The following is a 72,089-nucleotide window of genomic DNA, read 5'->3' as shown; positions in this document are numbered from 1 at the left end:
GTAAAGATGCTGCCACGGTCTGAAGAGATCACTTGTGGAATACCGTGCAGAGAGACAATCCGAGAGGTATAGAGTTCCGCCAATTGAGCTGCAGTGATTGACTCTTTGATAGGCAGAAAGTGAGCCACTTTAGCAAGTTTGTCGATGACAACGAATATAGCATCATTGCCACGTTTGGACTTTGGAAACCCAGTCACAAAGTCCATCTCAATGTGGTGAAACTTCCATTCTGGAATGGCAAGAGGTTGGAGGAGACCAGCTGGCCTTTGGTGTTCTGCCTTCACTCTTCTGCAGACATCACATTCCTTCACGAACTGAGCAATCTCGGGCTTCATTCGAGTCCACCAATAAGCCTGGTTGAGGTCCTGATACATCTTCGTGCTCCCAGGGTGGATGGAGAGGAGAGAATTGTGAGCCTCGTTCATGATAACCTTACGAAGATCACCTTTGGGCACAACAATACGATCCTCGAAGAAGAGAGTATCCTTGTGATCAAGGCGGTAGCACTTGTACTTGGGTTGACTCTTGGCAATCCCAATCTTCACCTTCTTCACCATAGCATCAAGAAGCTGAGCTTGGCGAATCTGGTCTTCCAAGGTAGGAGAGACTTGAAGGTTGGCGAGGAAACCTTGAGGAACAACTTGCAGATTAAGTTTGCGGAAAGCTTCACAAAGCTCGGGTTGATAAGCCTTGAGAATAAGACTGTTGCAATAAGCCTTCCTGCTCAAAGCGTCAGCAATCATATTGGCCTTGCCTGGAGTATACTCAATACTCGGATTATACTCTTGAATCATTTCGACCCATCGAGTTTGCCTGAGGTTGAGATAAGGCTGAGTGAAGATGTACTTGAGACTCTTGTGGTCAGTGAAGATGTCCACTTTTCTTCCCAATAAGAGATGTCTCCAAGTCAAAAGAGCATGCACAACTGCTGCCAACTCGAGGTCATGAGTGGGGTAGTTCTTCTCATTGGTTTCAACTGGCGAGAGGTATAAGCCAAAACTTTCTTCTCTTGCATCAACACTGCGCCAAGACCTTGGAGAGAGGCATCGCAAAAGACCTCGTTCGGCTTGGATTCATCAGGCGGAGTCAGAACTGGAGCGGTGACCAATTTCTCTTTCAAAGTGTTGAAAGCAATGTCACACTCCGGAGACCAAACGTACTTGACGTGCTTCTGGAGAAGATTTGAGAGAGGCTTCGCGATCTTAGAAAAGTTTTCAACGAATCTTCGACAGTAGCTTGCGAGACCGAGGAAGCTACGGAGTTGCTTCACGTTCTGAGGTGGTTCCCAATTCACAATTGCAGACATGTTCTCAGGATTCACCGCAATGCCCTTGGCAGAGATGATATGACCAAGATAAAGAACCTCATCGAGCCAAAATTCGCACTTGGAGAACTTGGCGTAGAACTGGTGTTCCCTGAGCTTATCGAGTACCAAACGCAAGTGCTTGGCATGATCTTCCTTGTTCTTCGAAAAGACCAGAATGTCGTCGAGATAGACCGAAACGAAGTCATTGGTGTAGGCGTTGAAGATGAAGTTCATCATGCTAGAGAAAGTCGGAGGAGCATTGACGAGGCCAAAATACATGACAGTGTATTCATATGAACCATAGCTTGTCCTGAAAGCCGTCTTGGGAATATCTTGCTCACGGGCTCGAATATGATGATAACCCATATGGAGATCAAGCTTGGAGAATACTTGGGCACCTTTGAGTTGTTCGAACAGCTCATTGATGTTGGGAAGTGGGTATTTTTTCTTGATGGTCTTCTTGTTCAATGGACGGTACTCAACACAAAGTCGGTCCGTTTCATCCTTCTTCTTCACAAAAAGAACACCACAACCCCACGGAGAAGAACTAGGCCGGATGAGACCCATTCTCTCTTGAATATCGAGTTGCTTCTTCAGCTCCTTCAACTCTTCAGGTCCGAGCTTGTAAGGACGCTTGCACACAGGTTCCGTGCCAGGCTCAAGATCAATGACGAATTCAACTGGCCGGTGCGGAGGCATTCCTGGAAGCTCTTCTGGAAAGACGTCTTGATATTCGCAAACGACTGGAATCTGCGAGATAGCATCCAGTTCACCCTTCTCATTGAGAGAAAACAGACGGATGGTATCATCACGAGCGGCAAAGACAATTACATCCTCAGACGAATGAGTCAATTGAATTTGCCTGGCTGCACAATCAAGATGCGCCTTGTGCTTGGAAAGCCAATCCATTTCGAGAATAAGATCAATATCCGAGTTACCAAGAACCATTGGGGAAGAAAGGAACTTGTAGTCGCCCAAGGTGATAGTAACATCTGGCACCTCCAGACTTGCACTCAAACGTTTGCCAGGAGAAACGATATCCATTTGTTTACCCAAATGAGAAGAAACGAACTCATGCTTGGTAAAAAAATGGCTTTGACATGAAACAATGCGATGCACCAGTGTAAAAAAGAACTCTTGCGGGAATATCGTTAACAGGAAGGTTACCCATGATGACATCTGACGAGTCCTCTGCCTGAGCTGCGTTCATCAAGTTGACCTTGGCGTGCTTGGGGTTATGCTTGACCACAGCTGTACTTGCCGATCTCACAGGAGGAGGAGGAGGGAGACGCCTCTGGTTGAAGCACTTGTTGGCATAGTGACCCTTCTGTTGGCACTTGTTGCACGTGACCTCTGAAAGAAGATGGGGAGCACTCGATCTTGGAGCTTGAGACGAAGTCTTGTTCTGAAAGCCAGGGTTGGGTTGGTGGGAAGATCCACTGCCACCTTTGCTCTTCTGATATGGCTGACGAAACGGAGGAGGAGGAAGCCAATACTTCTGCTGCTTGGCCACTTGAGTAGAGGAAGAAGGAGTAGTGTCTCTGACTCGCTTCTTGGAAGCATCACACCTCAGTTGAGCAGCCTCTTGCTTCAATGCCATGTTGTAGAACTCATCGTACCTCAAGGGCTCAAAGAGAACAAGAGCTAGCTGGATTTCTTCTCTGAGACCACCCCTGAACTGGTATATCATGCTCTTCTCATCAGGGACGTCCTGCTTAGCAAAGCGGGCGAGCTTTTGAAACAACTTGTAGTCATAGACAGACAAAGAGCCTTGCTTCAGGTAGCGGAATTCCTCACGCTTGCTTTCAACCACGCTCTGAGGAATATGATGAGCTTTGAAATCTTGACGGAATTCATCCCAGGTAATCACACGGCCTCCTCTGGAATCCTTGTACTGCTGGAACCATTCTGCAGCTTGGTCTTTGAGTTGGAAGGAAGCGAACTTGACAAAGTCCTTAGGCCTGACGTTACTGCACTCGAAATGCTTGCATAAGTCCACGAGCCAATCGTCAGCATCAGTTGCCTCAACACAATTGCTGAAAGTCTTTGGCCCGTTATCAAGGAACTGGTTGAGTGTAGCAAAGTGATTCTGATTGTTGCCTTGGTTCCCTTGGTTGCCTTGGTTCGCTTGATTGCGCTCTTGAAGAATTTGCATGATCAACTGCGTGTTTGCATTGGTTGCAGCCATCACAGCTTGCCATGCCTCCGGAGGAGGTGGAGGTGGTGGCGGATCCTGATTCTGATTCTGATTGGTGCTCTTAGCGGGAGCCATCCTGAAGAGGGTGACAACCGTTAGCACATTGATAGACAAATATTGAAGCTGAATCCGACGGGATGAAAATTGCAACATATAGTCTTCACATCCGAACAAAATGAACGAATGCATTCCAATAGAAATGGTCACATATCCATAAATTGAGAAGCCACTTAGAATTTAGGTAGAGGAATAAATCAACAAGGTACGGATCAAGAACGAATACTCGGTAAGAAATCCCAATCTCAAACCAAATATCCGTGGAAGAAGAACTAGAGCTACAAGAATTCCCACCTATGAAACTCCCGAACCTTTCCGGTTATGCAATCAGGTGTTGAGGATACAGGGGAAGCATAATATCTCACCCAAATCTAGCAAATCCTACATCCAGCTGTATCCATCCTTCAACACATAACCGAGAAAAAACTTTGGAAACCATATACCTCAACCTTCGAAAAGCATCTGCTATACAAGTTATGGCGATACTCCCGAACTCCCGCCCCAGTACTGGGTGGCGTCGTGGTTATCTCACCAATGAACTGCATAAAAGAGATTTTTGATGTCGGCGTACTAAACTCAGGCATTCTAGAACTGCAACGATAAAATTGTGACGACAACACCTCGGAGCTCAACTCCACGGGACACTGCCACAACCCCTAAAGACAGGAGGCACCAAGAACAATGTTCTCGTCACAAAACCATCAGAATGATTCCAAGATACCCGCGTGATCCTAAAAATTTTTTTAGTGAAATTTGAGAAGAGAATAGTCAAAACTCTACGTCAGGATGCCTTACCAGAGCGATGAGGAGACTGCAGAGTAAAAAGATTTCCTAAACTCTCCGATATATAATTCCTAAATGACTCAAAACATTTTTCTAGACTCAACAACGGCTGCTAAAAAAATCATCAAGCAATGGGGCTCCTAAGGTCGGGCAAGGCTCTGATTACCAACTTGTAACGCCCTCGATGCGGCTATAGCTCCTACGTGTCGAGGCACGACTTAGAGGCATAATCGCATTGAAAGCAATGTCGCAAGTTAGGCAATCTTCACAACATCCCATGTAATATAGATAATAAAAGGGGAGATACATAGTTGGCTTACACTCGCCACGTTAATCAAAGTACATAAATAGCATTACAACATTCAAACACTCATGGCCCGACTACGGCGCCAAAATAAAAGATAACCCAACATGCGACACGGTCCCGATCACCCCAACTGGGCACCACTACTGATCATCAGGGAAAGACACGTAGTATCGGCGTGATTCCTTGTCGAACTCCCACTTGAGCTCAAGTGCGTCATCTGGAACGGAATCATCAGGCCCTGCATCTGGTTTAATAGTAATCTGTGAGCCACAGGGACTCAGCAATCTCGCACCCTCGCGATCAAGACTATTTAAGCTTAATAGATAAGGCAAGGAAAATATGTGGAGCTGCAGCAAGCGACTAGCATATATGGTGGCTATCCTGTTCGCAAAAGAGAGCAAGAAGAGGAGGCAAAGCGCGAGCGAGTAACTAGAGGGCATCCTGCGGCAAGCATTAATCCAACACCGTGTTCACTTCCCGGACTCCGCCGAGAAGAGATCATCACGGTAACACACTCAGTTGATTCATTTTAATTAAGTTAAGGTTCAAGTTATCTACAACTGGACATTAACAAATTCCCATCTGCCCATAACCGCGGGCACAGCTTTCGAAAGTTCAAAACCCTGCAGGGGAGTCCCAACTTAGCCCATGACAAGCTCTCATGGTCAACAAAGGAATAGACCTCCTCCCGAGACGATCCGACCAGACTCGGTATCCCGGTTCTTCAAGACACTTCGACAAGTTAAAACAAATCCAGCAACACCACCCGAATGTGCCGACAAATCCCGATAGGAGCTGCACATATCTCGTTCTCAGGGCACACTCAGATAGGTCAAGCTACAAGTAAAACCAACCCTCGAGTTTCCCCGAGGTGGCCCCGCAGGCTGCCTAGTTCGGACCAACACTTAGAGGAGCACTGGCCCGGGGGGGTTTAAAATAAGATGACCCTCGGGCTCCGGAAACCCAAGGGAAAAGAGGCTCAGTGGCAAATGGTAAAACCAAGGTTGGGCATTGCTGGAAAAGCTTTAATCAAGACGAACTATCAAGCGGTTCCCATTATAACCCAACCGCGTAAGGAACGCAAAATCTGGAACATAACACCGATATGACGGAAACTAGGGCGGCAAGAGTGGAACAAAACACTAGGCGAGAGGTTGAGCCTTCCACCCTTTACCAAGTATATAGATGCATTAAGATAACATGGCAATATAATGATATCCCAACAAGTAAATAATGTTCCAACAAGGAACGGTCTCCAATCTTCACCTGCAACTAGCAACGCTACAAGAGGGGCTGAGCAAAGCGGTAACACAGCCAATCAACGGTTTGCTAGGACATGGTGGGTTAGAGGTTTGACATGGCAATTTGGGAGGCATGATAAGCAAGTGGTAGGCATCATAGCATAGGCATAGCAAAAGAGCGAGCATCTAGCATAGCAAAGATAGTAGTGATTTCGAGGGTATGATCATCTTGCCTGCAAAGTTGTCAGAGTTGACTGGATCCTCGAAAGCAAACTCAACGGGCTCCTCATTAGCGAACTTGTCTCCCGGATCTACCCAAACAAGACAAACAAGAAACAAGGACACAATCAACCACGTGCAAAGCTCAAACAATATGATGCAAAGATGGTATGCTATGCGGGATGCGATATGTGATGCATATGCAAGATTGACAAGGAATGAATGAACCTGGCCTCAACTTGGAAATCCAAGTGTTCCACTGGAAAGATGAGATGAAATCGCTTGAAAACGATATAAAGATCACCGGATTTGGAGTTACGGTTTGGAAATGGCAAGCAATTCAAATATGGCCACGTTCTGCGATTAACAGCAAGTAGCCAACTAAATACAACAAGATGAACATGCTACAGCACCCAAACATGACAACAAAATACATGGCAGGGATCCACTCATGATGCTTAACAAAAGATGAACACTGAGATACGGCCAATTCATTCATTAACAGGTTCAAACAAGCATGGCAAAAATGCATTTGGTAAACAGAACTCGGACTTAGTGAAATTAACACTTGTCTGGAATTTCAGATCAGATAGCACTCTTTGGAGCATGAAAACAATATGCTACAGGACCTGAACATGGCAAAGTAAAGCATGGCATGGCGCTACTCAAAGAGCTTAACAAAAGTCCCTTAGTGACCTTGAGACAAAAAGGATCAGAAAATAAATTTGCAAGCATATGAACATGGCAAAAACATAATCAGTTCTCAGACTTAGTGAAAACTGGAGCATGCAAAATCAGATATCAAGTAGGCATGTTTACGAGCTCGATGCACTCACTACAGAGCAAGTCATGACAATCTAAGCATACACCCATCAAGAATACACAAAATGCAAGCTAGACATGGCAAGAACAATAACATAGCACGCACGGATCAACTACAACATCCTCGGCAAAATCGCTAACAAGTAGACAATCTGCCCAGATTCACGAATTGACAAAAGTAGAGCTCGATTGACTCAAGCTAGGGTGCTCCATAATTGCAAACAAAGACATGGATGGATAGAGCACTACAAGATTAACAAAACATCCTTACTGATCATCCTCAAAAGAGGCACGGATCACTAGGAAACAACATGAACATATGGCATATTGAGATAAACAGATCAAGGACTTAGTGGAAATGCTAAGTCCCTGAAATCAGCATTAACAAATGCTCCACTTTACAAGCTTGTGCTAGTCACCATACACATCACAAAAATACATAGATTGCACCTCTGGATAGATGGCAAAACATATAACAAAACTCATGAAGAGCTCAGGGGCATATCATGCACACAATAATCATGGCAAAAATGACAAATATCTAATTGGAGCAGCAGATCTGACAATTATCTCAAATAGCATTCTTCTAACAGCATTTCGGGCCTCAAGATGAACTCAAATGAAAATGATGCAATGAGATGAAATGATGTGCTCTCTGGGGCGAACATTTTGATATGCTATATGCCCAAAACGGAGCTACGGATGCAAAGTTATGGCACGATGAACAGGGCAAAATATTTAGGGTTTCGGGCAAAAAAGTCAACCGAGCAATTTTTCCAGATCTGGATCCGGTTCGGCGCGCTTCCCGGGGTTCACCGGCAACTGTTCACCGGCGACGGGGCAGGGGAGGCCGGAGATGGAGGAGTGGTAGCCGGAGAGGTGGCCGGCCGGAGTGGCGCGGGAGGAGGATGGCGGCGGTGAGGGACGCCGGCGACGGGGCGTCGGGCGGCAGAGCGGTGGCTGCTTCGGGCGGCGGAGCCTCGCCGGCGCGGTGGGGCCAGCAATAGCGCGCGGCGGCGCCGAGCAAAGGAGCCTGCCGGCTCGGGCGGGGACGAGGCAGGCTCGGCGGCGTGGAGGGAGTGGGCTCGGGGGCCCGCGGTGGGCTTCGCGGGCCGGGCGCGATTCGCGGCGAAGTGGGGCTCGCGGGAGCTGACGTGGCGGCGGCGGCGCGGGCCGGACAATGTCCGGCTCGGCGGATTTTGTCCGGCGGCGGGTGGAGATGGATCTAGGGATTTCGGGGGGAAGGAGAAGGAGATTTTCGGGGGTGCCTTTATATAGGCATAGAGGGAGCTAGGAGAGTCCAAATGAGGTGCGGTTTTCGGCTACGCGACCGTGATCGAACGCTCTAGATGATGGAGAGGGCTTTGGTGGGTTTTGGACCAAAATGGAGGGGTGTTGGGCTGCAACACACACGAGGCCTTTTTGTTCCCTCGGTTAACCGTTGGAGCATCAAACGAAGTCCAAAGGGTACGAACCTTGACAGGCGGTCTACCGGTAGTAAACCAAGGATGCTTGGCAAGTCTCGGTCCAATCCGGAAATGTTTAATCCCCACACACGAAAGAAAGGTAGAAATGACCACCAGTGGAGAATGAAGCGCTGGAATGCAAAACGGACAACGGGGAAAATGCTCGAATGCAAGAGATGAACACGTATGCAAATGCAATGCGCATGATGACATGATATGAGATGCATGACAATGATAACAACACACGGAGACAAAAACCCGAACCCGAGAAAATAAAATAACTTAAGGCCGGAAACACCAAGAGTTGGATTACATATTGGGTAAATCATATCCGGGGTGTTACATTTTTGCTCAAACTCCTCGGAGGATGGGTTGCTCTCAAATGACAAGTGTCAGTTTCTCTCGGAGCAGCCAACCAACTAGTGGTTGTAGGGGGTGGCTATTTATAGCCTAGGGAGCAGCCCGACATGATAAGACATAAATGCCCTTCAATGATATGACCGTTAGGTGGATAGATATTTTGGGACAGCTGGCGCATAGCACAGCAACGGTCGGAATTTTGAGTAGTAAAATCCTCAGGGCTATCATGTTCCTCACTGTGTAGGCAATCCGCACTCGCGAATTCCTAACTCCTCAGTCAGGACAAATTCCTCAGAGACCAGAAGAACTTCGTCTCTGTCACTGAAGAAATTGACTGAACTGTATGAGATTTCCAATGGCTTCACTCGAAGGGATTGGTAGATGTAGGATTTTGAGTTGAGCATCACATGGAAATTTTTCCTTAGTATTTTCTCGACCCCCTTTAACAGTACGGTGTTTCCTATGACTCAAGAAAGAGAAAAACAAAACTATGAAAACGAAAGTCTTCAAGCTTCATATTCCTCGCATGAATATCAAGTCTTCACGGACACACCAATTTCTTCACTTTCAAAGTCTTCATGAAAGTCTTCAGAAATACCAAAATCTTCAGTCAAAGATATTCATTTTTAGGGGCCGACTTTTCCTGTAAATATCAAACTCCTCATAGACTTATAGACTTGTGTACACTCACAAACGCATTAGTCCCTTAACCTATAAGTCTTCAATACACCAAAATCACTAAGGGGCACTAGATGCACTTACACGATGGATGGGAGAATTGGCCATGCTACTACTAGCTATTCGGCCAGTTACTCTCAACCATCATATGCTACACCTCATGTTAGTAATTTTTCAGCACCGTATGCAACTGTAGATGTTCATAATTCGGCCCCACATCTTCATGGTCATAGCCGAATAAGTGAAATTGTTACAGGAACACATGTGCCTTCATCAAATACTGTAGCATATAATGCATACTCTATGCAATTTGAGAATTTTGGCAAGACTCGCAAATCATTGCCGAAAGAATCTGGAAGTATTACGGAGCAATCTCTTCCAGAAGCAGTTGTGGCTGCATTAAAAAAGAGCTTGGCACAAAACAAGAGGATTAGTGCTCTTTGCCTTGAACAATATGAAAAGGGGTTGTTTCCTGATTATGCTGCAATAAAGGCTAGAGTTTTGCAAGAAGATGAAACTTCATCAGTCGATAGAATTGGCGAGAGAGCATATCGTTATATAGAAGTGCATACACCTCCACCTAGTACCGCAACATATTATACAACCCCTACACAGTTGCAAAATTTCAGCAACACTAACAGTTCATTGCCAAAAGATCCTAAAAGCATTAGGGGGCAAACTACACTAGAGCGGGCTGAAATTGAGAGGGGAGTTAAAGCTTTGCGTGACAGGGTGCAAGTACTTCACCAAGATAGAATTGATAGGGAATTAGCTCAAAGAAAAGAAGCATTGCCAATTGATATAATCGGTGAAAAGAATGATGATTCGGAAACTAAAAGTGCTTCGGTTGAAAAAGCCGAACCAAGTTATATATATTCCGAATCCATCAATTCCAAAGAGGCAAATATTGTTGAGAAAGGGCATGGAAAGTATAGCAAGACAGCCATACTTGATTTTTCTGAAGTTAATGGAACCTACTTCCTGCCCTATGAGTTTCGTGCCATAGAAATTGATGAGCTTCAAGAACAAGAACAAGTAGCCGAAGAAAGTTTGGTGGACGAAGATCTTGAAACTAATGATGCACGAAATCAAGAAAAAGATGATGACAAGGTGTTGGGGAGCTATCCGAAGGCGGAGCAAGATATTCTTCAAGTCATGCCACCATCAAGCTCTTGTTGGAAATATGCCCTAGAGGCAATAATAAAAGCATTATTATTATATTTCCTTGTTCATGATAATTGTCTTTATTCATGCTATAATTGTGTTATCCGGAAATCATAATACATGTGTGAATAATAGACACCAACATGTCCCTAGTAAGCCTCTAGTTGACTAGCTTGTTGATCAACAGATAGTCATGGTTTCCTGACTATGGACATTGGATGTCATTGATAACGAGATCACATCATTAGGAGAATGATGTGATGGACAAGACCCAATCCTAAACATAGCACAAGATCGTATAGTTCGTTTGCTAGAGTTTTCCAATGTCAAGTATCTTTTCCTTAGACCATGAGATCGTGTAACTCCCGGATACCATAGGAGTGCTTTGGGTGTACCAAACGTCACAACGTAACTGGGTGACTATAAAGGTATACTACGGGTATCTCCGAAAGTGTCTGTTGGGTTGACACGGATCAAGACTAGGATTTGTCACTCCGTATGACGGAGAGGTATCACTGGGCCCACTCGGTAATGCATTATCATAATGAGCTCAAAGTGACCAAGTGTCTGGTCACGGGATCATGCATTACGGTACGAGTAAAGTGACTTGCCGGTAACGAGATTGAACGAGGTATTGGGATACCGACGATCGAATCTCGGGCAAGTAACATACCGATTGACGAAGGGAATTGTGTACGGGGTTGCTTGAATCCTCGACATCGTGGTTCATCCGATGAGATCATCGAGGAGCATGTGGGAGCCAACATGGGTATCCAGATCCCGCTGTTGGTTATTGACCGGAGAGCAATCTCGGTCATGTCTACGTGTCTCCCGAACCCGTAGGGTCTACACACTTAAGGTTCGGTGACGCTAGGGTTGTAGGGATATGTATATGCGGTAACCCGAATGTTGTCGGAGTCCCGGATGAGATCCCGGACGTCATGAGGAGTTTCGGAATGGTCCGGAGGTAAAGAATTATATATGGGAAGTCTTGTTTTGGTTGCCGGAAAAGTTTCGCGCATTATCGGTATTGTATCGGGAGTGCCGAAAGGGGTCCAGGGGTCCACCAAGGGGGTCCACCTGCCCCGGGGGCCACATGGGCTGTAGGGGTGTGCGCCTTGGCCTATATGGGCCAAGGGCACCAGCCCCAAGAGGCCCATGCGCCAAGAGATAAGGGAAAGGAAGAGTCCTAAAGGGGGAAGGCACCTCCTAGGTGCCTTGGGGAGGATGGACTCCTCCCTGGCCGCACCCTTCCTTGGAGGAAGGGCCAAGGCTGTGCCCCCCCTCTCCCTTGACCCTATATATAGTGGGGGGAAGGGAGGGCCTCTTACCTTTGCCTTTGGTGCCTCCCTCTCCCTCTCCAACACATCCTCCTCCTCCATAGAGCTTGGCGAAGCCCTGTCGGAGTACTGCAGCTCCATCACCACCACGCCGTCGTGCTGCTGCTGGAGCCATCTTCCTCAACCTATCTTTCCCCTTGTTGGATCAAGAAGGAGGAGACGTTACGCTGACCGTACGTGTGTTGAACGCGGAGGTGCCGTCCGTTCGGCGCTAGGATCTCCGGTGACTTGGATCACGTCGAGTACGACTTCCTCATCCCCGTTCTTTGAACGCTTTCACGCGTGATCTACAAAGGTATGTAGATGCAATCCAATAACTCGTTGCTAGATGAACTCCTAGATGGATCTTGGTGAAACCTGTAGGATCGAAAGTATGTCTAGAGGGGGGGTGATTAGACTACTTGACCAAATAAAAACTTAACCTTTTTCCCAATTTTAGTTCTTGGCAGATTTTAGCTATTGTAGGACAAGTCAAGCAATCATCACACAATTCAAGCAAGCATGCAAAGAGTATATTGGCAGCGGAAAGTAAAGCATGCAACTTGCAAGAATGTAAAGGGAAGGGTTTGGAGAATTCAAACGCAATTGGAGACACGGATGTTTTTCCCGTGGTTCGGATAGGTGGTGCTATCCTACATCCACGTTGATGGAGACTTCAACCCATGAAGGGTAACGGTCGCGCGAGTCCACAGAGGGCTCCACCCACGAAGGGTCCACGAAGTAGCAACCTTGTCTATCCCACCATGGCCATCGCCCACGAGGGACTTGCCTCACTAGCGGTAGATCTTCATGAAGTAGGCGATCTCCTTGCCCTTACAAACTCTTTGGTTCAACTCCACAATCTTGTCGGAGGCTCCCAAGTGACACCTAGCCAATCTAGGAGACACCACTCTCCAAGAAGTAACAAATGGTGTGTTGATGATGAACTCCTTGCTCTTGTGCTTCAAATGATAGTCTCCCCAACACTCAACTCTCTCTCATAGGATTTGGATTTTGTGGAAAGAAGATTTGAGTGGAAAGCAACTTGGGGAAGGCTAGAGATCAAGATTCATATGGTAGGAATGGAATATCTTGGTCTCAACACATGAGTAGGTGGTTCTCTCTCAGAACATATGAGTTGGAATTGTGTATGTGTTCTGATGGCTCTCTCCACGAATGAAGAGGAGGTGGAGGGGTATATATAGCCTCCACACAAAATCCAACCGTTATACACAGTTTTCCAATCTCGGTGGGACCGAATCAACAAACTCGGTCGGACCGAAAAGGTAAACCTAGTGACCGTTAGAGATTTTCGGTGGGACTGACATGCAACTCGGTAGGACCGATATGGTTAGGGTTTGGGCATAACGTAATCTCGGTGAGACCGATTACACAAACTCGGTGAGACCGAGTTTGGTAATAAGCTAACCAGAGAGTTGGTCAGGTAAACTCGGTGGGACCGATTTGCTCTTTCGGTGAGACCGAAAAGTTACAAAAAGGAAACAAAGAGTTTACACTGCAATCTCGGTGGGACCGATTCGCTCTTTCGGTGAGACCGAAAAGTTACGAAAGGGAAACAAAGAGTTTGCAATCCCATCTCGGTGAGACCGAGATCCCTATCGGTAGAACCGAATTGCTAGGGTTTGGCAGTGGCTTATGACAAGTGAAACTCGGTGGCGCCAGATAGAAAGAATCGGTAGGACCGAGTTTGGCTTAGGGTTTAGGTCATATGTGGATATGGGAAAGTAGTTGTGGGTTTTGGAGCATATCACTAAGCACATGAAGCAAGAGGCTCATTAAGCAACACCTCATCCCTCCTTGATAGTATTTGCTTTTTCTAAAGACTCAATGTGATCTTGGATCACTAAAAGATAAAATGAAGAGTCTTGAGCTTTTGAGCTTGAGCCAATCCTTTGTTCTTAGCATTTTGAGGGTTCCACTTTCACATCCATGCCATGCCAATCATTGAGCTTTCCTGAAATAGTCATCTTGGAATAGCATTAGCTCAATGAGCTATATGTTGTTATGAATTACCAAAACCACCTAGGGATAGTTGCACTTTCAAAACCGTAGGAAATTTTTTGTTTTCTGCAACGTTCCCCAAGAGTGGCATCATGAGCTAGGTCTATGTGTAGTTCTCTTGCACGAGTAGAACACAATTTGTTGTGGGTGTTGATGTTGTCAACTTTCTTGCCGCTACTAGTCTTATCTTGCTTCAACGGTATTGTGGGATGAAGCGGCCCGGACCAACCTTACACGTACGCTTACGTGAGACCGGTTCCACCGACTAACATGCACAAGTTGCATAAGGTGGCTGGCGGGTGTCTGTCTCTCCCACTTTAGTTGGAGCGGATTCGATGAAAAGGGTCCTTATGAAGGGTAAATAGAAGTTGACAAATCATGTTGTGGCTTTCACGTAGGTAAGAAAACGTTCTTGCTAGAACCCTATTTCAGCCACGTAAAACTTGCAACAACAATTAGAGGACGTCTAACTTGTTTTTGCAGCAAGTGCTTTGTGATATGATATGGCCAAAGTTGTGATGAATGATGAATGATATATATGTGATGTATGAGATGTTCATGCTATTGTAATAGGAATCACGACTTGCATGTCGATGAGTATGACAACCGGTAGGAGCCATAGGAGTTGTCTTTATTTTTTGTATGACCTGCGTGTCGTTGAGAAACGCCATGTAAATTACTTTACTTTATTGCTAAACGTGTTAGCCATAGTAGTAGAAGTAATAGTTGGCGAGCAACTTCATGGAGACACGATGATGGAGATCATGATGATGGAGATCATGGTGTCATGCCGGTGACAAGATGATCATGGAGCCCCAAGATGGAGATCAAAGGAGCTATGTGATATTGGCCATATCATGTCACTATTATTATTTGATTGCATGTGATGTTTATCATGTTTCTGCATCTTTTTTACTTAGAACGACGGTAGTAAATAAGATGATCCCTCATAATAATTTCAAGAAAGTGTTCCCCCTAACTGTGCACTGTTGCGACAGTTCGTTGTTTCGAAGCACCACGTGATGATCGGGTGTTAGATTCCAACGTTCACATACAACGGGTGTAAGACAGATTTACACATGCAAACACTTAGGTTGACTTGACAAGCCTAGCATGTACATACATGGCCTCGGAACACAGAAGACCGAAAGGTCGAGCATGAGTCATATAGAAGATACGATCAACATGAAGATGTTCACCGATGTTGACTAGTCCGTCTCACGTGATGATCGGACACGGCCTAGTTAACTCGGATCATGTTATACTTAGATTACTGGAGGGATGCCTATCTAAGTTGGAGTTCATTGAATAATTTGATTAGATGAACTTAATTATCATGAACTCAGTCTAAAATTTTTACAATATGTCCTGTAGATCAAATGGCCAACGTAGTCCTCAACTTCAACGCGTTCCTAGAGAAAACCAAGCTGAAAGACGATGGCAGCAACTATACGGACTGGGTCCGGAACCTCAGGATCATCCTCATAGCTGCCAAGAAAGATTATGTCCTACAAGCACCGCTAGGTGACGCACCTGTTCTCCCTGCAGAACAAGACGTTATGAATGCTTGGCAGGCACGTACCGATGACTACTCCCTCGTTCAGTGCGGCATGCTTTACAGCTTAGAGCCGGGGCTCCAAAAGCGTTTTGAGAGACACGGAGCATATGAGATGTTCGAAGAGCTGAAAATGGTTTTCCAAGCTCATGCCCGGGTCGAGAGATATCAAGTCTCCGACAAGTTCTTCAGCTGTAAGATGGAGGAAAACAGTTCTGTCAGTGAGCACATACTCACTATGTCTAGGTTGCATAACCGCTTGACTCAGCTGGGAGTAAATCTCCCGGATGACGCGGTCATTGACAGAATCCTTCAGTCGCTTCCACCGAGCTACAAGAGCTTTGTGATGAACTTCAATATGCAGGGGATGGAAAAGACCATTCCTGAAGTATTTGCAATGCTTAAATCAGCAGAGGTAGAAGTCAAAAAGGAACATCAAGTGTTGATGGTGAATAAAACCACTAAGTTCAAGAAGGGCAAGGGTAAGAAAGCTTTCAAGAAGGACGGCAAGGGAGTTGCCGCGCCCGGCAAGCAAGCTGCCGGGAAGAAGCCAAAGAATGGACCCAAGCCCGAGACTAAGTGCTTTTATTGCAAGGGAAGTGGTCACTGGAAGCGAAACTGCCCCAAATACTTAGCGGACAAGAAGGCCGGCATCATGAAAGGTATATGTGATATACATGTAATTGATGTGTACCTTACCAGTACTCGTAGTAGCTCCTGGGTATTTGATACCGGTGCGGTTGCTCACATTTGTAACTCAAAACAGGAGCTGCGGAATAAGCGGAGGCTGGCGAAGGACGAGGTGACGATGCACGTCGGGAATGGTTCCAAGGTCAATGTGATCGCTGTCGGCACGCTACCTCTATATTTACCTTCGGGATTAGTTTTAAACCTTAATAATTTTTATTTAGTGCCATCTTTGAGCATGAACATTGTATCAGGATCTCGTTTAATTCGAGATGGCTACTCATTTAAATCCAAGAATAATGGTTGTTCTATTTATATGAGAGATATGTTTTATGGTCATGCTCCGATGGTGAATGGTTTATTCTTAATGAATCTCGAGCGTAATGCTACACATGTTCATAGTGTGAGTACCAAAAAATGTAAGATTGATAATGATAGTCCCACATACTTGTGGCACTGCCGCCTTGGTCACATAGGTGTCAAATGCATGAAGAAGCTCCATGCTGATGGACTTTTAGAGTCTCTTGATTACGAATCATTTGACACGTGCGAACCATGCCTCATGGGTAAAATTACCAAGACTCCGTTCTCAGGAACAATGGAGCGAGCAACCAACTTATTGGAAATCATACATACTGATGTGTGCGGTCCAATGAGTGTTGAGGCTCGCGGTGGCTATCGTTACGTTCTCAACCTCACTGATGACTTGAGTAGATATGGGTATCTCTACTTAATGAAACACAAGTCTGAGACCTTTGAAAAGTTCAAGGAATTTCAGAGTGAGGTTGAGAATCAACGTGACAGGAAAATCAAGTTCCTGCGATCAGATCGTGGAGGAGAATACTTGAGTCACGAGTTTGGCACACACTTAAGAAAATGTGGAATAGTTTCACAACTCACGCCGCCTGCAACACCTCGGCGTAATGGTGTGTCCGAACGTCGTAATCGCACTCTATTAGATATGGTGCGATCTATGATGTCTCTTACCGATTTACTGCTATCTTTTTGGGGCTATGCTTTAGAGACAGCCGCATTCACTTTAAATAGGGCTCCGTCGAAATCCGTTGAGACGACACCGTATGAATTATGGTTTCGGAAGAAACCTAAGCTGTCGTTTCTAAAAGTTTGGGGATGCGATGCTTATGTCAAGAAACTTCAACCTGAAAAGCTCGAACCCAAGTCGGAAAAATGCGTCTTCATAGGATACCCTAAAGAAACTATTGGGTATACCTTCTACCTCAGATCCGAAGGCAAGATCTTTGTTGCCAAGAATGGATCCTTTCTAGAGAACGAGTTTCTCTCGAAACAAGTAAGTGGGAGGAAAGTAGAACTTGATGAAGTATTACCTCTTGAACCGGAAAATGGCGCAACTCAAGAAAATGTTCCTGAGGTGCCTGCACCGACTAGAGAGGAAGTTAATGATGATGATCAAGATACTTCTGATCAAGCTCCTACTGAAATTCGAAGGTCCACAAGGACACGTTCCGCACCAGATTGGTACGGCAACCCTGTCTTGGAAATCATGTTGTTAGACAACGGCGAACCTTCGAACTATGAAGAAGCGATGGCGGGCCCGGATTCCGACAAATGGCTGGAAGCCATGAAATCCGAGATAGGATCCATGTATGAAAACGAAGTGTGGACTTTGACTGACTTGCCCGTAGAGCGGCGAGCCATAGAAAATAAATGGATCTTTAAGAAGAAGACAGACGCGGATGGTAATGTGACCATCTATAAAGCTCGTCTTGTTGCTAAGGGTTATCGACAAGTTCAAGGGGTTGACTACGATGAGACTTTCTCACCGGTAGCGAAGCTGAAGTCCGTCCGAATCATGTTAGCAATTGCCGCATTCTATGATTATGAAATATGGCAAATGGACGTCAAAACGGCATTCCTTAATGGTTTCCTTAACGAATAATTGTATATGATGCAGCCGGAAGGTTTTGTCGATCCCAAGTATGCTGACAAGGTATGCAAGCTCCAACGCTCAATTTATGGGCTAGTGCAAGCATCTCGGAGTTGGAACATTCGCTTTGATGAGATGATCAAAGCGTTTGGGTTTACGCAGACTTATGGAGAAGCCTGTGTTTACAAGAAAGTGAGTGGGAGCTCTGTAGCATTTCTCATATTATATGTAGATGACATACTTTTGATGGGAAATGATATAGAACTCTTGGACAGCATTAAGGCCTACTTGAATAAGAGTTTTTCAATGAAGGACCTTGGAGAAGCTGCATATATATTAGGCATCAAGATCTATAGAGATAGATCAAGACGCCTCATAGGTCTTTGACAAAGCACATACCTTGATAAGATATTGAAGAAGTTCAATATGGACCAGTCTAAGAAGGGGTTCTTGCCTGTGTTGCAAGGTGTGAAATTGAGCTCCGCTCAATGTCCGACCACGGCAGAAGATATAGAAGAGATGAGTGTCATCCCCTATGCCTCAGCCATAGGTTCTATTATGTATGCCATGCTGTGTACCAGACCTGATGTAAACCTTGCCGTAAGTTTGGTAGGAAGGTACCAAAGTAATCCCGGTAAGGAACACTGGACAGCGATCAAGAATATCCTGAAGTGCCTGAAAAGGACTAAGGAAATGTTTCTCGTCTATGGAGGTGACGAAGAGCTCGTCGTAAAGGGTTACGTCGATGCTAGCTTCGACACAGATCTGGATGACTCCAAGTCACAAACCGGATACGTGTATATTTTGAATGGTGGGGCAGTAAGCTGGTGCAGTTGCAAGCAGAGGTCATGGCGGGATCTACATGTGAAGCGGAGTACATGGCAGCCTCGGAGGCAGCGCATGAAGCAATTTGGGTGAAGGAGTTCATCACCGACCTAGGAGTCATACCCAATGCGTCGGGGCCGATCAAGCTCTTCTGTGACAACACTGGAGCTATTGCACTTGCCAAGGAGCCCAGGTTTCACAAGAAGACCAGGCACATCAAGCGTCGCTTCAACTCCATTCGTGAAAATGTTCAAGATGGAGACATAGATATTTGTAAAGTACATACGGACCTGAATGTAGCAGATCCGTTGACTAAACCTCTCCCTAGAGCAAAACATGATCAACACTAGAATTCCATGGGTGTTCGATTCATCACAATGTAACTAGATTATTGACTCTAGTGCAAGTGGGAGACTGTTGGAAATATGCCCTAGAGGCAATAATAAAAGCATTATTATTATATTTCCTTGTTCATGATAATTGTCTTTATTCATGCTATATTGTGTTATCCGGAAATCGTAATACATGTGTGAATAATAGACACCAACATGTCCCTGGTAAGCCTCTAGTTGACTAGCTTGTTGATCAACAGATAGTCATGGTTTCCTGACTATGGACATTGGATGTCATTGATAACGAGATCACATCATTAGGAGAATGATGTGATGGACAAGACCCAATCCTAAACATAGCACAAGATCGTATAGTTCGTTTGCTAGAGTTTTCCAATGTCAAGTATCTTTTCCTTAGACCATGAGATCGTGTAACTCCCGGATACCGTAGGAGTGCTTTGGGTGTACCAAACGTCACAACGTAACTGGGTGACTATAAAGGTATACTACGGGTATCTCCGAAAGTGTCTGTTGGGTTGACACGGATCAAGACTGGGATTTGTCACTCTGTATGACGGAGAGGTATCACTGGGCCCACTCAGTAATGCATCAGCATAATGAGCTCAAAGTGACCAAGTGTCTGTCACGGGATCATGCATTATCATACGAGTAAAGTGACTTGCCGGTAACGAGATTGAACGAGGTATTGGGATACCGATGATCGAATCTCGGGCAAGTAACATATCGATTGACGAAGGGAATTGTGTACGGGGTTGCTTGAATCCTCGACATCGTGGTTCATCCGATGAGATCATCGAGGAGCATGTGGGAGCCAACATGGGTATCCAGATCCCGCTGTTGGTTATTGACCGGAGAGCGATCTCGGTCATATCTACGTGTCTCCCGAACCCGTAGGGTCTACACACTTAAGGTTCGGTGACGCTAGGGTTGTAGGGATATGTATATGCAGTAACCCGAATGTTGTTCGGAGTCCCGGATGAGATCTCGGACGTCACGAGGAGTTTAGGAATGGTCCAGAGGTAAAGAATTATATATGGGAAGTCTTGTTTTGGTCGCCGGAAAAGTTTCGCGCATTATCAGTATTGTACCGAGAGTGCCGAAAGGGGTCCGGGGGTCCACCTGCCCCGGGGGGCACATGGGCTGTAGGGGTGTGTGCCTTGGCCTATATGGGCCAAGGGCACCAGCCCCAAGAGGCCCATGCGCCAAGAGATAAGGGAAAGGAAGAGTCATAAAGGGGGAAGGCACCTCCTAGGTGCCTTGGGGAGGATGGACTCCTCCCTGGCCGCACCCTTCCTTGGAGGAAGGGCCAAGGCTGCGCCCCCCCCCTCTCCCTTGACCCTATATATAGTGGGGGGAAGGGAGGGCCTCTTACCTTTGCCTTTGGTGCCTCCCTCTCCCTCTCCAACACATCCTCCTCCTCCATAGAGCTTGGCGAAGCCCTGCCGGAGTACTGCAGCTCCATCACCACCACGCCGTCGTGCTGCTGCTAGAGCCATCTTCCTCAACCTCTCTTTCCCCTTGCTGGATCAAGAAGGAGGAGACGTTACGCTGACCGTACGTGTGTTGAACGCGGAGGTGTCGTCCGTTCGGCGCTAGGATCTCCGGTGATTTGGATCACGTCGAGTACGACTTCCTCATCCTCGTTCTTTGAACGCTTCCGCGCGTGATCTACAAAGGTATGTAGATGCAATCCAATCACTCGTTGCTAGATGAACTCCTAGATGTATCTTGGTGAAACCGTAGGAAAAATTTTGTTTTCTGCAACATTCCCTAACAACTCTCCCAACATATTTGAAGAGGTATGTCTAGCAATTAATTTACCTGTTTTCAGATTTGGTCATGACTTAGTTGTTGATGCATATATTAGAAAAATCTTCATAAGAAATATTGAGAGGCCAATCAAGAAGGGTAATTTATTTGTTAGCAATCAGGTTGTCACAAAGCATATCGATCGACATATTGCACCATTCAGAAAGACCGATAGTGAAAAATTATTGCAGCCAAGGCTTTCCCCATTGCTTTATCTAAAGCTCATATCTAATTGGGTAGCTTTGCTTATTTTTTACTTGGCTTACACTTGGTCTCAACTGAGACATCTATGTTCTAAATATCTTCGTTTCAAAATTTTAAAGCCAAGGTTAAATTCTATTGAGAAAGCCGATGCTAATATAATATCTTATCCAAAGACATCGGAGATAGAGTGGAAAACACAATGCATAGCCGAATGGGGAGATTCCAAATCTGAACCATTTGTTTGCTTATCTCCAAAGCCGTTAACACAGCAAGATCGGCTAAAAAACAAGAAGTATACCTTCAATTCCAGCATGTGTGATCAAATATTTGATTTGTTGTCGAGAAATAATTATATTAGAATTCTTGATCACCAGGTTGAGCCATTTGTGCAGGGACGAATGTATTGTAAGTTGCATGATTCGTCCAAGCATAATTTTGAGGATTGCGACATGTTCCGTCAAATAGTTAAATCGACCATTGATAAAGGACGATTAACATTTGTTGAGACACCAACAGATGACGAGTCTATTCCAATTGGTCCTGATGGCAAAAGGTTTTTGCATCGACTACTTCGAGCCGATCCATTTAAAGATAAGGTAAAAAGTGCAGGTGATGGGATCAAGCTTTCAAGTAAAGAAGTTGTTGAAGAGCATAATGAACATAATCTTGAGGGAGAAAATTCCATCGAAGCTACAATGAAGACGCCAAGGAATGGGGGCAACAAGCAAATTCAATGGTCGATGAAAGCAAACCAAAAGAAAACAAAGGCCAAAATAAGCACAAGTGTAAGAGATCAAAGATCACCTTCGCTGAACTATTGGATAAATATCAAAAGAAGAGTGAAGAGAAGAATGCTTATCGGCCAAATCATGCAAAGAAACCAAGATCACCCCCAAGGCGGAAATATGAGGATCGGTATTGGCAAAGTGAGAATTTTAATGCAACATATTCATATCCTTATTTTGGGCCGCCAATGCCAATGCCGTGGATGCCTCCATATGCTCATATAGATCTATATTCATCATGGGACAGGTATGATACAAGGGCACATTCTCCATCTTATTTTAGACCATCCCACCAATACTATGCAGCTCCAAGAAGATCAACATTTGAAAAATCACGCGTCAAAGACCGTTTCAATCATAAGGATTCGGTCCAGAGCTCAAGGAAGAAGAAAGAGGTGGTCAAGCAAGTTTACCGTGTTAAAAGAGATGGTCGTAAGAGTGCAACTTCAGATTTGATCTCAAATGCAAAAGAGCCAATTAATGTGTTGGCATTGGCTACTAAGACAATGAGACAAAGCAACCAACTATTGAGAGTCCAAGTGCCAAATCTGAAGAAAAGAAGTTGAGAGTGCACAAGGCCAAAAAGGAATTGCCATTGGTCAAAACAGAATCACAGCCAAGATGCCCACTCGGCTCATCCTATTGGCAAAATAGGGAATTACAAAAATTTAGTGCACAAGAACTTGAAGAAAGGAACATGGCATGGGTTCCCAAAGGAAGTGCTGAAAATAAGAATTATGTGAAAGCATCCATTACACGACGTGCGGCAAAGATGAAGAAGGAAAAGAGTGAAAACTATGAAGCACCAAGCCGAATGTTTCAACATCTTCGGTCCACACATTATCCATATTCTTCAACTATGCCGTTGATGCCTATGCCATGGAACTCGTCATCAGGTATGATTGGTTACCCTCAATGGGCTTATTATAATCCATGGATGCAATATAATTTCTTACATCATGAAAGGGTATTGCCAAATCACTATACATTTGATTAGCTACAAGTTTGTTGCTGATCCGAAGGGCCAAAATACTTGATTTGTCATTTCATTTGTTTATTTTGGCTATATGTGCTTTGAATGAAGTTTACATGGTAATGGCCGATATTTATCTATCGTCCTAAGAGTATGTCAATGCATGGCCGGTGTAGTATTCTAACATCGTTCTTAGTTCGATTGGAGAACGAGACAAGATACGTGCTCATGGAAATTTATATGTATGCCTATATTATGATTGAATGGAGTTGGGACATAGTGACCGATATCATTGAATATATGCTGCATAGGCCAATTCACAGTTGCAGAATTGGCTAGTGGGTTTATACTTTGTTTGGATATGATTTGGCTTATGCATCTCTGAGATCTATAAGAGGCCAAATCATAAGTGATTTTATTACTAAACATCGGATTAATGACATGCATAATGTTGATATTAGCCTTATCTTTCTAGTACTATGGAGATTATGTTTTGATGGTTCAATTCGTAGCAATGGCCAAAGTGTTGGTGTTGTTTATATATTTCTTTATGATACAGTTTTTTAAGCCCCATGCCTCTTAGAATATTTTTATGCATGATTAATGAAAGTCGAATATGCATTGTTATTCGGATTGAGTCTTTTACTTGCTATAGGTGCTATACATATTGAGGCTTTCGGTGATTCGTTATGAGTAGTGCAACAAATATTCAGGGTTTATCAATGTTTTGACGAATCACTCATAGTTTATCTTGGGGTATGTCTAGATGCAAAATTTACCTTGGTTTGCTTTAAAATTGTTCATATATTTAGACATGAAAATTCGAAAGAATTGGCACAGCAAACATCCGGCTACTATGTTAATCATGTTGTATTGCATTTCTCTCAATAGCCGATGCTTAGTCTTGTCAATATAGGTAAGGCCGAACTGAAGTCCATAGCTTCGGCCACTAATGAAATTTTTAAGGAGGCAAAAGTAAGGATTGGAGAAAGTATTGTTGATTATCTACAAAATCCTAGCAAAAGGGTGAACAATATGGTTCGGAGGATGACCTTGAGATACATATCTATGGTACTTTACCACCGGATTGTTAATGAAGCTGAGAAGGTGTCATCCAAGTTTGCATCAGAAAGTTCACATAAGACATGGTCGATATATACTTATCGTCCTAAGGACATATAAATGACCGATGGAGTGTTGACATCGTCTTTAGAACAAACTTGGTACAAGTTATTTTTCGGCACGCTAGCTTTGCCGAAAAACAGGGGCATGTGTTGATGCTCAAAAGTGGCACGTTTATAAAGAGTGGCTTGAAGCTATGTCAAGAGTAATTCAAACTTACTATTGAAAGTCACTATGAGATGGCTCTCTTCGAGAAAATCAAGATGAATATGAAGATGGTCTAAAATGTAGTTTGGATGCAAAAGTTATGACAACTTCAGAGATGCTCATGTTGACATCGGATTAAAGAATGGCTTGAAACTCAATTAAGATGTCCTCATATGGAAAAATGATCAACACAAATTATCTTCGTCTCGTTGAAATGGTTGATTTTGGTATAAAAATCGTCCCAATCCGAGCTCGTATGCAAAATTTAGAGCTATCGGAGTGCAGCCCTGTCACGAGGCGAGATGTGGCGCGCCCCACCAGACATAGGTCTGATGGGTAACGCGAGCGAACAGGTGTTCTGCGTGACCGTTTCGGCTCAGAAGATGGCCTCAAATCGAAAAACGTTCAACATGAAAGTTGTTCGTCTCGTCGAAACGTTTAAGATTGCTTTTGGGCTTGTTTCCATCCAAGATCGTTTACCACCACAAAAAGGATCCGCATGGTGTAGCCAGTTTAAACCGAACAGTTTTGGAAAGTTCGGACAAAACCAATCCGAATTTGACTAGGATTTTGGACGTGAATCCAAGCCTTTTCCTTGCACGGGAAGTCCAGCCGCCTCTTATATACCTAAGGGGTGACGGCCGATTGAACAACATACAATCGATCAAATCTTCTACCACTTTTTATTTTTTATCTTTTCTTCCTAACCCTAGTTCTTCTTCTTCCTCGTTCTTCGTCTGTTCCTCTTGTTGCAGGGTGGCGAACCTCGAGGCCCTAGGGGCGATCAGGTCGACCTAGGGCAGCCCATAGCTATCGCGCGCCCTGACGGTGTCCCTCCCGGACGTGTGGGGTTTCGGGTCCTCAAAAGCACCCGCCGGATTGCTTGCGTACCGAGCTTCTGGACGGGTCTCCTTCGACGTGAGCTGCGGTGCATCACCCCCGGCGTCGAGGATACACGGTGACGTGTTCGTGTGCGAACACTTCCTTTAACCAAAAGTTTTGAGCGGTAGTGAGGGATAGTAGACCACAACATACTAAACGCTTAATCATTGGAGTGAGTTGAGTTGAGTGAGATTAGCCAAACCCAAGTTAGCCACAACTGCTCTTTATCCTCTAGATTCATACAACTTGGCTACAACATACTATCCTGGCGCAAAGGATCATCCGCAGGCTGCAGCAGCCCATCATGGAGACGTATTCATGTCATCGCGCTGTCCTCTTTGTCCATTGGCGGCTAATGCTACACTACACTATTTTCATGCAAGAGGAACACTGCTGCATCTCTGCGTGTGGAACGGAAAATACGCCGGCACGGCAACAAGGGCGTGTGCGGTGCTAGATTTAGTGCAGGTCGGTTCGTATGGCCTTTCTCGTCGCAGAATTAGCTTGTGGCAGCCGCGACGAAAGAATCCAGTCTGACGAAAGAATCCAGACGACGAATCCAGTCTGAACGAAAGATACGCCGGCATGGCATGGCCCAGCCCCCCGAGACGCCACCGCGTGTCAGGCGGAAGCCGCCGAGCAGAGCACCACGCACGCGGCGCATGCTGCTGCCGAGCACCAGATTCCATCGGCATCTCGGCTTTCTCCCGCCAGTCAGCCTCAGCCTCAGGCCCTCAGCGCGGCGGTGGGAGAGCCCGGAGGCCGTGGCTGGCGCGGCGCGCACGCCGACCGCGTACGTCGACATACCGTAAACGTGAAAGATTCTTCCCCATCGGAAGGGGGAGGATGATTATGCAGAGATGCATGATTTAGACCGCCCTGAATCCCTGCCTGTTCGTTCTGGCTGCAGCTTTGGCGGCCATGTTTCTTATAGACGGTTCGGTTACGCGCGGCACGGTTGGATGTTAACATCGGTCTAGACCAACCAATAAGGCCTTGTACAATGGTAGGTGCTTAGAGAAATAAACCAGATTTTTCTTAAGCACCAGTGTCTATTTGTACAGAATGGATGCTTAACTAAGCGTCTCTCATGTAAAAATAAACACTGGTGCTTCAGAAAAATTCGGTTTATTTTTTAAGCATCTCCCTAAACATCTATCATTGTACAAGGCCTAAATAGCACAGTACATACGTTCCTTCAAAAGAAGACATGAATTTTCAAATACGTACTCCAGGAGTAGTACATTATCTGGACATGCGGACTACTCCGACAGGTCTCACTTTGCAGTTGGTAGGAACGTCTGGACTCAAGTTCCAACTCAATCTTTTTTTTGCTAGTGCTAGTGGATAGCACTAGTCCACAACATAAACGATTGATCATTGGAGCGAGTTCAGTGAGATTAGCCAAACCCAACATAGCCACAACTGCTCTTTATCCTCTACACCAGACTAGATGCATCTAAACTAATCCGCACCAAAGTTTGACCAAATCTGTCCGTCGCTAGGTAGGCAGTCCACCAGATTTGACCTAGCCTAACTGCTCATGCGGCGCCCCTCTCCAATCTTCCGCAACTTGCCAAATCACAAACCCAAGTTAGTTTTCTGTACGAACGCCAAATCTCCTAGACTTTTTAGCTTGCCAAGTTGGTTCCGCTTGCACTTGTGAGGCAGGCACTTGTGACTTGTCTCACCACAGCTTTCAGTTCGGTCGGTGGGTGCAGAGACTTCAGCGAGAGAGTTGAGCTGTGTTTCCTGAAAACATTCAGAGCTGAGGCCTGCAGCCTGAAGTGACCACCAAGCGTCAAGCGACTCTCATGGTCATATATCATGATCCATGGCAATGCCATCGCAGAAGCTTTCAAGGCTTTGTGAAAGGTAGAAGCTGTCGCTGAGCCAGTACTACGTACGTAGAAGCAAAGTATCTGGCTTTCGGCAACTTGATACGTCCCGACTTCTCAACAGCAGGCAGCTTAGGTGGAGGGCGCTATCGAGTTCAGTATAGTCAACTCATTCTCGCAAATAAACAGGCTATTCACCAGTAGCAACTCACGCAATCTGCCTTTGCACTCTTTTATGTATATATAGAAAGTCCTTCCACATCACACGCACTCCTCCACACACACAAAAAAACAAGTAAAAAAAAACTAACTACAGATTATTTTCTGTACCTACGCATTTCTTCTTTGGTTACATGAAGAGTGGTGAGAGGCTGCATATGTACAGCGTTAACAGTGGAGCAGCTTCTCCCTGATTTCTGGTAAGCACACTATTACCTCACCCCTATACAAAACTGCTACATCAATCAAACAAGCAAGAGAAAATAGACTCAGTCTTACATGTTCCGCAGGCGGTGCAAGTCATGCACCTCTGAGGCGCCGAAATGCGCGTCGGAACGTTGCAGATGATTCGACTGGCTCTTTCTGGAAGAACGTTCCGTGGGGCCTTCGCTCGACGGAGCATCACCGGGCGGGGCGGCGATGGACAGTAGTCTGGCCGGCGGGGGTGGTGTGCTTGCTGCGCAGCAGTGCCGGACATTGATCCTGTGCGTAACGGTTTCGGTTGAGGTGCTGCCTGTCACATTGACCAGCAGAACAGCCTCCTTGTCTCTGGTCAGTTCGCACCATCCGCCTTGCACGACTCCGTCCACGAATTCTTCTTGCGTGTAGTAGTTCTCGTGATGCACGTTAACTTCCATTGTTTCTCCAGGCTCGATGAGACCGATGGACGGTTGGACCTGTATGGCATGGCACATAGGAGAGGGTTAGTGGTATGGCTGAAGCATGATGGAAGTAAAAATGAAATGAGATGGCAGAACAGCAGCAAAAGTTGGAGGATCAACGGTAGATTAGAGAACAGCCAGGCTAGCAGATGCCCATGCATGCACACATTGACAAAACTTGTCTCGCATTTTCAGAAAAGAGCCACCGAATGGAATTCTAAAGATGCAACCAAACTTGAACCTACCGCCATGCTTATTTTGGTACAATCTGATATAAGTTGTGTTTCATCTAATTTTTCGTTCCTGGAACTGAGAAACATCTGGTATAGTTCTCAGATAAGTTATCCATAGAGAAGGGTCCATCATACAAGTAAAGGAGAGGTTCCTTGATTCTCTTAATTTTGTTTTCTCTAGAATGAAAAAGAACATTATAGTATATTATGAACAACAGATGGAAAACAGTCAGTAACAACCAAAAGAATGACCAGTGATTGATCTTAGGACTCTAGGTGGAAATATGATAAGTACTTTTGTTTGTGACAGGAGAGTCACACTAAAGTAAGCTGATAGCAAAATACTAGTACGATGCAACCGATGCGGCAAAAGAAAGAAGCTTGTACGACTAAACAAAATCAAAACCAGGTAAATGCAAGAAAGCAACAACATAAATGTATTAACTATATCTTTATTCAAAACCGAAAGACACAAACTATAACCCATCAATACCTCAAGCCAATGTGGAAGGCCAAAGGATGCCCTTGGAATAAAATCAGTTTTTGTTCCGTCCTGCTTGCTTGTCGACTGCCCTTCACACAAGATTTCAAAAGTAGACTTTTTTGATCCACAGTTATTTGTTATTCGAAGAACAACAGTTTCTTCGTTTTCCAATATAATGTTGTTTGTGCTGATTATAGTGTCTGGAACATGATGGGATTCTTGAAGCAAACAATGTAGCTTTTCATTCGATTTGATTATTTTTCCATACTCCTGCCTTCTTATCAGCTCGTTCACTCTTGCAAGATCAACACTGAACGTACAGTTCACTGGTTTATGATCGCTATCTGTCACATCCATGCATGCTTCATATCTATCAAAATGTACAAGAAAAGCATGTTATATTGGAGCATGATTATAACTGAGAAGGGATAAGATGATGTAGATTCTCTCTATAAAAAGCATGATTATGTGTTGTAGAATCTTACGATGTAATTGCAGCAACAACAGGACACTCTAATGAGCATTCACGTATTGTTTCGGAGCGGCTATCTCGATACACTATTCTATCGCACCAAGCAGGTATTCTCTTCTTCTCACCCGAATCATACCCTACATCAGAATTGACAGAAATATTTTCAGTTGTAAAGCATTATCTGAATTTGATGTCAAGAAAAACTGAACTTTATTGCGGCGGAACATTTTAACCGAGCAAGAACTTTAAGTATGAGAAGAGGCAGTACCTGCAAGACCTGGTTGGTGTCTTTGGAATTTGTAAGTTGGAGGAAATCTGATAAAACCTTCACGCATTCCTTGAAACACGTTTCCTGCCTTCATTTCTGCTCGAAGTTGATCCCTTTCTCTAAGCCAATCGAAGCTCCTTTGCGAGACCATATCCCTTGCCTCGTCATAGGTGATACCGTAAAGTCGGTAGTTGAAATCACCAAGAAAAACAACCATATCAGCTTCTGCCAGCTCAGGTCTATCTTCATCAGGCTGATTCCCATTGGCCTGCCAGTAAGTCAATATCTATGCATAAGTATGCATCGTTGCAACTGAAGTAATCAAGGCTGGATATTATTCTACAAAACAGTTTAATGATTACATACATTCACTGCTTTATGCAATTGGACAGACGTATCAGAAGCTGTAGCAGAAAGGGAAAAAAGTTATAGGCATCATATGCAGTAAAGTAGTGCAAAAGAATACTTGAAAAGAGAAGGTGTGAGAATGGAAAACCTGCAGATCCATGAGATTTGTTAAAATTCATTGTCCGATAAATATGATCAAAGTCAGCATTGCGGCGAGTAACATTTTCTAGATGTGCGGCAAAATGATTGTTCACAAAACATATCCTGCGATCATAAACTCTCATTTTTAACCCAACACCACCCTGCAAGAACAATCAGCTGTCAATATGACAATATCACTAAAAATTGAACAGAAATATGGAGCGTTACTTTGACATAAGAATCACTAGATGATAAGCAACTAATGTTACTTGTTTTCTATCATTGACCAGTTGAGATAGTTTTTCTCTACAGATTTTTTTTAAGGAGGGTTGCCCTCCGGCCTCTGCATCAGTTGATGCACACAGCTGAATTTATTAAAACTGTGAGATGTAATCAATCTCAACACAAAATGACAAGCAATAGAACCCCGCGATAAAAGCCATGCAGTACCAAGTCTATTACTAGCTCAGGAGAATGCTGAGGTTATTTCTCGTCCAAGTATAACCGCCATCTGAACTCTTTGAACCTTATCACTCACTATAAAATTGTTTCTCCTTAGAACTTAGAAGAGCATATAACGAAAAAAATTGTATTTTGTGATCATATATTAGAGCATCCAAATAGTCCTGTCTAGATTGTCAGTTTATTAAAAAAAATCCAGCAGAAATATCCCAGTTATTCTATAGTAGATCCAAGGAGAAATCTTAGGATATTCAAGTGGTAATGCAAACATAAATTGATGGCTAAGCGATACCGAATGGAAGAGTTAATACACATTGTCAAGGTCATGTACCTTGTTGCCAATAGCACGTCCAAAGCCACATGGCACCGCAGCAGCATCAACATCACCAATATGTGGCTTAAGGTCTGTCCTTGCCCTTCAAATAAGCATAGATAACACAGAAGTGTGAATGCTCAAAACATAAAAATAAGTGGTAACAGAAATGTATTAGGCAGTATTAATAGACAATTTCATGACAAGCCAGTACCATGCAGCAATAAGTAATCCAGCCAACTGCCTCGAGCCAACTCGGTGGAAGGATATTCCTTCATCAAGTGTCTTGCCAATATTGTCTATCCACCACTGCCCATTGGCACTGCCCTCAAGCCCTACCTAAGGCCATAAGCAAGACAACTTGCATCAAACAGCCGCCTTACAGAACTTACACGTAAGAGCATTAGCAATGTAGCTGCCGTTGGGCAGATTTGCAAAATGGAACAGAAACAGAATAACAAGTAAATATATATTCACAAATAATGTCCAAAAGGAAAATTGTACTTAAGTTCTATTCCCTCTCAGTTCTCACACGTAATTTCTATAAGTTCTCCGTGGTAGCGTCATTGCATCAGAATACCGATATAAAATTAAAAGCGAATCAAGTAAACTAAAATATACTGTTGTGACAACTGTGATAGAAAAGTATGCCAAGAAGAGTCACACAGAAATGCAATATTCATCCCTAGTGGCTAAAAGAGAGTAAACAACAAGAAGAATAAGAATACAAACATAACGTAACACAAAAGGAGGACGTTTATGATACAATGTGGATGGTACAAAACAAATCCACCTAATGCTTGGATAATACAGAATCACAAATATGACAAAGAAATACTACCTCCCCCACCGTGCATTCCATAATAAGTTTGGTTCCGCATTTTAAGCAACTTACAAAACTGTGTAATCAATAATTGCTCAGTGCCATTTCTCTATATTATACTCCCATGGGTTTTTGCAAGTGCAGTTGAGTTAGCATGGACTCTAAAGCCGAGCTTTGACCATTAATTTGTCTTACGATATGAAGCTGTTTTCAAGTTTGATCTATTAGTGACACTTTAGTGTGATTGGTACATAGTTGGACTGATGGGTAGTCAAGAAGTACAAAAATCAAATCTCAAAATATGTGGGTCACCTTATAAATATTATCAAGAGGCTTACTATTTATATTTTGGAACAAAGCAAGAGTCAAACAGTTCTATTTTGAAACAGAGGAATAATAGTTCCTAAGTATACCATCAGTAAAGGAACATATTGGCAGTTTTAACTATACAATGCAAATGTAAAATACTAATGCAGAAACATAATTTTTTGTAGGTTATCTTCCGTGCTACAGGATGGATCCGTACATGGTTGTTACTACACCATGCGGAAGTGCGGGCGCTTATGGGAGATGGCAGCACAGGATACATACAACCGGTTTGGATGGCGGTCCAATAGTAGGCTATGTGTGTGTGTGTGTGTGTGTGTGTGTGTGTGTGTGTGTGTATTTCTGTTGGTTTTAGCTTTATTTTTATTTTGGCAATTTTATACTTCACCACTGGAGCTTCTTACAAGGATTTTAATAAATTTATGGCTGTGTGCATTGCAATGATGTAGAAGCTGGGCGATATCCTCCTTTTTAAAAAACCCATTTGCATGCATTAACAGTATAACTTTACCTCTACTTGATCTTTGAGGAACAAAACAAGAAAAGGTGAAGTGAATGGTTTGGTCAACTATCTTACACTTTCTTTAGCCGCAGCCATAGCAAGAACTCCAGCACCCATCTCAACCTCTTGCAGGCCAACCACCACCAATCCAACATCAGATGATGCAGTACCCAACCATGACCAAAGCGATTCAGGTGATGCTTTCTCCTGCGCAACATTCCAAGTTCCAACCAGCATCTTAATGTTCTCTACCCTTGTATAGGACAACTCCCTCTTCGCCAATTCCGTCCGCAGAATATCATCCAGAGGCCCAGGAGAAGTTAGAGGCCATCCTCGAATACCACCATGATGGGCTAAAGTAAAGATGTAAGAACCACCAATGGCCATCTGAATGACTGGACGGCTATGTCCGGTCCATCCTCCCAGAGGGTTACCTTCAACATCCATGACTTGAACAGTACCACTGGCATAGCCCACCCACACCCTTTCTCCGAGTGCCTTTATGCATTGAACAGAAGAATTATGATAACTGAACTCTTTTAGCCAATTCCCATTTCCATCCCACATAATAATCGAGCCATCTGTGCAACCTGACCAAATTGCTCCATCCATTGCTTGAGCCACTGTTTCTGTTCGACGGTTATCTTCAACGAACGTTCCTTTAGTTGCAACTCTGCGTACAGCACCGCCAGCCCCAATCAAGGCATTCCAAGATTTCTGTAAAAAGGTGACAGAGCCTTGGTTTTTCTCTTTCTTTGTGGGTTTTACCTTGATTTCTTCCTCTATAAATTGTTCTGGCATCACTAGTGGCTCTAGACGAGCTGACTCCACTTGGCCGTCCATTCCAAATACTTTTAACAACTCCCTTGTCCGAGCATCCCTACACAAAGCATATCAAAAAATTAGTTCCAATCGGCCATGAGTTAATGAAGTTGAGAAACTGATGTGATGGCATTTATATTTAGAATCGTACCAAAGAGCAAACGTCATGCTAGTTAGACTCCAAACTTTCGCTCGACAATGGTCCGCAAGCATGAGTTTCACATCAGTAGTGGGCAAAGAGAACATGTTACCAACTGTGACATAGTTCCTAAGGTCAATATACGCATTTTCGACCAGACAAGAAGCCATATATTTTTCTTCTGGTGTTAGTGAGAGGGACTTAGCAATGACATCCCAGGGCCATGCCTTTATAACACCTCCTTCGGTGCCTGACCATATTTCACCTGTTTCCAAGAGATTGAAATGAAACATATCAATTTGGGATAAATTTTCACTCCTTTTTAGTTCAAATTTGGATTATCAACTCTTATCTGCAACAAGAGAGGTGCATGAATGCCAAAACTTGTAACGCAGCCTAGTGATTCAGATATCAATGCCTCGACAATGCTTGATTCAAGTCGGAAGAGGCCAGAAAGGAAAACTGATAATTTAGTTTTGATGTGAAATAAACTGCATAACTGAACTAATAATACTAAAATATTCCATATATATATATATATATATATATATGTATATATATATATATATACATATATATATATATATATATATATATATATATAGGTTTCAGAGTAGTCAATCAAGATTCAAGAGTCATATCCGGCACAACAAAAATCAAGAAACATATGAATCTACAGTTAACGAATACTTGACTTAGCTTATTGGAATCAGTTATTTAGGAGAGAGCTGAACATTCACAAGCTAGTTCTTTTCAGAAGATGGAAGAGGAACTGGAGGATAAATGAGTGAGTGACTGGGTGAAATTCTTCGCTTTTCAGTTGTAATAAAGGCTTACTTTCGTCAGCTTAATTCTGTTATCTATTCACTGTTATTACACTGGTTTTCTCAGGTTGTAGCAAGAGCGAGGCACTAGGTGCGCCTTAACCAGGCTGTGATATCATGCTTGCTTTAATTTTCTGTAAATAACCTGATTGATGATTAACATCAACGTGGTTGTACATGCTTGTTCCATTATTATGACAAAAAAATATAGAACCAGGATGTCCATCAGTATGGGAAAAAGCTAATTTTATTCTTTAGAAAGGCCAACTCTACCGTCCAAAACTTCTCCAGCCTAAAGTAAAAAAGGTGTAAATGTGCCAAAAGTGATATTGCCAAGATATCACTCGGTAGTGATGTAAAATTAGCTAATCTGACCATTTCGAATCGGCTAAATTGAACATTCCAGTTATCTTCGTGCCTTTCAGCATCGTGCCATTGTCGGATTGTGCTCATTTGCTCAAAGCTGTCAATGAAAACCAAAATTGCTAGGGGTGAATAAGGAAGCGAGCTTCTCACCGTATGATGTGACAACCATGGAGAGCACCGGGGTGCGGCTGTGCGCCTGCCACGACAGGCCCTCCTTGAACATGGGCGCATTCTCGCCACCGTCTGATGCAGCTGCCGGTGCCGTGGCGAGGTCCATGCGCCACGACCGGATCCTCCCGTCCTTGTGACCCGTCCACACGAGCTTGTTCGCGCTGTCCACCGCGACGCAGAGCGCCGGCGGCGTGGGCACGGACTCCGTGAACGGCGCGGTCTCCTCGTCTCCCCGGCGCGCTCCCGCGACGCTCCCGGCGAACAGCTCGTCGAGGCCCCAAACCCGAACCCCGGACTCGGCTCCTGCCCAGAGCTGGCGAAGCTGCGGCTCGCACGCGAGCGTCCGCAGGAAGGAGCACACCTGCGTCTCCCGCGGCGGGTGGGGCCGCACCTCGAGCGCCGGCGGGCGGCCAGGGTGCATGGCCGCGCGCAGCGGCACGCGGAAGATGCCCTCGGCCCCGCCCGCGCCGACGAACTCCGGCAGCGCGCCCCTGCCGCCCGCGCCCCCGTGCTCCGACGTCGCCACGGCCCGCTCCAGCGTCACCGCGCCGCCGGCACCGCCGCTGAAGGAGGCCGCGTGCAAGTAGATGGACTCGCCGCCGCGGCTGTGGTGGTGGTGAGGCGGGAGCTGGTGGGGGTACGACACGCTGCGCGCGGGGTCGTGGCGGTGCGCCGAGGCGGAGGCGATGGGGTCATCATCGAGGCTGTGCGAGCTGAGCGCGGCGTGGCACGCGTGCGCCGCCTGCGCCACCGCGTCCCGCGCCAGCGGCTGGCTGTAGGATATCCCCTTGCGCTGCGGCGCCCGCCCCCGCTCGTCGTCGGGCTCCATGACCTCGCGTCCGCGCGCGCGCTCCTGGTCCGGCGGCGATTCGAGCTCGGGCGCGCCCGTGAGGCGGAGACGGCGGGAGAGGAGGCCTGGACGGAGACAGGAGCGGAAGGGGGAGCGCCGCGCCGCGCCGTGGAGGCAAGGGAAGTCCGGAGGGGAGCTGGTGTGACAGTGTGCGGGAAGGCTGTTTGTTTCTGGTTATATGGGTGGATGCCTCGTGGACCGGGACCATGGGGAGGCACCGGCCGTGGCAGTGGGAAAGTGGGGGGCGTGGGGAAGCTCCTCCTCGCCGTGATGTTGGAAGCGGCCCGAAGAGGGAGGTTGGTGCTGCCCTGAAAGCTACGGCTTTCCCAAATGGATCAGGGTCAACTGTGTTGGGAAACGAGAATTCTTGCAGGGGATTGACAAATTGTTTTGGTGTGCAACTGACGACAGCCGTTCGTTTAGCTCTATTCGCTACTCCTACTCGGGCTGCTGATTTTCTTCCCCATCTGTCCGCAGACAGGGGCATCAATCCACGAACACGAATGTGAAAGGCCGTCATCTGGTGTTAGCCGCATACATTTCAAAAAAAAATTAACAAAGCGGATGAAATTCATGCAAATTCGGTCGGATATCATATAAACATGAAGGATTTCATACAAATCATGCAGAAACGGTTATGTTTTAAGCATATTTTCAACTAAAAACAAAACCGGACTAGTCTACGACCGACGCGATGGGATTCCAAAGACATCTCCATAACCCGTAGCGGTGAGCCTCGGAGGTATATGCTTCAGCGCAAAGGACAGCTTGCTTCCCCACCGCTCATCGGAATGGAACCTATTGAATATATGAGCAAATTACTACGAGATTTAATCCGAATAAACAAAAGATAAATCATGACAGCACTAGCAGAGATTGAACTAATCATGCGAAGTAGCGTACTAGATGAACAGATCACATCTAGGGCACATACTAGAAACATGAATTCTACCACAATCTCGAACAAGAAGGATAGAATTACATACGATGCAACGGGAGCAGCACCGCCGGCGTTGATGTTGTCGCCCATGTCGTTGAGGATGAGATTGCCGAGGTCGGGGAAGAAGTCGTCGTTGGCGAAGTCGTCGCTGCCAGCAGTCGCGCAAGTGCGCTTCCCAAAAATCTGATCGCCCCTCTCTCGTACAGGATTACGAGAGGCGGGGTTTCGGAGGCCTGTTGCCCCTTGTCGCGGTGCACGCCGACTATATAGTGCGGGTCGGGTAGGTCGTGGGAGTAAACCCCATGTCCGAGTCGCGATCCAAAAGAATCGGAAACGGTTCAGTAATTAAGGCGTCCGTTAATTATTAATTAATGACTCATTATTTTTTCCCGAGCAACAAAAATATAGACAACATGCATAGCTCTGCCCTCGGCTCAGCTCAATCCCGCAATTCGCGGCGCGGCGCGGCACGTCGTGACGAGGCGTGGCGTGGCGAGCGAGGAGGAGGAGCACGCGTGCAGGTCTCCTCTTCTCATGCTCATACAAGTGGTAGAAGAGTTCGCCTTATAAAGAGGTGCAAATCTCACTCATCTTCCGGGATGGGACTAAATTTTAATCTCACTCACACCACTCACATGTGTGCATGAATGGGCCAAGAGAATTTCAGAATTTTAGTTGGGCTTTGGGCCAAAAGCCCACTAGCAAATTCGAACAATTCTCCACAAACTCTCATTATCACATCTCATCATTTAGTTTCAAAATATTGTTTATATACCGATGCTTAGTGGAGACTGTGAAGTTGAACTTCTACTTAGAGTTTTATGCTACACTAGATCACAACTTGAATAGTGGACTATGCCTTGAACTACAAGTTCTCTACGAGACTAGTTTCACACATTCTTGATCGATACTGGGCTGCCGCAAGGTTTCCTCACGGGTGGAGCGTATACGTCATACACCCAATTCTCACATACTGCGACGTTAATAGTCAAATTCATATAGGTGTGTTCCTCAGGAGATGCTCTGCACGACAACATCTTTGCTTATTCAAATAAGCCACTTGGAACACATTAAGATAAATATCAACATGTCATGCAGATCACGAGAGTATTGCATCTTCACGGAGTGGGATAATTAAAATAGGGATACTCTCCTCTCAACTGACCAACAGCTTGTCTCCCACTTCTACTTCACGGGATCTCCGATCACATAGAGTGGGTTACCACTATGCACAACTCATGCGGTGGGTCTCAAACCCATCTCCATCGATACATTATCTATCACATTACGTGATAGACCCTTTATGAAGGGATCTGCCAAATTTTTCGATATTTGGATATAATCCAACGTAATAACTCCAAAATTCCTTAATTTTCTGACAGATTTTAGTCTCCTCTTCACATGCCTTGAGGACTTCACATTGTCCTTAGAACTGTTTTTCTTGACGATCACAGTTTAATTATCACAGTTCATCAGGATAGGGGTATTGGTTTTTCAACCATAGGTAAGTCCATCAAGAGCTCATGAAGCCACTCTGCTTCAACATTGGCAGTGTCTAATGTTGTGAGTTCTGCTTCCATAGTTGACCTCGTTAAGATGGTCTGCTTGCAAGACTTCCAGGAAACAGCGTCACCACCAAGTGTAAAAACATAACCACTTGTGGCCTTAATCTCATCAGCATCGGATATCCAGTTTGAGTCACTATAACCCTCCAGTACCCTTGGATACCCGGTGTAGTGAATCCCATAGCTCGTAGTGCCTTTCAAGTAGCGCATAACTCTCTCAAGCGCATGCCAATGATCATCTCCCGGTTTTGACACAAACCGACTCAGCTTGCTCACAACAAAAAAGATGTCAGGCCTTGAGGCACTCGCCAAATATATAAGCGAGCCAATAATCTAAGAATAACTTAGTTGATCTCTAGCAATCCATCGATTCTTCGAAGCAACACACTAGCATCATATGGAGTTGGAGAAGGCGTGCAGTCGATATACCCAAAACGACTGAACATCTTTTCCACATAGTGACACTAAAGCGGTGTGATCTCACCATTCTCATCTCTCAACAGCTTGATGTTTAAGATAACATCAGCTACTCCTAGATCCTTCATCTCAAAACGGCGAGATAAGAAATCCTTAACCTCCTTGATTAGATCAAGTTTGGTTCCAAAGATCAGCATGTCATCGACATACAGACAAAGAATAACTCATTCGCTCCCACCATGGCAATAGTACACACACTTGTCACCATCGTTTACTACAAAGCCGACATCAGTTAATGTTCTTCCGAATTTCTCATGCCACTCCTTAGGAGCTTGTTTAAGGCCATATAAAGACTTTAATAACTTGCACACCTTTCCTTCCTGACTAGGTACTACAAAACCATCTGGCTGATCCATGTAAATTTCCTCCTTCAACTCTCCATCGAGGAAAGCCGTCTTAACGTCCATTTGATGAACGAGAAAACCATGTGAGGCAGCCAGTGATAGTAGCACCCAAATTGTGGCCAGTCTAGCCATGGGTGAGTAAGTATCAAAGAAGTCTTCACCTTCTTTCTGGGTATAACCCTTAGCCACAAGTTGTGCCTTGTACTTTTCAATCATAACATCAGGTCTAAACTTCTTCTTGAACACCCACTTACATCCTATAGGTTTGCACCCATAAGGACGATCAGTGATCTCCCAGGTTTCATTAGCTAAGATGGAATCCATCTCGCTACGAATAGCTTCCTTCCAGTAGTCAGCATCAGGAGATGCATAGGCTTCTGAAATAGTCCTGGGTGTGTCATCCACGAGGTACACAATGAAATCATAACCAAAGGACTTTGCAATCCTTTGTCTCTTATTCCTCACAGGATTTCCATTGTCACCCTCAACGGGATTCTCAACGTGTTCCATCGCAATGGTGGGTTCAGGAATTACAGCGAATTCCTCACTAGATGAAGTAGGTATCTCCTGATTTGATGAACTCGACATATCATTCATAGGAAATATGTCCTCAAAGAAAGTTGCATCATTTGACTCCATAATTGTACCAACATGCATGTCGGATACCTCAGATATTATTATCAAAAATCTATAACCAATGCTATGAAAAGCATAGCCCAGAAGAACACAATCCATGGTTTTTGGTCCAAGCTTGTGCTTCTTGGGAATTGGTATATTGAGTTTTGCCAAACAACCCCAAGTACGTAGGTAAGAGAGTTTCAACCTTTTCCTTTCACATTCCTCAAATGGAGTCATGGTCTTATGCTTTGTGGGAACTCGATTTAGTACATGACACGCAGTCATTAGCGCCTCCCCCACTATTCCTTGGAGAGACCCGATGTGTCTAACATGGTGTTAACCATATCAGTTAGAGTTCGATTCTTTCTTTCGGCTACCCCATTTGACTGAGGTGAGTAGGGAGGCGTCCTCTCATGGATTATACCATGTTCCACACAAAACAAATCAAATTCATTGGAAAAATACTCTCCACCACAATCAGACCTAAGCCGTTTAATTTTTTGATCAAGTTGGTTCTCTGCCTCAGCTTTATAGTTTTTGAAGAAAGTTAAAGCCTCATCTTTTGATTTCAGAAGATACACATAATAATATCTAGTGGAGTTATCAATCAACATCATGAAATATCTCTTTCCACCTTTTGTCAACACGCCATTCATCTCACAGAGATCCGAATGTATAAGCTCTAGTGGCGCCAAGTCTCTTGCCTCTGCAGCCTTATGGGACTTGCGAGGTTGCTTAGCTTGCACACATACTTGGCACTTGGAGCCTTTGACAGTAGATATTTTCATAATTAAATACATATTGGCTAGCCGCGTCATGCAACCAAAGTTACTGTGACAAAGTCATGAATGCCAAATGTCAGACTCATTATTGTGGCAAACATTATTAATAACTTTAGTGCAAATATCTGACAAAGACAGGCGAAACAAGCCTCCGTTCTCATAGCCTTTTCTAACAAATTGTCCATACTTAGAAATTACAACTTCATTGGACTCGAAAACCAACTTAAAAACCATGTCGACATAAATGGGAACCGCTAACGACATTTTTATTGATGGACGGCACATGATGAACATTCTTCAGATGCACGGTCTTCCCCGAAGTAAACTTCAGATCGACCGTACCGACACCTCGAACGGTGGCATGTGACTCGTTCCCCATCAGCACGAGAGAAAGTCCATGTGACCTGGTAAGAAGAAAACATGGAGGCGTCACCACAAACATGTACATTGGGGCACCGGTGTCAATTAACCAATCAGGAGATTGAAATACTGAAAGGATGGTAGGAAGAATACCGTACCCATATTCCTTCATATCAGTATCACCGATGACAACATTAGCGTACTTTCCGCTCTTCTCATGTTCGCGCTCCTCAAAGTGATTAGGACACTTCTGAGCCCAGTGATTAGGATCACCGCAGACATGGCAAAGTCCCCCCTTCTTATGAGAATTCTTTTTGAAGTTGGTAGAATGTGACGGCTTGTTCTTTGTATCAAACTTGCCTTTGCCCTGAGTTTTGTTCTTGTTGTTTTTGAACTTGTTGGGCTGGAAGTTCTTCTTCTGTACCATGTGGGCACTAGAAGCTCCCTCGGCAACTCGAGCACGTGTGTCCTTTTCTCTCGCCTTCTCTTCGACATCAAGAGTACCAATGAGATCCGCGACGGAAAACTCCTGTCTCTTGTGTTTCAGGGAAGTAGCAAAATTGTTCCACAAAGGTGGAAGCTTGGCAATGATGCCTCCAGCAGCACACACTTGAAGTACTCGAGTACCTTTGTGAGCGATTGTATCTCATGAGCCTACTGGACAACAGAACGCTCATCCGTCATCTTGTAGTCATAGAATTGCTCCATGACATACAACTCGCTGCCAGCGTCCGAGGCCCCAAACTCGGCCTCGAGCGCAGCCCACATGTCCTTGCTGTTGTCAAACGACATATACAAATCCATAATGGAAACGTTAAGAACACTCAGAAGGGCGCCTTTAAAGAGAGTATCAATCTTCTCAAAAGCTTCCTGTTGTGCAGGATTAAGATCGCTCTCGGGCTTGCCCTTGGTGGCATCATAGCAGTACATGGTCTGGAACCAGTAAGAAGGTCGCGTGCGCCACCTCTTTTATTGCACCCCTTTAAAGGTAGGCAGCTTTAGATGCGCAGCAAAACCACTCGGAGTAAATTGACTACGATCAGGTTTTTGGATTGTTGAATATATGAGCAAATTACTACGAGATTTAATCTGAATAAACAGAAGATAAATCATGATAGCACTAGCAGAGATTAAACTAATCATGCGAACTAGCATGGTAGATGAACATATCACATCTAGGGCACATACTAGAAACATGAATTCTATCACGATCTCGAACAAGAAGGATAAAATCACATACGGTGCAGCGGGAGCAGCACCGCCGGCGTTGATGTTGTCGCCCATGTCGTTGAGGATGAGATTGCCGAGGTCATGGAAGAAGTCATCGTTGGCGAAGTCGTTGCTGCCAGCAGCCGCACGAGTGCGCTCCCCAAAAACCTGATCGCCCCTCTTCCGTACAGGATCACGAGAGGTGGGGTTCCGGGGGCCTACTGTCCCTTCTCGCGGTGCACGCCGAAAGGAGGGATGAAGAAGACTTGCGTGGCAACACAATGATCTGGAATGGTGGTGCGAAATAATACGATGCAACGACGGCTAGGGTAGACGTCTGCCTGACTATATAGTGCGGGCCGGGTAGGTCGTTGGTGTAAACCCCACGTTCGAGTCGCGATCCAAAAGAATCGAAAACGGTTCAGTAATTAACGCGTCCGTTAATTATTAATTAATGACTCATTATTTTTTCCGAGCAACAAAAATATAGACAATGTGCATAGCTTTGTCCTCGGCTCGGCTCAATCCCGCAACCCGCGGCGCGTTGTGACGAGGCATGGCGTTGCGAGGCGAGCGAGGAGAAGCGCGCGTGTAGGTCTCCTCTTCTCATACTTATACAAGTGGTAGAAGAGCTCACCTTATAAAGTGATGCAAGTCTCATTCATCTTCCGGGGTGGGACTAAACTTTAGTCTCACTCACACCACTCACATGTGTGCATGAATGGGCCAAGGGAATTTCATAATTGTAGTTGGGCTTTGGGCCAAAAGCCCACTAGCAAATTCGAACAGAACCGCCGCCTGATGCTTCAGCCGGAGAGGAAGGGTTCCTATGCTGCACGGACCGAAGTTGATTCTTGGGTAAGGAGACGACGGTGGCCGGCGAGAGGGAAAGACACTGTCTGTGTACACCGGTGGTGCCTCGACGGTGGCCTTCCTAGGACCCAAGCGGCGGTGCCTCGGCGGTGGCCTTCCTCTACTCACCAACACCTCATGTTTTTCACCGGTGACGACAGCCTCACACCGCAGGCCGAACCAGTGAACTCTCGTACTCCCCTCCGCGTGGGCATCCACTATTGTGTCTTCACCAGCTCCGGGTTGTTCCCTTCATAATACTCATCATCATTCACTGCGTTGGTTCTCTCGGCGCGGCAGGGTCAACTTTATCAACAAACGACAGCCATCGGATGAGGCATGTACGTGGATTGGCTGACAGTAGGGACCCACATGGCCCATGGCCGCATGCAACAAGTGCCCCGTGTATTATGCGAAAACAAATAATTTCTCCCCCTGACAGGTTTGACCCACCAGCTACATCTTCGCACGCAAGGAAGTGCTTCCTTTATTACACGAAAATAAAAAGTTTCCTCTCCCTGACAGCTGAGACCCACCAGCTTTATTATGATCCTTTTTATGAAAATATAGATTGTACCCAAGATCCTAAATTGATTTCTTTTTATTCTAACTCAAAAAAGAAGAAATAAAAAAACCAGAAAACATCTTCGCACGCAAGGAAGTGCCACCTTATTATGCGAAAAAAATTCATTCCCCCTGCTAGCTGGGACCCGCCAGATTTGGAGGCTGACTTGTGGGCCTACTAAGTTAACGCATACGCAGGGCTTTGTCAACTTAGTCAATAAACGATTCTAGATGCACTGACCGTTCGATGTTAATCCAATGGCCAAGCTGCGTCTTCAACCTCTGGTCTTGTTGCTCCAGCCGCCCAAACCTGCGCCCGCCATACCGCCTGCTCCAGCCTCCCATGGCCGGGTGTGCTGCCGTGCAGGCCTCACCGCCCGACCATACTACTACTGGTCAGGCCTTCCCTCTACTCACCCATGCCCCATGTTATTCTCTAAAGATGGCAGCGTCAAACCTCAGCCGAAGTGGTCAACCCTCATACTCCCCTCCGCGTGGGCATCCACTGTTGTGTATTCCCCGGCTCCGGGTCGTTCCCTTCCTAGGTCGCGCCGTAGTCCACCACCTTGGTGCTCTCGGGTGGTATGACGTCGTCAACGCGGTCAACAAATGACATCCATCAGAAGAGGACTGTAAGTGGAGAGGCTGACAGCTGGGTCCATGGCCGCACGCAAGGAAGTGCCTCCTATTACGCGCAAAATAATGATTCCTCCACCGGACACCTCGGACCTATCACAGCCCTAGAGTATTGCTTGTAATTAGTTGCATTCACATCGATGCATCATGTTTGAGTTTATATGAATTTGAAATGGGGATGCTCAAACCCTAGCACCAGATGAAATTCAACTAGGTTCAAATTCAAATATTTTCAATGAACCAAAATGCCCTCCAGAAAAGTTCATGATTTTTTTATTAAGGTGAAAACCTCTGCCAAAAAATGATGAACATATTTCTAGGACATTCTGGATTTTTGAATTAACTCATATTGTATTTGAATTGGGGCATTTAAATTCTATAAATATTTTAAATGCTCTAATAATTCTGAAAAATAGTTGAGGGCTGTTGGGAATAATCCAGTATGTGCCCACAATTTATTTCAGGATTTTATAAAGTGGTTTAGTATTTTAATAAATCCAAAAAAACAAAGACAGAAAATAGAAAACACAAATAAAAGGAGAGAGAGAGGTTACCTGTGGCTTACCTGGCGCCCACTTGGCCCAGCGCTGGCGGCCCAGCCCACCTCCCCTTTGCCAGTCGTCATCAACCTCTGCCTACTGGCAGAGGCGAGATAGCGCGGTGTGCGCCCGCATGCCACGCCACCTCCCTGCCTCCCTATAGTGCTGGCGAGCAGGAAAACTCACGGGAGACGTCCGGATCGAGCAGACGCCCCCCACGCCTCCCCCTCGCTCCTCCTCGTTCGATCCCCACCATGGCCGAGACCACCATGACCGCAGCATCGTCGTTGTCGCAGCCACCGCCTTCCCATCGTCCCCTCGACATGCCCAAGAGCTTTGCCTCGACGCCCCCGTCCTCTACGTCGAGCCACGCACCACCGGGCGCCCCAGGACGCCCTCTCTGCCGTTGTCTTCAAGCTCGAGTGCCGGAGATCGCGACCGTCGACCCGTCGACTCCGGAGCCTCCCCCGAGCCGCTGACCTTCTCTTCGACTTCGCAGTGAGCCTCTCCGTCGTTCCCCTCTACTTCCCGTGTCGATTTCTCCCTCTAGCTAGCTTCGCCGTCGCGGCGAGAGCCTTGCTCCGCCGGCCACATAGCCGACGCATCCACGGCTGCTGTCGCCTACGTTTGAGGGCGTGGCTGTGCTCAGCGTGGTCCCATTAGCCCAGAACAAGCATCTGTTCGTCCTCCCGTCCACCGTAGCATCGTTCCCATCGAGGTTCGAGCTCCGGCTACCGCACCGGCCATTCCCGCCGTTGTTCTGGTCCACCCCGGCTCGCGCTAGCCGCACCGTTGGACGCGAACAAGCCTCAGCTGCACGTAGATCCCCACTGCCGTCCATTTGGTCGCTGGAGGGCAAAACCCGAGCATCGCCGCCGACTCTGCACGTCGCCGGCGGCTAACCGCCGACGTAACCGGCCATTAGGGCCCAAGCACCCTACTAACTACCCCCTGGGGTCAATGACAGCCAGACCCCACCGCCTAAATAACCGGCTAACTAAAATAGATTAAGATTAATCTAATTATACTGGACCCACGCGTCAGCATTGACTTTGCTGACGTGGCCGTTGACCGGACCCACCTGTCTGTGACTCGAGCTAGCACTGTGAGGCTGACCAGTGGGACCCACTGGTCAGGTTTGACCTGGACCGGCCCGGTTGACCCGCTGACATCATAGTGTCATCATGCTGATGCAGTAATCACTTTTCTAGATTTTAAATAAATCTAAACAATTTAATTATTTTCAAAAAATATCCTCAACTTCTAAAAATCATAGAAATTCAACCGTAACTCCAAATGAAATAATTTATATATGAAAAATTATCAAAAAAATCCAATCTATCCATCTGTACCTTTTTCATGCATGTTAGAACAACTTTTGTCTATTGTTTAGGACAAATCAAATGAATGGCATTTAAATAACCACATGTGGAGTTTGAATTTGAACCTTTGGTTCAAACCAACTTCATTTAATCTGGTTGCTAGTTGCATTAGCTCAAATCATAGCATATTGCCATGTCATGATCATGCATCATACCATTGCATTGCATTGATTGTGTTCTCTCTTGTTTGCCGGTGTTTGTCCCCTCTCAGTAGACGTTGTTTCAATGATGTGATCGATGACACCGATGAAGAGCTATACTATCTTCAGAAGTGCAAGGCAAGCAAAAATCCCTTGTTCATTCCGATACAATCCCACTCTCTCTCTTCTGCTCTCTTTTACTGCATTAGGACAACAACGCTTCAACTGTTACATGCTGCGGTAGTTGAACCCCTTTCCTCTGCATGACCTGTCATTGCCACAGTAAATAGATGAACCCCACTAGCATGAGTAGGAGTTGTTTGAGCCCTGATGTGCCTACTCATTCATGCTTGTTGTCATGCCTGCTACTGCTTAGAGTTGAGTCAGGTCTGATTCATCGGGGATGAATTGGAATGTGATGAACATGTCTTACTATTGAGATCTAAGTGTGTGAACATGATTTGGTAAAGGTAGCGGTGAGAGGCCATGTAGGAGTACATGGTGGGTTGTCTCATTGAAGCCGTCCTCAGGAACTGAGTTCTGTGTTTGTGGTCCATGAACAATTACTACCACACATTGGGTTCCGGTAACTCGACCCATCTCGGCTTATTAATCGCCTTGATCTCTGTCCAGGAGTTGCAACTAGTTTCTGGTGTTTGTAGGATATGTGTTGGGGGCCGTGCGTAGCGCTGACCCTAGGGGTGGGCTATGATGCGGTAGAGACATGAGGCACAGTGTACCGAGACGCCCATTTGGTGCCTCGGGAACCCTGCTCTCATCGTTTGGGGCCGTGAGCGAAACCCCGACCGGATCTCCTTGCGAATGGAACCCGAATAGGCGATAAACCTGGACTAGAGACTTGTGTAGTTAGTCAGGTCGTGGCCGACTCCCTCGCCAGCGTTCCGCTTGAAGGTTGCCGAGATACACGACGTGTACATGGTGGTAAGTGGTGAGAGCGTGTGTGAAGAAGTACACCCCTGCAGGGTTAACATCATCTATTTGAATAGCCGTGTCCATGGTAAAGGACATCTGGGTTGCCTATATAGTTCATAGACAAGTGAAAGTGGATACTCTAAAATGCACAAGATAAGCGTGAGTGCTATGGATGGTGTTCTCGTAGGGAGCCAGGAGCGGATCCATAGTGGTGTATTGATTGGTGAATATGTTGACTCATGTGCGCCACCTCAAAAGAGTTACTTGCAGTAGTAGTTCAGGTTAACCACTGAGTCAAAGCTGGCTTGCTGCAGTTAAACCCCACCATCTCTTTTGTTGATAATGATGCATATGTAGTTAGTTCTGATGTAAGTCTTGCTGGGTACATTTGTACTCACGTTTGCTTAATTTATGTTTTTGCAGAGAGACTTCAGTCTCACTAGTAGTTCCGAGTGGACTTCGATGTTTAGCTTGTTACCGCAGCTACGATCTTGTGGCCTCAGCATGGTCTTGTAGATAGTCAGGCTTCTCAGCCTTTTCATTTGTAGTTGTCTATACTCAGACAAGTCAAGCTTCCGCTTGTGCTTGTTGCTTGTATGCTCTGTATGTTGGGTCATGAGACCCATGTTTGTAATACTTGGTTCCTCGGAGCCTAATGAATAAATACTTTGAGTCATAGAGTTTTGTTGTGATGCCATGTTGTATTTACACGTATCGAGCATATTATGTGTATGATTGAAATGCTTGGTATGTGTGGGATCCGACAACCTAGTTGTCTATCCTTGGTAGCCTCTCTTATGGGGGAAATGTAGTCTAGTGCTTCCACTGAGCCATGGTAGTCTCCTACAACCCGGTTTACCGGAGTCCTGTTAGCCCAGTTGCTACTGCTCCGGAACACTTAGACTGGCCGGCATGTGTCCTTTGATCCTGTGTCTGTCCCTTCGGGGAAATGTCACGCGGTGTCTTTCGGAGTCCTGTTAGCCTGCTACAGCCCGAATTCACTCGCTGATGACCAACACGTTCGTTGCTGGGTCATGTATGCCTGTCCCTGTACGTTAGTGCCACTTTGGGTTCACGACTAGTCATGTCGGCCCAGGTCTCTGTCATATGGATGCTAGCGACACTATCATATACGTGGGCCAAAAGGCACAAATGGTCCCGGGTCAGGTAAGGTGGCACCCGTGAGAATACCGTGTGTGAGGCCGCAAAGTGATATGATGTGTTATATGCTAGATCAATGTGGCTTATGATCGGGGTCCCGACAATCACTGGCTTCATCTTCGCACAGAAGGAACTGCCTTCTTACCCCCTGACAGCTAGAACCCACCAGGTTGAAGCAAAGGTAGCATTATCTGTCCGACCGTGAACGTGTACATACATAGCGGTCGATCGGTGTCTCTGTAGCGACGTACCGTGGCCGAGTAAGGAGCGGCACGTGTTGAAGTAGAGGCGCCGACGTAGCATGTCACACAGTCCCGTCTATATCGTGTACACGTACGTACGGCCATGCTGCAAGATAGTAAATACGGCTACATATGTACATACGGGCGGGGTCTCTAACGCGTACAACGACTAATCCTGTTCATCAGAAGCCAACCAGCTGGGTCGGAATGGAGAAACTGCGTCATGTTCATGGGGAGGCAACGGATTGCGTCGTGTTCATCGGGAGGTAACAGAATACGTCGTGTTCATCGGGAGCCAACCGGCTTGGACAGAACAGCCGAAACAAGGTCTGGCGTACCACAGAACAAAGGAAACGTGCCTTTTGTTCGACCGCGTATGGTCGAAATGGGGTCCTGTTCATCAGGAAGGGTCTGGCGTACCGCAAAACGGAGGAAACGGACTTGTGTTCGACCTTGTACGATCGAAACGAGGTCTTGTTGATTGGGAGGGGTGTGGCGTACCACAAAACAGAGGAAACAGACTTGTGTTGGAGCGCTACGGTCGAAAAGGGGGTCTTGTTCATCGGGAGGGGTGTGACGTACCGCAAAACGGGACTCCACGGGCTACTGTTCATCTCCACCGTCGACCTCCTCCACCCTCCATGGGCTCCTGTCCATCCACCGCCGACCTCCTCCAGCCTCCACCTGCGGCTGCTCATCCAGCCTCCACCGCTCCTCCACCGGCTACTGTTCAACCAACCCTCTCCATGGGGTCCTGTTCAACCACCCCTCCACGGGCCACTGTTCATCCAGCCCTCCACCGGCTACCGTTCAACCAGCCCTCCACGGGGTCGTCCTGTTCATCCAGCCCTCCACGGGGTCCTGTTCATCCACCCCCAAAACCGTCTCGATCGATCGGGGTCCTGTTCATCCAACCCCCACCGAGAACTGTTCATCAAGAGGCCGCTTCGATCGGCTTTAGTTAGTAGTAGTAGCGAAGGAATCACTCGGGTTCATCTGATAACAAGGGAGCGATCGAGTTTAGTAACGTAGCTAGTGCAATCGCTCGGGTCCAGTTAGAGTGCAACGCCTCTCACACACGCGCGTACGTGTACGAGAGAAACGCACAAACCTCCGCGCATCGCTCGGCCCCGACCACCCATCGTAACTGGGAACTCCACTATATTTTCCTCGCCCACGCTTCTACCACGGTTTTTTCTGTCATGGCGACGACCCAAAGAATGTCATGCAGCTGCGGCTAAGGCCCGCCCAGGACGAAAAGCCCATTTTCTGTCATGATTTTTTGTCATAGAAGTAGGAGCCCACCACATCTATGATGATACCAGGTTTTGTCACAATTATCATCATAGAAGTGTCATAAGCATGACAAAAAAATTCGTTCAGCCCAAAATGTCACGGATGTGTCTTTTTTTTGTAGTGGAGGCTTAGCTACAAAAGCTAAGCACCAATGCATAGTGGAGAGTAGTTGCTAGGCTTTTTAATGCATTTAGCACTCCACCTTAGCACCAATGCATTGGAGGAGGTCTTAAGGATTGAGCGGCCACTCGCCGCCTCTATCGATTGGGAGGAGATGAGGGGTGGGAGCAGGGCGACGAGGGGTTAATGCAAACCCTACATGGGCAAATATACATCCTCGGAAAAAATATGAGGATGGTTTCTGGACCAATATAAAGCCACATGACTTGGACTTGGGCAAGGAGGGCCCAACGCCTAAACCCCTGAGGCGTATGGGGCAGGCGTCCGGTGATTCGAGAGCCCCCGAAGCTCTTCATTTATGGCAGGCTTGACCACCAAGTTTTAGGATAGTCATAGTGGGGAGTAACTTAGACTAGTAACATGCATATGTTACTAGACTATGATACTACATTCATAGTAGGGAGTAACATATAGTTTGTATCATGCAAGCCATCATTTATTAAGATGTAGACTCATTTTGCCTTGGTATGTGTTATGTTACAGTAACATATTATGTTACTCCAAACCTCTCTCCCCTCATTAACTACATGCCACGTAAGCAAATTTTCTTGGGATGTGTTATGTTACTTGCTAAGTTACTCCTACTATGACCAGCCTTAGGGGATTGGCAAATGGTTGAGTATGGCATTTTGGGGCCTGGGCTCCATTGACCCCTTTTAAACATTCGAAAATCACATTTCATATTTCATAAAATTCTGGAAAAGAACATCCATATTGACATCTGGATGTATTGTACATATGTCTCTTCATGAGAAAACACATTGATTTGTGAGCTACACAAAACAGTGAAAATCATTAGTTTTACATAGTGAACAGTGAACACATTGTTTGCTGTTTTCAAAATCGTCAATTTGTAAAAAAGAAATGTAGCTCGCCTATCGATGTATTTCATCATGAAGAATTGCACAAATGTTGTATACATGTTTGATAATATGGATTCTTTTAAAATTATTTCGAAACATTTGTTTTGATATTTTACATAAAAAGAGCTCCATGGAGCCCGAGCACCAAAAGGCATTTATGCAAATTGTTTGGGTATGTAGCTGATGACAACAATTTATTTAGCTATATTTGCTACTCGGTATGCTGATATAATGCTCTATTTTTTATTTGAACTTTATAATGCTCCCATTTGCTCAAACAGAATGTGTATTGCATGGGGAAACTAAAATTATGGGTTTTTAATCAATGCAAAAGCTTTGCTAGTTCGTTGACTAAGGAGAAAAGACCAACTAATTAGGAAAAGCAAGATGAAAATAAAGTTTGCATGAAGGAAAAATCTATCAAGAAATGTCGGGTTACTAGTCTTAAGGCCCGAGAGCTCGCCTTTTGCCTTTGACAATTTGGAGGAGATGAGCGGTGTGAGGAGGACGAGGAAGAAGATGAGCCAGAGGAAGGAGGAGGGGTGCCTAGAATGGAGATGAGGGGTTAATGCAATCCCTGCATGGGCAACTGCTTGACCAAGGCATGATGATGTCTCGGCTTGAGGCTGATGATGTCGGTGGCTACTACAGATTGATGAGTATCAGGAGGAAGAGATGGTGGTGTGTGGCAATATGTGTCAATCTATTGCTAGAAAGGGTATTGAATAGGGAAAGTTTGATGTGAGGTCGGTGCGGGGACACCACCCTCTAATCATATCCTTAGATGAAAGTCCAAATGAAGAGGTTTAAGAATTGTTCACTAGTCCTCTGTTAGACTAAAAAAAAATTTCACTAGTCATCATTTGAGGCTTCCAAACTCTAAATTCTCTCATGTTAGAACATTATGTGGAATAGTCTTCACATTTTAATAGCACACATTTTGTGTTATGTAAGATTGCAGATGAAAGGTTATATGCATGAAAAATCATACTTTTGATTCATCACCCTCTTTGAGAGTAGTTTGGACCCCCTCAACTTTAGTGATAGGTATTCCTGATCCTAAAATTGTTAAATTGTTTTTTTGAAATGGTCACCAGGGGGAAAGACTCCCCACCTGAATATATTTCAAAAGTGCTAGAACTCAGAGTTACAAGTTGCGGGAAGGGAGGAAATCACGCCACATACCGGCATGTCCTCTTAGTGTCTCAGTCTTAAGACGATGAGACCAAGTAATTAAATCATCTAGAATAGCAACTAGAGTTTGGGATGCATCAAGTTCAAGGTTCTAGAACACCTTTTTGTTCCTAGCATCCCAAATCTTCCACAAAATGAGAAGCAACATAAAGGGTCGAACGGTGTCAGGAGCGTTGGCGGGAGCGTGGTGGCGAAGAGATCAGCAATGGGCGTGGCAAGCGGCCGGAGACCAAGTCGTTGCCAGATCCTGCGAGCAGCTGGGCACGAGAAGAAGAGATGTTCGCGATCCTCCACCGAGTTGTTACACCGAGGAGAGACATCTGAGTCCAGGATGGTTTTCTTGTGCACGTTCTTCCTAGTGTTCAACCAGTCAAGGTAAAACAACCAGTCAAATATCATTACTTTCTTTGGGACTCTTGAGTCCCAAATAGCCGAGAGCATCGGGTTAGCATGCTGGGCAGAAAGTGTGGCATAAGCTCCCCAGGTAGAGAAGGCATCTCCATTAAGTAGCCGCCTAGAGTCCGGTACCTGAGAGGGGAAAACATCCTGCAACAAAGAGTTTAGAGAGGCAAGCTCTGCGATCGCAGTAGAGGTTAAACGATAATGAAGGGCAAGTTCGATCCTGTCCTATAAAATAGTGGCTACTAGTGCACTGTTGGTATGGTGGGAGAAAAGAGCTGGGAAGACTATAGCCAGAGGTTCTGGCTGTAGCCAACGATCTATCCAAATGAAGGTGGATCGTCCATCGCCAACAGTGCAATGGGAAATCTCTCTCAAACTTTGTAGGTGTTTAAAAATGTTCTTAGCAAGGAAGGATCTGTTCTTGCCAAGGCCTATGTGGAGAGGTGAGTGGTGGAGGACCCAGTCCTTCCAAGGTAAGTTGTTGGCATGAAGGAATTTGTAAGCAAATTTCAGCAGTAGACAAAAGTTTTGTGCATGCAAGTTCTTAACACCTAGACCACCTGTCGCTTGAGGAGTACAGACCTTGTCCCAAGCAACCAAGCATTTCGCTCCGGAGCAAGTCTCATCATTAGACCAGAAAAAAGGTGTGTCTACGCTTATCGATAGCCTCTATAACCTGGGAGGGAGAGAAAAACAGAGCATAAAGTACGTGGGCAAACTATCTAGGATGGCAAAAAGAAGGACAAGTTTGCCTCCGCGAGAAAGAAGCAGATCACACCAGCCGGAGAGGTAAGTGTGGCAGCGGTCTATCACAGGTTGGAAAGCCGACGGGGGTAGCTTATGCGGGAAGAGAGGAAGGCCGAGGTAGGTTTGCGGGAAGGAGGCGATGTCGGTGGCTAGGTTAGAAGCAAGGGTTGCAGCCTCAACAGGGCCAATGTTTATGGAATGAGGTCGTCTTTGTGAAGTTGATTTGGAGTCCAGTGGCTGCAGCAACATCGTCTAGGATAGCCTTTAAGTGTTTCGCGGCATCGGGAGTAGCCTTGACTATGATGAGGGTATCGTCGGTGTATTGCAAGACGGGGCAGGGTAGATGCGGGCAGAGGGGGTGAAATAAGAGGCCATCATTGTTAGCTTTTATGATCAATGGTTGTAGGATGTCTGCAATGATGATAAAGAGGTAGGGGGAGCGGGTCACCTTGGCGAAGACCATTTTTGCACTAAATCCATCTACCAGGAACTCCGGTAAGCATAACGGCAGTGGAGCCGGTGCCAAGGAGTGCTTCGATCCAATCCCACCAACGGTCGGGGAAACCCCTAATCTTTAAAGTGTGCAAGAGCGACGTCCAACAAATAGAGTCGAAGGCCTTTTAGAAATCGAGTTTGATCACAAGAGTGGGAGCTTTGCGTTTGGCATAGCAGTGAAGAATATCAGCAGAATAGAGGAAGTTTTCGGAGATATTACACCCAGAGATAAACCCTGTTTGATCAGCGTGGACCAGGAGAGGGATTAGCCGGTTGGTCAAGAGTTTAGCGATACCCTTAATAGGGTAGTTCTGCAGGGAGATGGGTCGGAAGTCTGCAGGGGATCGTGCCTCGTTACTCTTAGGGAGCAGAATGATCAGGGCCCGATTCATGCAAGATATGTCATAGTTAAGCGAGTGGAAATCCGAGAACAAATCCTTCATCTTGGCTTCTAGAATGTGCCAAAATTTCTAACAGAAGCCCGGGTCGAAACCATCTGGGCCCGGGTTAGCATGTTGGTTCATGGATAGGAAGGCGTGCGCGATTTCATCGTCCGTAAAGGGGGCATCCAAGTATTGAAGCTGGGGAGTGGGAGAGGGGTAGAGATCATGAAGGGAGAAACACCAAGCTGGTTGAAAGGCGGTACCTAGAAGCAAAGCATAGAAGCCCGATAAAATGTTAGATTTAGCGTCATGCGAGAAGAACTCGGAGCCATTTGATACCATGACATTGATTTTGTTATTACGGAGGCGAGCGGAGGAGAGGCATGGAAGTAACGAGAGTTTTCATCGCCTTCCAAAGCCAAACAAACTTTTCCTCTCTACATCCAAAAAGGCGCTTTCTATCGTAGAGAGCGTTCGAGAACTCGAATGACAACCCTATGAAGGGCAAGCTCAGGCGAGGAGAGGAAGCGATCTTCTTCGATTAGGTCTAGGATGGCAATAACGGTTTTACAGTTACGCTCAAGAGTGAGGAGGGGAACCACAAGGCGTCTCCATTTTTTCAAAACATAGCGCGACTGTTTTAGGGCGGCAACCAGAGATAGCATGTGGTTCGAGCGAATTTGGGGCTCAGCCCAAGCCTGAGCGATAACCCCCTGACAACCGAGCCTAAGGGCCCACCTGGCTTGAAAATGAAAAAGCGCGGGACGCGGGATATTAGTATCAATCGTGACTATGTGAGGGACGTGATCAGAGACGAAGCGAGTGAGAGAGGTAATATTAGTGTTAGGTAAGAGGAGAACCCAATCGACATTAACGAAAACTCTATCAATTTTTCGAGAGTGGGCTGGTCTCTCTTACCAGACCACGTGAAATGATGATCCAGTAGGGGCAGATCAATGAGAGCATGGGAGTGAATGAAGGCGTTAAACATATCAGCTTCGGCTTCATGAAAGTGAGGAGTGTTTTTGTCGGACGCATGGCGAAGGAGGTTGAAATCACCTAAAATAAGCCAAGGTGTGGTTTGCGAGGGAGCGAAGCTAGCAAGCTCCTGGAGGAAGAGGTTCATAAGGCCATGGTCAGTGGGGGCGTAGATGTTTCTGATTGCAAGATGCTGAGGGGAGGCTATGCAGGAGATTATGGACGTTTGAGTGTAGGCACCTGAGTTTGTAGAAAGAATAGTGAAGTGGGAGGAGGAGAAGGGTGAGGGCATACCACCTGTCGAGCCAATGGCAGGTGAAGTATGTAGCAGGTTTAGGTGATGTGGAAGAAACGATTTTTGTTTGAAGGCATCAAAGGCACTGAGCTTGGTTTCTTGCAGAAAACATGCATGGGGGTGAATGGAGATGAGCTCCGAAAGCACATCAGAACACTTTTTCGGCTGGTCGAGGCCTCACACATTCCAACAACAAAAGTTAAATTTGAGCTTGTTCATGACATACAACAAAGGCACTAGTGACAAACTAAGGAGGCGAGAGCGGGGAAAGTAAACAACGTGTGCCTTACAAAAGGATCGAAGGAGTTGCAACCTAAACAGCGACGAAATCTATCATAGGACGAAAGTGACACATGATCGAAATCATTTTCATAAGGGCAGGTGAGGCCTAGACATAACGAGACGGTGCGGCCGTGGTGAGCGGCCAACATTGAGGGGCAGCAAATGTCGGTCAAGGAGCAGGCGAGGACACCTCCGCAACCTCTTCAGGCTCGGCACCGCAGAGGGCTGCGATCTTGGCAAGAGCAGCATCGTCGTGCACCGGCTCCTCCAGCACGCTCGTGAGGCCCGAGACCTCAAGAGCATCAACAAGGGCAGCGGAGGCTAGCTGCAGATCGAAGCGTCGGGCTTTTTCACAGATGGCTTTGGTGTTCATGTCAACTAAGTTGTTTCCCTCCTTCTCAGCCAGGCGGCGGCTGATGTCTACTACACAACCTTATTCTTGTAGACGTTGTTGGGCCTCCAAGTGCAGAGGTTTGTAGGACAATAGCAAATTTCCCTCAAGTGGATGACCTAAGGTTTATCAATCCGTAGGAGGCGTAGGATGAAGATGGTCTCTCTCAAGCAACCCTGCAACCAAATAACAAAGAGTCTCTTGTGTCCCCAACACATAGAATACAATGGTAAATTGTATACGTGCACTAGTTCGCACGAAGAGATGGTGATACAAGTGGTATATGGATAGTAGATAATAGTTTTTGTAATCTGAAAATATAAAAACGGCAAGGTAGCAAGTGATAAAAGTGAGCATAAACGGTATTGCAATGATAGGAAACAAGGCCTAGGGTTCATACTTTCGCTAGTGTAAGTTCCCTCAACAATGATAACATAAATGGATCACATAACCATCCCTCAACATGCAACAAAGAGTCACTCCAAAGTCACTAATAGTGGAGAACGAACGAAGAGATTATGGTAGGGTATGAAACCACCTCAAAGTTATTCTTTCCAATCAATCCATTGGGCTATTCCTATAAGTGTCACAAACAACCCTAGAGTTCGTACTAGAATAACACCTTAAGACACAAATCAACCAAAACCCTAATGTCACCTAGATACTCCAATGTCACCTCAAGTATCTGTGGGTATGATTATACGATAAGCGTCACACAATCTCAGATTCATCTATTCAACCAACACATAGGACCTCAAAGAGTGCCCCAAAGTTTCTACAGGAGAATCACGACGGAAACGTGTGCCAACCCCTATGCATAGGTTCATGGGCGGAACCCGCAAGTTGATCACCAAAACATACACCAAGTGAATCACGTGGTATCCCATTGTCACCAGAGATACGCACGACAAGACATACATCAAGTGTTCTCAAATCTATAAAGACTCAATCCGATAAGATTACTTCAAAGGGGAAACTCAATTCATTACAAGAGAGTAGAGGGGAAAAGAAACATCATAGGATCCAAATATAATAGCAAAGCTCACGATACATCAAGATCGTAACACCTCAAGAACACGAGAGAGAGAGAGAGAGAGAGATCAAACACATAGCTACTGGTACATACCCTCAGCCCGAGGGAGAACTACTCCCTCCTCGTCATGGAGAGCACCGGGATGATGAATATGGCCACCAGAGAGGGATTGCCCCCTCTGGCAGGGTGCCAGAACGGGTCTAGATTGGCTTTCGATGGCTACAGAGGCTTCTGGCGGCGGAACTCCCGATCTATTGTGCTCCGGGATGTTTTTAGGGTATATGGAGATATATAGGCGGAAGAAGTATGTCAGGGGGCCACGAGGGGCCCACGAGGGTGGAGGGCGCGCCCCTGCCTCATGGCCTCCTCGTAGATCCCCTGACGTGCACTCCAAGTCTTCTGGGCTTCTTTCCTTCCAAAAATGAGTTCCATGAAGTTTCAGGTCAATTGGACTCCGTTTGATTTTCCTTTTCTTCGAAACCCTAAAACAAGGTAAAAACAGAAACTGGCACTGGGCTCTGGGTTAATAGGTTAGTCCCAAAAAATGATATAAAAGTGTATAATAAAGCCCATAAACATCCAAAACAGTAGATAATATAGCATGGAGCAATCAAAAATTATAGATACGTTGGAGACGTATCAGCATCCCCAAGCTTAATTCCTGCTCGTCCTGGAGTAGGTAAATGACAAAAACAGATTTTTTGATGCGGAGTGCTACTTGGCATAATTTCAATGTAATTCTTCTTAATTGTGGCATGAATATTCAGATCCAAAAGATTCAAGACAAAAGTTCATATTGACATAAAAATAATAATACTTCAAGCATACTAACTAAGCAATCATGTCTTCTCAAAATAACATGGCCAAACAAAGTTCATCCCTACAAAATTATATAGTTTAGTCATGCTCCATTTTCGTCACACAAGAATGCTCTCATCATGCACAACCCCGATGACAAGCCAAGCAATTGTTTCATACTTTAGTAATCTCAAACCTATAAACTTTCACGCAATACATGAGCGCGAGACAGGGACATAGCACTACGGGTGGAATAGAATATGATGATGGGGGTTATGTGGAGAAGACAAAAAGGAGAAAGTCTCACATCAACGAGGCAAGTCAATGAGCTATGGAGATGCCAATCGATTGATGTTAATGCAAGGAGTACGGATTTCCATGCAACGGATGCACTAGAGCTATAAATGTATGAAAGCTCAACAAAAGAAACTAGTGGGTGTGCATCCAACTTGCTTGCTCACGAAGACCTAGGGCACTTGAGGAGGCCCATTGTTGGAATATACAAGCCAAGTTCTATAATGAAAATACCCTACTAGTATATGAAAGTGACAAAACAAGAGACTCTCTATCATGAAGATCGTGGTGCTACTTTGAAGCACAAGTGTGGCAAAGGATAGTAGCATTGTCCCTTCTCTCTTTTTTCTCTCTTTTTTTGGGGGGCCTTCTCTTTTTTTATGGCCTTCCTCTCTTTTTGGGGGCCTTCTCTCTTTTTTATGGCCTTTCTCTTTTTTTGTTATTCCTCACTTGGGACAATGCTCTAGAAAATGATGATCATCACACTTCTATTTATTTACAACTCAATGGTTACAACTCGATACTAGAACAAAGTATGACTCTATATGAATACCTCCGACGGTGTACCGGGATTGCGATGAATCAAGAGTGACATGTATGAAAAATTATGAACGTTGGCTTTTCCACAAATATGATGTCAACTACATGATCATGCAAAGCAATATGACAATGATGATGCGTGTCAGAATAAACGGAACGGTGGAAAGTTGCATGGCAGTATATCTCGGAATGGCTATGGAAATGTCATAATAGGTAGGTATGGTGGCTGTTTTGAGGAAGATATAAGGAGGTTTATGTGTGAAAGAGCGTATCATATCACGGGGTTTGGATGCACCGAAGAAGTTTGCACCAGCTCTAAATGTGAGAAAGGGCAATGCACAGTATCGAAGAGGCTAGCAATGATGGAAGGGTGAGAGTGCGTATAATCCATGGACTCAACATTAGTCATAAAGAACCCACATACTTATTGCAAAAATCTACGAGTCATCAAAAACCTCGGCACTACACGCATGCTCCTAGGGGGATAGATTGGTAGGAAAAGACCATCGCTCGTCCCCGGCCGCCACTCATAAGGAAGACAATCAAATAACACCTCATGTTTCAAATTTGTTACACAATGTTTGCCATACGTGCATGCTACAGGACTTGCAAACTTCAACACAAGTATTTCTCAAATTCACAACTACTCAACTAGCACGACTTTGATATTATTACCTCCATATCTCAAAACAATCATCAAGCATCAAACTTCTCTTAGTATTCAATGCACTTCATATGAAAGTTTTTACTAATCTTGAATACCTAGCATATTAGGATTATTTAAGCAAATTACCATGCTATTTAAGACTCTCAAAATAATCTAAGTGAAGCATGAGAGATCAATAGTTTCTATAAAACAAAACCACCATCGTGCTCTAAAAATATATAAGTGAAGCACTAGAGCAAATGACAAACTACTCCGAAAGATATAAGTGAAGATCAATGAGTAGTCGAATAATTATGCAACTATGTGAAGACTCTCTAACATTTAATAATTTCAGATCTTGGTATTTTATTCAAACATCAAGAAAAACAAAATAAAATGACATTCTAAGAATGGCAAACATCATGTGAAGAAGCAAAAACTTAGGATCAACCGAAACTAACCGATAGTTGTTGAAGAAGAAAGGTGGGATGCCAACCGGGGCATACCCAAGCTTAGATGCTTGAGACTTATTGAAATATTATCTTGGGGTGCCTTGGGCATCCCCAAGCTTGAGCTTTTGTGTCTCCTTAATTCCTCTCATATCAAGGTCTCCCTAAATCTCAAAAGCTTCATCCACATAAAACTCAACAAGGACTTGTGAAATAAGTTAGTATAGACCATTGCAAAAACCTTATCATACTCTACTGTAGAAAATCACTAAAATCATTATTCAACATTTCATACTAAATGCCTCTGCATATTTAATAGTCCTATCCTCAAATAGAATCATTAAAGAAGCAAACATATGCAAACATAACAGCAATCTGCCTAAACAGGACAGTCTGTAAAGAGTGCAGCAAGATCCATACTTCCCTAGCTCCAAAAATTATGAAAGAAAATTCCCACTGTAGTAAATTTATCAGAGCTTAATATGCAAAAGGTTTCAACATTTTATCACATTCTGACTTTTCTAGGGAATTATTGCAACAGCGGTAAACTTTCTGTTTTCAAACAGCAACATGTGGACTTCTAAAATAGGCATAGTAAAGGCTATCAATGCCACTTCTATTGAAATAAAATAAGCAAAACATTGTTATAAATAAAATAAAGCAAATCCTAGCAAAATAAATTGAAGCTCCAAGCAAAACACATATCATGTGGCAAATAAAAATATAGCTCCAAGTAAAGTTACCGATGAACGAAGACGAAAGAGGGGATGCCTTCCGGGGCATCCCCAAGCTTAGGCTCTTGGCTATCCTTGAATATTACCTTGGGGTGCCTTGGGAATCCCCAAGATTAGGCTCTTTCCACTCCTTATTCCATAGTCCATCGAATCCTTACCCAAAACTTGAAAACTTCACAACACAAAACTTAACAGAAAACTCGTAAGCTCCGTTAGTATAAGAAAATAAATCACCACTTCAAGGTACTGTAATGAACTCATTCTTTATTTATATTGGTGTTAAACCTACTTTATTCCAACTTCTCTATGGTTTATAAACTATTTTACTAGCCATAGATTCATCAAAATAAGTAAACAACACATGAAAAACAGAATCTGTCAAAAACAGAACAGTCTGTAGTAATCTGGATCAAACGTTCCAGATAAAAATAATTAACTAAATATCACCTTCCAGATAAAAATGGCAGCAATTCTCGTGAGTGCTAAAGTTTCTGTTTTTTACAGCATGATCAACAAGACTTTCCCCAAGTCTTCCCAAAGGTTCTACTTGGCACAAACACTAATTAAAACATAAAAACTCAATCATAACAGAGGCTAGATAAATTATTTATTGCTAAACAGTAGCAAAAAGCAAGGAACAAAATAAATGTGGGTTGCCTCCCAACAAGCGCTATCCTTTAACACCCCTAGCTAGGCATGATGATTTCAATGATGCTCACATAAAAGATAAGAATTGTAACATAAAGAGAGCATCATGAAGAATATGACTAGCACATTTAAGTCTAACCCACTTCCTATGCATAGGGATCTTGTGAGCAAACAACTTGTGGGAACAAGAATCAACTTGCATAGGAAGGTAAAACAAGCATAACTTCAAAACTTTAAGCACATAGAGAGGAAACTTGATATTATTGCAATTCCTACAAGCATATATTCCTCCCTTATAATAAATTTCAGTAGCATCATGAATGAATTCAACAATATAGCTATCACATAAAGCATTCTTTTCATGATCTATAAGCATAGAAATTTTATTACTCTCCACACAAGAAAAATTCTTCTCATGAATAATAGTGGGAGTAAATTCAACAAAATAATTATCATGTGAGGCTTAATCCAATTGAAAGATAAAATCATGATGACAAGTTTCATGGATATCATTATTCTTTATATCATACAAGTCATCACAATAATCATCATAGATAGCAACTTTGTTCTCATAATCAATTGGAACCTCTTCCGAAATAGTGGATTCATCACAAAATAAAGTCATGACCTCTCCAAATCCACTTTCATCAATATAATCATCATAAATAGGAGGCATGCTTTCATCATAATAAATTTGCTCATCAAAACTTGGGGGACAAAAAATATCATCTTCATCAAACATAGCTTCCCCAAGCTTGTGGCTTTGCATATCATTAGCACCATGGATATTCAAGGAGTTCATACTAATAACATTGCAATCATGCTCATCATTCAAATATTTAGTGCCAAACATTTTATAGATTTCTTCTTCAAGCACTTGAGCACAATTATCCTTTCCATCATACTCACGAAAGACATTAAAAAGGTGAAGCGTATGAGACAAACTCAATTCCATTTTTGTAATTTTCTTTTATAGACTAAACTAGTGATAAAACAAGTAACTAAAAGACTAGATTGCAAGATCTAAAGATATACCTTCAAGCGCTAACCTCCCCGGCAACGGCGCCAGAAAAGAGCTTGATGTCTACTACACAACCTTCTTCTTGTAGACGTTGTTGGGCCTCCAAGTGCAGAGGTTTGTAGAACAGTAGCAAATTTCCCTCAAGTGGATGACCTAAGGTTTATCAATCCGTAGGAGGCATAGGATGAAGATGGTCTCTCTCAAGCAACCCTGCAACCAAATAATAAAGAGTCTCTTGTGTCCCCAACACACCCAAAACAATGGTAAATTGTATAGGTGCACTAGTTCGGCGAAGAGATGGTGATACAAGTGGTATATGGATAGTAGATAATAGTTTTTGTAATCTGAAAATATAAAAACAGCAAGCTAGCAAGTGATAAAAGTGAGCATAAATGGTATTGCAATGATAGGAAACAAGGCCTAGGGTTCATACTTTCGCTAGTGTAAGTTCCCTCAACAATGATAACATAATTGGATCACATAAACATTCCTCAACATGCAACAAAGAGTCACTCCAAAGTCACTAATAGCAGAGAACGAACGAAGAGATTATGGTAGGGTACGAAACCACCTCAAAGTTATTCTTTCCAATCAATCCGTTGGGCTATTCCTATAAGTGTCACAAACAACCCTAGAGTTCGTACTAGAATAACACCTTAAGACACAAATCAACCAAAACCCTAATGTCACCTCAAGTATCCGTGGGTATGATTATACGATAAGCGTCACACAATCTCAGATTCATCTATTCAACCAACACATAGGACCTCAAAGAGTGCCCCAAAGTTTCTACCGGAGAATCACGACGAAAACGTGTGCCAACCCCTATGCATAGGTTCATGGGCGGAACTCGCAAGTTGATCACCAAAACATACATCAAGTGAATCACGTGGTATCCCATTGTCACCACAGATACGCACGGCAAGACATACATCAAGTGTTCTCAAATCTATAAAGACTCAATCCGATAAGATTACTTCAAAGGGGAAACTCAATTCATTACAAGGGAGTAGAGGGGGAAAGAAACACCATAGGATCCAAATATAATAGCAAATCTCGCGATACATCAAGATCGTAACACCTCAAGAACACGAGAGAGAGAGAGAGAGATCAAACACATAGCTACTGGTACATACCCTCAGCCCCGAGGGAGAACTACTCCCCCCTCGTCATGGAGAGCACCGGGATGATGAAGATGGCCACCGGAGAGGGATTGCCCCCTCCGGCAGGGTGCCGGAACGGGTCTAGATTGGCTTTCAATGGCTACGGAGACTTCTGGCGGCGGAACTCCCGATCTATTGTGCTCCCGGATGTTTTTAGGGTATATGGAGATATATAGGCGGAAGAAGTACGTCAGGGGGGCCACGAGGGGTCCACGAGGGTGGAGGGCGTGCCCAGGGGGGTGGGCGCGCCCCCCTGCCTCGTGGCCTCCTCGTAGATCCCCTGACATGCACTCCAAGTCTTCTGGGCTTCTTTCCTTCCAAAAATGAGTTCCGTGAAGTTTCAGGTCAATTGGACTCCGTTTGATTTTCCTTTTCTTCGAAACCCTAAAACAAGGTAAAAACAGAAATTGCCACTGGGCTCTGGGTTATAAAAGTGTATAATAAAGCCCATAAACATCCAAAACAGTAGATAATATAGCATGGAGCAATAAAAAATTATAGATATGTTGGAGACGTATCAGCGGCTGCGGCGGAGCTTTTCTGCATCAGTAGCCCGCTTCTTAGCATCACGTAGCCGGCGCAGGGTAGCCTCATGAGGGACGTCGCTGAGAGAAGACGAGGCAAGAGCTGGGACAACAGAAAGCTGGCTTCATTCATGAAATTACCACATATGATAGAGGGCTCGGTGTTGGAGATAACCAGGGAGGAGAACTGGTTGGAAAACTCCACAGAAGAGGACACGGCTTCGGTACCGGAGTCGTCTACAGCGTGGCCGACACCGTCATCGAAGATGGCAGCATCAACACCAGCGAGGTGCAGATCATCAGCAGGAGGCGCGTCATTGTGAAGGGTAGGAGCAGGAGAGCCGTTGCGTGGAGAAGGCGGCAGCATGACGTCGTAAGCGTGGGAACCCGGGCATGGACCCGAGTGGCCACAGTTCCACCTCCATGCACCGTGAAGGTGAGGTGCCCCATCATTGTGGTCGCCGTCGTCCCCGTCAAGAGGGACTGTCGGTGTCAAACCCGGCGGATCTCGGGTAGGGGGTCCCGAACTGTGCGTCTAGGCCGGATGGTAAAAGGAGGCAAGGAACATGATGTTTTACCCAGGTTCGGGCCCTCTTGATGGAGGTAAAACCCTACGTCCTGCTTGATTAATATTGACGATATGGGTAGTACAAGAGTAGATCTACCACGAGATCAAGGAGGCTAAACCCTAGAAGCTAGCCTATGGTATGATTGTTGTATGATGAAGTTATCCTATGGACTAAAACCCTCCAGTTTATATAGACACCGGAGAGGGTTAGGGTTAAACCAAGTCGGTTACAATGGTAGGAGATCTTGAATATCCACATCGCCAAGCTTGCCTTCCACGCCAACGAAAGTCCCATCCGGACACGGGATGAAGTCTTCAATCTTGTATCTTCATAGTCCTGGAGTCCGGCTGAAGGTATAGTCCGGCTACCCGGACACCCCCTAATCCAGAACTCCCTCAGTAGCCCCCGAACCAGGCTTCAATGACGACGAGTCCGGCGCGTAGATTGTCTTCGGCATTGCAAGGCGGGTTCTTCTCTAAATTCCGTGTACCTGCTGAATAATGTCCGATTTTCGTAATGTAGCGCACCTTGGCTTCCACGCCCAATAATGGCCGTCTTCCACATGTCAAACGAATGCGAAAAGTCGGGGTGTTTTTATATTCACACTCCTAGCCACATAAATGAGCCGCCTATTTAATGGGATGGGAATTCAGATCCAAACCACACCTTCTCCTCTCCGCGAGTAATCATCAGAGCGCCTCCAGCAAAGGTCCATTCCAACATGGCCAGCCGTCACAGCTCCTCCTCTCGCCCTTCCAGTCCTAAACCTGGAGACTTGGAGAGGTGCTCCATCCCGCACAGCGAGCTAGTGTCGCTTCAAGCCAAGGGATTTCTCCCTCAGGCCTATATGGTCCCGGCCCGAGCCGGACTCGCCACCTATAATGGTGGAGAACAAGCGGAGAGCACCCCCAATCCCTGCAAAGGAGAGCGGGTGTGCCTCGTCCCTTATCTAATAATAGGACTTGGATTTCCAATTCATCCATTTCTCTGTGGGCTTCTGGAGTTCTATGGCCTCCAGCTGCACAATCTTACGCCCGGCTCTATATTGCATATCGCGGGCTTCGTCGCCCTTTGCGAGCTATTCTTGGGTGTTGAGGCTCATTTCACGTTGTGGAAGAGGTTATTCTGCCTGGTGCCCCGCTCTCAAGAGGGGTCTATATATGAAGTGGGCGGAGCCGAAGTGTGGCGTATCACCGGGACCGGATATCTATCCGGAACCCCAAAGAAGGCATCTGAGGACTGGCCTTCGGAATGGTTTTATATAGATGATGTCCCGCTGCCGGATCCTATCCAGGTCGGTCTCCCCGAATTCAACAGTGCTTCCTTAAAGAAACGCCTGAGCTGGCATCCGCGGAGCTCTCAGAGAGAAGGCGACAGGGACGTCCTTCACCTAATGGGTCGGATAAGACTATTGGCTCATTCCGGACTAACCATGATTGGAGTCATGGCCGCATGCATTATGCGGGGGGTGCAGCCGCTTCAATATAGAGGCCACCCCATGTGGGATTTTAACGGGGAGGATGACGCCACCCGTTACGGTCGTAAGGGGCCAGCCTCAGCTGCCACTCTAGTAAAGATCTTATCCTCTTTGTACAAGGGAGAAGAGGAGGAATTCCTCCGCGTCAACCCGCAGGGCGGATTTACTATGTACAACCCTCTGAGTTGGGTAAGTGGACAACTGTACTTGCCCATCCGTTTTATATTCCCATGATTAAATATGTAGTCTAACGATTTCAACGCAGGAACTGCGTCAGGAAGTAAAGGATATAAACAGCCGTCCCCCACAGCCCGAGGATCCAGAACGGTCCCTCGATCCGGACTCTGAAGAGGATCCGGACGTATCGGTGGAGCTGATCGACGGGGTGTTTCATCAGCTAAGCAAGGACAGTACCTTGGTGGCCATTACGGCTGATTACCCAGGGTTAATCCCGGCCTCCCAGGTAACAAAGAGCGGAGTATCATCCCCTTGAGAAGGAATCCATTCTCATGCATTTCAGTTTTCCTGACAACGACCGTGTTTTGCAGGGGAGGTTTCCGAGGCGGGAGGCCGAACCTGTGGCGGCTAGCCAACGAGGGGCCACAGGGCCTCGTGGGGTAAAAAGGAATGTAGTCCGGGCTGAGACGCCGGCGCAAAGGTATAGCGCACCCTCTTTTTCCCTAGTGTTATTCCCTCAGAGCATATTAACGTTCGTTCTATCTTCAGGACGAAGAGACCTCGCCGGACTACATCTGGAGAGGTTGCCAATCGCGCCTCCACCAGCTAGGCTCCAACGCCTGGCCCGGAAGCGGAAGCGAGCACAAAGCACGCACCGGACGCTCCTCCGACAGAGGATGCGGACAGGCTGTCTGCCACCAATTCTGAGGTGGAGAGTGCCATGAACCACAGGCGTCGCCGGACAGTTCTTCGCGATGCTTGTTTTTTTCCAAGAGGCATTAGATGCCTTCAATTCGGGAGATGCGTACCTCCGAGCCGCTCAAAATGGTCTAGCCAGAGCCACGGAGCAATATGTAAAATACATACGGGTAAGAAAATTTTGGTATATATATATATATATATATATATATATATATATATATATATATATATATATACCAGTAGCCCCCGAGACTTGAAACAGTTAGAGTAACTGATTTAAGGATCACTTGTTATGCAGGTTCTTACAGAGAAGAATACCGTACTGTCCCAGGAGCTGGAAGAGTGCAAAGTCCAACTGGAGGCCGCACTAGCCGCGGCAGGGGAGCCCAAAGAGACCCCCTCTGGTAAGATACACTTCGAAAGATTAGTATCTTGCGAAGTGCGACGTGGGTGTAAATCTGACAAATCATATTGCAGATGGCGCCGGACCCGATCCGGAGAGGCAACAACTCTTACGCCGGCTAAAGGCCGGTGAGAGTATGCTGACAAGGGTGAGGCGGGAGAAGAATGATCTTCAGGATGCCAACACCAAGCTGGACGTTGAACTTAAAGATGTTCGTGGCCAGCCGTCGGACTCCACTAAGGAGAATCAACGACTTCGACGCGACATATTTAGTAAGTGCTTAAGCGAATCTTTGAAAGAAAAGAGTTCGGCGAGGAAGTCGACTAACAGAGTAATGTCTGTAGGTATGCTAACGGGTCGTCCTGCAGAGGAGATGCCCGGTTCTACGGGTGACCTTCTTCCCGAGTTCTCGCAACTGCACGAGCGAGTTTGGTAGGCGATGCGAGGCATTGCCCAAGCCTTATGGCCTTCCCACTCTAAGCCCGAGGGCCTTGGAGAGCTTTTGGAGAAGCTTAAGGGAGCTCGGTGGCGCTTCCGGTTGTGGAAGATATCGGCCTGCCGACAAGGTGCTAGGGAGGCCCGGGCCATGGTGAAGACGCGGTACACGAAGTCTGACCCAAAGCACATGGCCGAGGTCGGACCTGTGGGGCCTGACAGGAAGGAGATCCCTGTAAGCTTAGTGTACGACCAAGTAGAATTGGCCGCAAAGTATTCCCAGCAGGACTGTAAGTTAGATAGCCTGTTAGATGGTATTGAAGAGGAATACAATCAGTCAGAGTGACTATGTAATTTTTAATTGACATGTGTAATGCCTTCTAGCCGGATTGTAGATCGTTTGTCCTTGCCGACCTTTTCGCTTCAACCTCAGGACCTGATGGTCCGGAGTGTGTCCGAATACCCTACCGGTTATGTAAGAACCGGGGTATGCATGGAGACCAGGCGTAGGGGTCATTAGTGCTTTATCAGACAAGTGCCCAACTAGTTATGTTATATTACATGGTTAGTAAGAAACATCTTCCAGAGAGAATAGTTCCGTTAGGGGTTCCTTTCTCTGGGAGGCATGCCCTAAAGTGCATGTCCGGACTACAAACGTAGGAAAATCATCTGGGGGCATATATATAAATAAGTAAAAAAGGTCATCTTTTAGTTCACCGACCGAATATTCCCTTAAGAACGCTAGCTTTCGGCTTCACCCAGTCTGAGGTACACATCCGGCTGATCCGGCAGTAACAATCGCAGAGGTGCTCCCTTTACCACCTAGCCGAACAATCGGGAATGTAGGGGTAAGCACAGGAGCCAGGAAACCCAGCTTGGCCAAAACTTAAGTCATATCGATGCATATAATGGTGAAGAAAAGGTACATGCGGAAGTTTGACACATGTGGTGGGCGTGAAGCCCATGTAAATAAGCTTCTGTTAAAGAAGCCCCCAGGTTTAATGAGCGCGGGTAGCGCGTCACTTAATGAGCCTTTAAGGGCTATAAGAGAAAAGAGGGGAAGGAGAGAAATGTAAGACAGAAAATGTAAAAAATGGACAGAGGAAGGAAACAAACACAGAGTCCGGCGCTAGGCATAGAATCTTCGGAGACGGGCGGCGTTCCATGGGTTCGGCTCGAGTCGGTTATCTGACGCATCTCGCAGGCGGTATGCTCCACCAGTCAGGACTTGGTCGATTATGAAGGGACCTTCCCATTTGGGCTTCAGCTTGTCCTTTTTCTTGTCCAGCAGGCGTAGAACTAATTCGCCAACGTTATAGTTTTTGGCCCGCACTTCTCTGCTTTGATATCTTCGAGCCTGCTGTTGATAGAATGCGGAATGGGCTTTTGCCACGTTGTGCTCCTCCTCTAAGGCGTCCAAAATGTCCTGCCGATCAAGGTCGGCTTCCCTTTCTTCGTACATGCGCACTCGAGGTGAGTCATGAATTATGTCGCAGGGCAAGACTGCCTCTGCGCCGTACACCATAAAAAATGGTGTGTATCCGCTGGTGCGATTCGGCGTGGTCCGCAGCCCCCAGAGTACGGAGTCGAGCTCCTCTACCCAGTGCGTGTTAGATTCCTTGAGGGACCACACTAATCTGGGTTTGATGCCGCTCATGATGAGACCATTTGCACGTTCGACATGACCGTTAGTTTGTGGGTGATAGACGGAAGCATAATCGAGCTTGATGCCCATGTTTTTGCACCAGAGTTTTACCTCATCGGTCGTAAAGTTCATGCCGTTATCGGTGATGATGCTGTGGGGGACGCCATAACGGTGTACGACCCCGGATATAAAGTCTATCACAGGTCCGGATTCGGCTGTCTTAACAGGCTTGGCTTCTATCCATTTGGTGAACTTATCCACCATGACCAGTAAGTATTTTTTCTTGTGGGTTCCGCTTTTAAGGGGTTCAACCATGTCAAGCCCCCAGACCGTGAAAGGCCAAGTGATGGGGATAGTTTGGAGGGCGGTGGGTGGCATATGGCTTTGGTTTGCAAAAAGCTGGCAACCGACGCATCGTTGGACCAAGTCCTGAGCGTCCGCCCGGGCCGTCGGCCACTAAAAGCCTGTACGGAAAGCCTTGCTTACAAGGGACCGGGCTACGGCGTGATGGCCACCGAGTCCGGCATGAATTTCAGCCAGCAGGTTCCGCCCTTCCTCTTCGGATATGCACCTTTGAAGGACTCTGGTAGTGCTTTTCTTATAAAGTTCTCCATCATGGACTTTATAGGCTTTAGATCGCCGCACTATACAGCGTGCCTCGTTTTGGTCCTCTGGGAGTTCCTGCCTAGTAAGGTAGGCTAGGAATGGTTCTGTCCACGGGGCGATAACGGCCATTAGTACGTGGGCTGAGGTTGTGATTTCATTGGCAAAGCCTCTGATTATGTCAGATTGTTCGGCGTCGGACAGTGCGGTTGGGTCCGGGCTAATATTGCCATGATCCCCTTCCCATACTACGGATGGCTTGAACAACCTTTCCAGGAAGATGTTGGGGGGGACCGCATCGCGTTTTGCGCCGATGCGTGCCAGGACGTCTGCCGCGTGATTGTTTTCTCGGGCTATATGGTGAAATTCGAGCCCCTCAAACCGAGCTGACATTTTGAGGACGGCGTTGCGGTAAGCTGCCATTTTTGGATCCTTGGCATCGAAGTATCCATTTATTTGGAATATCGCGAGGTTCGAATCCCCGCGCACCTCTAGGCGTTGAATGCCCATGGATACTGCCATCCGGAGACCATGTAAAAGGGCCTCATATTCGGCTGCATTGTTGGAGTCCGTGTACATAATCTGGAGTACATATTGAACTGTGTCTCCTGTGGGGGACGTCAAAACGACGCCGGCCCCTAGTCCGGCCAACATTTTGGAACCGTCGAAGTGCATGATCCAGTTTGAATATGTGTCGTACTCTTTAGGGAGTTCGGCCTCCGTCCATTCTGTGACGAAGTCGGCCAAAACTTGCGACTTGATAGCTCGCCGTGGCCTATAAGTTATGTCGAATGGGAGGAGCTCAATGGCCCATTTTGCAATCCGGCCCGTTGCGTCACGGTTGTTTATAATATCATTGAGTGGTACTTCCGATGCTACTGTGATTGAACACTCTTGAAAGTAGTGTCGTAGCTTCCGAGATGCCATGAATACCGCATATGCAATCTTTTGATAATGTGGGTACCGTGATTTGCATGGGGTGAGGACAGTGGACACATAGTAAACCGGCTTTTGAAAGGGGAATTTGTGTCCGTCCGTTTCCCGCTCGACGACGAGTACTGCGCTGACAACTTGATGGGTTGCTGCAATGTACAATAGCATTGGTTCGCCGATGTTTGGCGCGGCCAGGACAGGGTTTGTTGCCAATATGGCTTCTATTTCCTTGAGTCCGGCCATGGCGGCATCCGTCCACTCGAAGTGTTCGGTGCGCCGAAGGAGGCGATAGAGGGGTAGCGCCTTTTCTCCCAAACGGGAGATAAAGCGGCTTAGAGCCGCCACGCATCCGGTTAATTTTTGTATTTGTTTGAGGTCCTTTGGGATATCCAATTGTGACAAAGCTCGGATCTTGGCTGGATTTGCTTCGATTCCTCTACCGGATACAATGAAGCCCAAGAGCTTTCCGGCTGGAACGCCGAAAACGCATTTTTCCGGATTTAGCTTGATGTCATATGCTCGGAGGTTGTCAAATGTAAGCCTCAAGTCGTCTACTAGAGATTCGACATGTTTTTACGACCACATCATCCACGTATGCCTTTACTGTTTTGCCGATCTGGTTTGCCAGACATGTCTGAATCATGCGCTGATATGTTGCGCCGGCGTTTTTGAGCCCGAAAGGCATTGTGTTGAAGCAGAATGGGCTGTATAGGGTGATGAATGTCGTTGCGTCTTGGTCTGACTCAGCCATCTTGATTTGATAGTAACCGGAGTATGCGTCGAGGAAGCACAACGAATCGTGTCCTGCAGTGGCGTCGATAATTTGATCGATGCGGGGGAGGGGGAAGGGATCCTTTGGGCAAGGCTTGTTAAGGTCTTTGAAGTCAACGCACAGGCGCCAGGATTTGTCCTTCTTTGGTACCATCACCAAGTTTGCTAGCCAGTCTGGATGTTTTATGTCTCTGATGAATCCGGCCTCCAATAGTTTGGTTAGCTCCTCTCCCATTGCCTGTCTCTTGGGCTCAGAGAAATGCCAAAGGGCTTGTTTGACAGGTTTGAATCCTTTTAGGATATTTAAGCTGTGTTCGGCCAGCCTGCGTGTGATTCCTGGCATGTCTGAAGGGTGCCAGGCAAAAATCTCCCAGTTCTCCCGTAGGAATTCTCGCAGTGCGGCGTCTACATCGGGGTTTAATCGTGCCCCGATGGAAGCTGTTTTATTGGGGTCCGTTGGATGGACCTGGAATTTGACTATTTCATCCGCTGGTTTAAAGGAGGTGGACTTGGATCTTTTGTCGAGTATCACATCGTCCCTGTTTACCGTGGAGCGCAGCGTAGTCAGTTCCTCAGCCGCTAGGGCTTCGGACAGTGCCTCAAGGGCCAATGCGGCTGTCTTGTTTTCGGCGCGGAGTGCTATGTCCGGATCACTAGCGAGAGTGATGATTCCGTTCGGCCCGGGCATCTTGAGCTTCATGTACCCGTAATGGGGTATTGCTTGGAAGATCGTAAACGCTTCCCGCCCCAGCAGAGCGTGG

General features: G+C 45.8%; 1 protein-coding gene across 1 annotated transcript; it reads right to left on the bottom strand.

The window, feature by feature from the left end:
* Positions 1 to 27,295: 27,295 nt before the first annotated feature.
* On the bottom strand, positions 27,296 to 35,779 carry LOC119329077 (type II inositol polyphosphate 5-phosphatase 15-like). The gene is made up of 11 exons (XM_037602060.1): positions 34,643 to 35,779; positions 33,315 to 33,567; positions 32,417 to 33,221; positions 30,904 to 31,028; positions 30,708 to 30,792; positions 29,922 to 30,075; positions 29,792 to 29,829; positions 29,426 to 29,693; positions 29,171 to 29,294; positions 28,695 to 29,055; positions 27,296 to 27,983 (listed from the first exon to the last, which is right to left on the bottom strand). Exons 1-11 carry the CDS (start codon positions 35,490 to 35,492, stop codon positions 27,582 to 27,584), a joined length of 3,465 nt encoding a protein of 1,154 aa, XP_037457957.1. The 5' UTR covers positions 35,493 to 35,779; the 3' UTR covers positions 27,296 to 27,581.
* Between the last annotated feature and the right edge of the window lie 36,310 nt (positions 35,780 to 72,089).

This window comes from Triticum dicoccoides, chromosome 7A, assembly GCF_002162155.2.
Source record: "Triticum dicoccoides isolate Atlit2015 ecotype Zavitan chromosome 7A, WEW_v2.0, whole genome shotgun sequence".
Lineage (NCBI taxonomy): Eukaryota > Viridiplantae > Streptophyta > Magnoliopsida > Poales > Poaceae > Triticum > Triticum dicoccoides.
This window is presented reverse-complemented; position numbering and strand designations above follow the sequence as displayed.

What these genes read in the sequence shown, in the direction of transcription:
- LOC119329077 (XM_037602060.1), bottom strand. Translation starts at nt 35,492, where the DNA reads ATGGAGCCCGACGACGAGCGGGGGCGGGCGCCGCAGCGCAAGGGGATA. An exon ending in GGATTACTTATTGCTGCATG is followed by an intron (nt 30,793 to 30,903) that starts GTACTGGCTTGT and finishes GCTTATTTGAAG; the next exon opens with GGCAAGGACAGACCTTAAGC. An exon ending in GACGTGCTATTGGCAACAAG is followed by an intron (nt 30,076 to 30,707) that starts GTACATGACCTT and finishes TTGTTCTTGCAG; the next exon opens with GGTGGTGTTGGGTTAAAAAT.